Source organism: Bos indicus x Bos taurus, chromosome X (assembly GCF_003369695.1).
Source record: "Bos indicus x Bos taurus breed Angus x Brahman F1 hybrid chromosome X, Bos_hybrid_MaternalHap_v2.0, whole genome shotgun sequence".
NCBI classification, from domain to species: Eukaryota; Metazoa; Chordata; class Mammalia; order Artiodactyla; family Bovidae; genus Bos; species Bos indicus x Bos taurus.
This window is the reverse complement of record NC_040105.1, coordinates 49,078,949-49,151,037: the sequence shown is the minus strand read 5'-3', so window position 1 is coordinate 49,151,037 and position 72,089 is coordinate 49,078,949. Positions and strand designations below refer to the sequence as shown.

At 37.6% G+C, this 72,089-nt stretch overlaps 1 long non-coding RNA gene across 1 annotated transcript; it reads left to right on the top strand.

Annotated features, from left to right (window-relative positions):
• The first annotated feature begins 27,422 nt into the window (after nucleotides 1-27,422).
• LOC113887644 lies at nucleotides 27,423-46,849 on the top strand. The gene is made up of 2 exons (XR_003509777.1): nucleotides 27,423-27,752; nucleotides 46,445-46,849. It is a non-coding gene; the product is annotated as an uncharacterized LOC113887644 (long non-coding RNA).
• The last annotated feature ends 25,240 nt before the right edge of the window (nucleotides 46,850-72,089 follow it).

Sequence of the window (72,089 nt, the reverse complement as noted above, 5' to 3'; positions counted from 1 at the left end):
TAAACTATCATATATGGCCTTTACTATGTTTAGGTAGGTTCTTTCTATGCCCATTTTCTGAAGAGTTTTAATAACAAATGGGTGCTGAATTTTGTCAAAGGCTTTTTCTGCATCTATTGAGATGATCACATGATTTTTATCTTTCAATTTGTTAATATGGTGTATCACATTATTTGCATATATTGAAGAATCTTTGCATTCCTGTAATAAACCCAAGTTGATCATGGTGTATGAGCTTTTTGATGTGTTGCTGAATTATGTTTGCTAAAATTTTGTTGATGATATTTCCATCTGTGTTCATCAGTCATATTGGCCTCCAGGTTTGTTTTTTGTGTTGTCATTGTCTGGTTTTGGTATCAGGGTGATGGTGGCCTCATAGAATGAGTTTGCAAGTGTTCCTTCCTCTGCAATTTTTGGAAAGAATTTTAGAAGGATAGACATTAGCTCTTCTCTAAATGTTTGGTAGAATTCTCCTGTGAAACCATCTGGTCCTGGGCTTTTGTTTTCTGGGAGATTTTTGATCACAGCTTCGATTTCAGTGCTTGTAATTGGGTTGTTCATAATTTACATTTTTTTCCTGGTTCAGTCTTGGAAGATTGAACTTTCCTAAGAATCTGTTGATTTCTTCCAGGTTATCCATTTTATTGCCATATAGTTGTTCATAGTAGTCTCATAATCCTTTGTATTTCTGCATTGTCTGTTGTAACCTCTCCTTTTTCTTTTTTTTCCTTTTTCATTTCTAATTTTGTTGATTTGATTCTTCTCTCTTTTTTCCTTGATGAGTCTGGCTAAAACTTTGTCAATTTTGTTTATCTTCTCAAAGAACCAGCTTTTAGTTTTATTAATCTTTACTATTGTTTCTTTCATTTATTTCTGCTCAGATCTTTATGATTTCTTTCCTTCTACTAATTTTTTGTTGTTGTTTTGTTCTTCTTCTTTTTCCAGTTGTTTTAGGTGAAAAGTTAGGTTGTCTCTTCTATGTTTTTCTTGTTTCCTGAGGTAGCATTGTATTGCTATAGACTTCCCTCTTAGTACTGCTTTTGCTGCATCCTATAGGTTTTGAGTTGTCGTGTTTTCATTGTCGTTTGTAGAAATTTTTTGATTTCCCCTTTGATTTCTTAAATAACCTGTTGGTTATTTAGAACATGTTGCTTAATCTCCATATGTTTATGTTTCTTACATTTTTTTTTCTTGTAATTGATATCTAGTCTTATAGCATTGTTGTCAGAGAAGATGATTGATACTATTTCAGTTTTCTTAAATTTACTGAGGTTTGGTATGTGACCCAAGATGTGGTCTATCCTGGAGAAAGTTCCATGTGCACTTGAGAAGAAGGTGTATTCTTCTGCATTCAGGTGGAATTTCCTGAAGATATCCATGAGATCCATCTCATCTAATGCATCATTTAGGACTTGTGTTTCCTTATTAATTTTCTGTTTTGATGATCTGTCCATTGGTGTGAGTGGGGTGTTAAAGTCTCCTACTATTATTGTGTTACTGTCAGTTTCTCCTTTTATGTCTGTTAGTGTTTGTCTTATGTATTGAGGTGCTCCTATGTTGGGTGCATAGATATTTACAATTGTTATGTCTTGCTCTTGGATTGATCCCTTGATCATTATGTAGTGTCCTTTCTTATCTCTTGTAATCTTTATTTTAAGGTCTTTTTGTCTGACATGAGGATTGCTACTCCAGCTTTCTTTTGCTTCCCATTTGTGCATGGACTATATTTTCCATCCTCTCACTTTCAGTCAGTATGTGTCTTTTGGTCTGAAGTGGGTTTCCTGTAGACAGCATATGTATGGGTCTTGTTTTTGTATTCATTCAGCCAGTCCCTGTCATTTGGTTGGAGCATTTAATCCATTTACATTTAAAATAATTATTGATATATATGCTCTAATTGCTATTTTCTTAATTGTTTCAGGTTGATTTTGTAGATCTTTTTTCTTCTCTTGTATTGCTTGGTTATATAAGCCCATTTAACATTTGTAAAGCTGGTTTGGTGGTACTGAATCCTCTTAACTTTTGCTTGTCTGAAAAGCTTTTTATTTCTCCATCAATTTTGAATGAGACCTTTGCTGGGTATAGTAATCTTGGTTGTAGATTTTTCCCTTTCCATACTTTAAATATATCCTGCCATTTTCTTCTGGCCTACAGAGTTTCTTCTGAAAGATCAGCTGTTAAATGTATGGGGTTTCCCTTGTTTGTTACTTGTTTCTCCTTTGCTGTTTTTAATGTTCTTTTTTTGTGCTTAGTCTTTGTTAGTTTGATTAGTATGTACCTTGGGGTGTTTCTCCTTGGGTTTGTCCTTTATGGGACTCCTTGTGCCTCTTGGGCTTGATTGACTATTTCCTTTTCCATGTTGGGGAAATTTTCAACTATAATCTCGTCAAAAATTTTCTCATACACTTTCTTTTTCTCTTCTGCTTCTGGGACCCCTATAATTCGAATGTTGGTGCATTTGATATTGTCCCAGATGTCTCAGAGACTGTCCTCAGTTCTTTTCATTCTTTTTACTTTATTCTGCTCTTCAAAAGTTATTTCCACCATTTTATCTTCCAGATCACTGATTCATTCTTCTGCTTCAGATATTCTGCTATTGATTCCTTCTAGAGTGTTTTTAATTTCAGGAGTTGTGTTGTTTTTCTCTGCATGTTTATTCTTTAATTCTTCTAGGTCTTTGTTAATTGATTCTTGAATTTTCCCTATTTTGTTTTCAAGGTTTTGGATCATCTTTACTATTATTATTCTGAATTCTTTTTCAGGTAATTTGCCTATTTCCTCTTCACTTATTCAGACTTCTGTGTTTCTGGTTTGTTCCTTCATTTGTGTAGTATTTCTCTGCATTTTCATTATTATTTTTTTTAACTTGTAGTGTTTGAGATCTCCATTTCCCAGGCTTCAAGACTGAATTCTTTCTTCCTTTTGGTTTCTTCCCTCCTAAGTTTGGTCCAGTGGTTTTTATTAAGCTTCCTATAGGGTGAGATTTGTGCTGAGTTTTTTTTGTTTGTTTTTCCTTTGATGGACAAGGCTTTTTTGAGGTGCTAATCCTTTCTCCTGATGATTGTGTTTGTATTTTTGTTTTGTTTATTGCTTAGATGAGGCATCCTGCACAGGGCGCTACTGGTGGTTGGGTGTTGCTGGGTCTTGTATTCTAGTGATTTCCTTTGTGTGAGTTTTCACTATTTGATACCCCCTAGGGTTGGTTCTCTGGTAATCTCGGGTCTTGGAGTCAGTGGTCCCACTCCAAAGGCTCAGGGCTTGATTTCTCAAGAAGAGTTTAGTTCTGTGATGTCTGAGGTTTGACTGTTCTGTATCTTCTGAGATTGAAATTCAGGGGATCTTCAACAAGATGACCTGGGTTTATTAGCAAAACCTCTTTTCTTATCCAGTTTTCCTTTGTTTTTTTCCAACTTTTCCTTTGTGCTTCTTGTAGTTTCACTTGCTCATAGGGTGCTGCATGCAGTGACCTCCACCTTGTGCTCAGACCACGAGTGTGAAGGGCCGAGGCTGACCCATGCAGTTTGGGTGTGTGCTGAAGCACTGTGCATGGCACTGCAAATCAAGATAGCAATGGCAGGCCTTGCACCAATGAATTTTTTAAAAATGAACAGTTCAGTTCAGTTCAGTCGCTCAGTCGCGTCCGACTCTTTGTGACCCCGTGAAGTGCAGCATGCCAGGCCTCCCTGTCCATCACCAATTCCCGGAGTTCACTCAGACTCACGTCCATCGAGTCAGTGATGCCATCCAGCCATCTCATCCTCTGTTGTCCCCTTCTCCTCCTGCCCCCAATCCCCCCCAGCATCAGAGTCTTTTCCAATGAGTCAACTCTTCGCATGAGGTGGCCAAAGTACTGGAGTTTCAGCTTTACCATCATTCCTTCCAAAGAACAAATCCACATAAATGAGCCCACAGATAAAGAAGCAAACATTACTACCTACCCAGAAGCCTCTCATGCCCCTTCCAGTCATTGTCTCCTGTGTTAGCTCTATTTTGATCTCTAACCGAAGTTTTGCCTGTTTTTGAACTTTATATAAAAGGAATAATCAACTGTTTATTTTTGTGTCAAGCTTTGTATAATAACCATTATGTTTGTGAGATCATCCATGTCGTTGAAATTGGCTGCATTTACTTTTATTGAGATGAAAATCACATAACATAAAACTGACCATTTTAAAGTGCCATGTGTGTCAGTGATATTTAGTGTGTTCAATATTATGTAACCATCTTATCTATCTCATTCCAAAATATTCTTGTCACTCCAAAAGGAAATTCTCTATCCATTAACCCGTATCTCCCCCTTCCCCACTCCCCTCCTACTTCTGGCAGCTATTGGTCTGTATCCAGACTCTATGGATTTGCTTATTTTGGATGTTTTATATCAACTTTTGGTTAGTTGCTAAGTCATGTCTGACTCTTTCGTGACCCCATTGACTGTAGCTTGCCAGACTCCCCTGTCCATGTGATTTCCCAGCGAAGAATTCTGGAGTGAGTTGTCATTTCGTCCTCCAGGGGATCTTCCTGACTCAGGGATCAAACCTGAGTCTCCTGCAGTAGGAGGTGGATTCTTTACCACTGAGCCACCAGGGAAGTTCTTCATATCAGTGGAATCATATAAAATGTGACTTTTTATGTTTGGCTTCTTTTCACTTAATGTTTCAAGGTTCATTCATACTGTAGCAAGAATTCCTTTTTATAGCTAAATATATCATCATTTGATGTATAATACTTTCTTTGTATATGAATCAGTGTAATGATGGGAATTTGGATGGTTTCAACCTTTTAGCTATTGTGAATAGTGCTGCTATGAACATTTGTGTGCACATTTTTATTTGAACACTTGCTTTAAATTCTCTTAGGTATATAACTAAGAGTGGAATTCTTAGCTCAACTTGTTGGGAAGCTACCAGAATATTCAACAGTTCCTGCATCCATTTACCTCCCCAATAGCAATGTCAAGGGTTCAAATCCCTCCAAATCCTTGCCAATATTTGCTATTTTTCATGGTTTCTGTTTTTTGACAATCCTAAGGGATATGAAAGGTATCTAATTGTAGGTGTGATTTGCATTTCCTTAATGACTAATGATATTGAACATTTTTTCATGTGTGTTTTGGCAAAACTAGACAGTGTATTAAAAATCAGACATTACTTTGCCAACAGAGGTCCATATATTCAAAACTATGGTTTTTCCAGTAGTCATGTATGGATGTGAGAGTTGGACCATAAAGAAGGCTGAGTGCTGAGTGCTTTGGAACTGTGGTGTTGGAGAAGACTCTTGAGAGTCCCTTGGACTACAAGAAGATCAACCCAGTCAATCCTAGAGGAAATCAATCATGAATTTTCATTAGAAGGACTGAAGCTGAAGCTCCAATACTTTGGCCACCTGATGCGAAGAGAAAATTCATTGGAAAAGACCCTGATGCTGGGAAAGACTGAAGGCAGAAGAAGGCAATGACAGAGGATGAGATGGTTGGATGGCATCACCAACGCAATGGACATGAGTTTGAGCAAGCTCTGAGAGATGGTGAAGGACAGGGAAGCCTGGCGTGCTGCAGTCCATGGAGTCCCAAAGAGTCAGACACAACTGAGCAACTGAACAACAACAGCAATATCCTCTTCACAGAAACATCTATTGATGTCCTTTGCCTATTTTTAAATTTGATTGTCTCTTTTGTTTTTGAGTTGTAAGAGTTCTTTGTATATTCACTGAATATGAGACCATTGTTAGACATTTGATTGTATTAGTTTGCTAGTGCTGCCATAATAAAACAATACTACAGACTAGGTAGTTTAAAGAACAAAAATTTATTTTTTCACAGTTCTGGAGGCTTGAAGTCTGAGATCAAGATGTCAGGATGTTTGATTTCTTAAGGCCTCTTTCATCGGCTTACAGATGGCTACCTCCTCACTGTATCCTCACCGTATACTTCCTTGTATGCTCACATTCTTGTTGGTTCTTTTTATGTGTCCTGGTCTCCTTTTATAAGGACACTAGCTATATTGGATTAGGACATACTTTAAAGGCCTCAATTTAAGTCAATCATGACTATAAAGGCCCATGGACTTCCTTGGTTGCCCAGTGGTAAAGAATCCGCCTTCCAATGAAGGAGACATAGGTTCAATCCCTGGATCAGGAAGATCCCCTAGAGAAGGAAATGGGAACCCACGTCAGTATTCTTGCCTTGGAAATTCCATGGACAGAGGAGCCTGGTGGGCTATAGTCCATGGGGTCATGAAAGAGTGAGATATGACATAGTAACTGAATAACAACAACAATAATGTAAACTTACTGTTATGTCAGCATTATTAATTTAAGAGATAATTCTTCCCTGATTGAATAACCTTGACACTTTTGTCAAAAATCAGTTCTTTTCCTTTGGTTCATATGTCTGTCTTTATGTCAGTATCACACGGTTTTGATTACTGTAGCTTTGCAATAAATTTTTTGTTTCCTTTTTTGTGGGACTTTGAGTAAATAATTTATTTTTTACTGTTGACAGAGATGTTCCTTTTTATTTGTAAATGAATACTCCTATGTGTCCACTTTGTATTGTCTGGTTTTTTTAAATCACATTGCTTTTGTTGTTGCTTTAGTTGTAGATGTTCTTTATATAGTCTAGATATTAATCTTATCAGATATGATTTGAAGATATTTTCTCCCATTGTATAGGCTACCTTTTCACTCTGTTGATAGAGCCTGAAAGTTGTTGTTGTTGTTGTTTTTAATTTTAGTGAGCTCCAATTTATCTATATTTTTCTTCTCTTGTCTGTGTTTTTGTTGTTATGTACAAGAAATTATTGCCAAATCTATTGTCATGAAGTTTTCTCCTATGTTTTCCTCCAAGAGTTTTACTTTTAGCTCCTATGTTTAGGTCATTGACCTGACCTGATTTGAGGTCTTTTTTTTTTTTTTTTTTGAAATAAGTAAGCATTGATTTATTTTATTTTTTTAAATTTTATTTTATTTTTAAACTTTACAATATTGTATTAGTTTTGCCAAATATATATTAATATGATGTCAGGTGAAGTTCCAACTTCATTTTTCTTTATTTTTTCTTGAATTTGATTATCTAGCTTTCCCTGGACAATTTGTTGAAAAGACTATTCTTGCTCTATTAAATGGTCTTGATACTTATGTTGAAATTATTTGACTAGTGTGTGAGATTTAATTTTGGTCTCCTTTGTTAAATTAATGTATTTATTTTAATTGGAGGCTAATTACTTTACAGTATTGTAGTGGTTTTTGCCATACATTGACATGAATCAGCCATGGGTGTACGTGTGTTCCCAGTCCCATTCCTCAGGGTCATCCCAGTGCTCTGGCCCTGAGCACCCTGTCTCATGCATCAAACCTGAACTGGTGATCTATTTCACATATGGTAATATACATGTTTCAATGCTAGTCTTTCAAATCATCCCACCCTCGCCTTCTCTCACAGAGTCCAAAAGTCTCTTCTTTACATCTGTGTCTCTTTTGCTGTCTCACATATAGGGTCATCATTACCATCTTTCTAAATTCCATATATATGCATTAATATACTATATTGGTGTTTTCTTTCTGACTTACTTCACTCTATATAATAGGCTCCAGTTTCATCCACCTCATTAGAACTGATTCAAATGCATTCGTTTTAATAGCTGAGTAATATTCCATTGTGTAGATGTACCACAGCTTTCTTATCCATTTTTCTTCAGATGGACATCTAGGTTGCTTCCATGTCCTAGCTATTGTAAACAGCACTGCAATGAACATTGGGGTACACGTGTCTCTTTCAATTCTGGTTTCCTTGGTGTTTATGCCCAGCAGTGGGATTGCTGGGTCATATGGCAATTCTATTTCCAGTTTTTTAAGGAATCTCCACACTGTTCTCCATAGTGGCTGTACTAGTTTGCATTCCCACCAACAGTGGTCACTTTACTGTAGTCTATTGGTCTATTTAGGAGTCTTTGGTGCCAGTTGTTGTTGTTGTTTCTGTTCAGTCTCTTAGTCGTGTCCAAATCTTCGCAACCCCATAAACTGCAGTACGCCAGGCTTACCTGTCTTTCACTTGTCATCTTTTTGCCTTTTCATTGTGCTCATGGGGTTCCCAAGGCAAGAATACTGAAGTGGTTCACCATTCTCTTCTCCAATGATTGGTGCCAGTACCACACTGTTTTGATTACTGTAGCTTTGTAGTAAATTTTAAAATTAAGAAGTGTTGACATCTCCAGCTTTTCTAAAAAATTGTTTTGACTATTTGGGATCCTTTGAGATTCCATATAAATTTTAGGATGTGTGTTTATATATATATATATATATATAAACACACACACAAAGATGGCATCATTAGGAATTTTATAGGAATTACTTTTAATCTACAGATAGCTTGGGGTAGAATTGACATCTTAACAATATTAAACCTTCTAATCCATAAGAATGGAGTGTTTCCTATTTATATAGGTTTTCTTTAATTTCTTTCAGCAATGTTTTGTATGTTTTGGTGCACAAGTCTTTCACTTCCTTGGTTAAGTTTATTCCCAAGTATTTTATTATTTTCTCTGTGTTTCTAAAAGGACTTGTATCTTAATTTTATTTTTGGATTCTTCATTGTTACTGTATACATCCTGTGTCATTTTCTGAATTCACTTATTAGCACTACTAATCTTTTAATGAAATCTTTGTTATTTTCTCTTTGCAAGATCATTGTCTTAAGTGCATATAGTTTTACTTCTTCCTGTCCAATTTGGATATCTTTTATTTCTTTTATTGCCTAATTGATCGAGCTAGAACTTCAATACTGTGTTTAATGGAAGTGAAGAATTAGTAATTCTTATCTTGTTTTTGACTATGAGGTTACTTGCAGGTTTTTATATAATTTCTTTATCATGTTAAATAAGTTTCCTTCTATTCATCATTTGTCACATACTTTTATTATGATAGAGTGTTAAATTTTGTCAAATATTTTTTTCTGAAACAAGTGAGATGATTGTGTTTGTTTCACATAGACCTCCCCATTTTCTTAGCATATTACTGTCTAATTTTGTATTTTTAAAAATTAATTTATTTATTTTAATTGGAGGATCATTGTCATCTATTTACATTTAGCAGTATACATGTTTCAATGCTATTCTCTCAAATCATTCCACCCTCACCTTCTCCCACATAGTCCAAAAGTCTCTTCTTTACATCTGTGTCTCTTTTGCTGTCTTGCATATAAGATCATTTTTACTTGTTTTGTATTTGAATCAATATTGTGTTCTGAAGAGAAACTCCACTTGGTCTTCATCTGCAGTTTCTTTGATATGCTGTTAAATTTGCTTTGCAAGTATTTGGTTTAGGATTCTTCTATTAATATTCATAAGGTATATTAGTTTATAGTTTTTATTTTCTTCTGATGTGTTTATCTGACTTTGTTATCAGAGGAATACTGGCTTCATAGAATGAGTTAGGAAGTGTTCCTTCCTATTCAATTTTTTTGAAAGAATTTGAGAAGAATTGATGTTAATTTTCTTTAAAATTTTGGTAGACTTCACATGTGAAGACCTGTGGTGCCCAGTTTTTTTTGTTGGTGGGTTTTTGACTAATGACTCAATTTCCTGTTATAGGCTTATTTACATTGACTATTTTTTCTTGAGTCAATTGTGGTAGTTTCTGTGTTTTAAGAAAATTATTCGATCATCTATGTTATTTAAAATATTTGTATACAATTTTTTCATTGTATTTTCATAAGCTTTTAAAAATATATATATATAATATTTACAGTAATGCCCCCGTTATGTTCAGTTGCTCGGTTGTGTCTGACTCTTTATGACCCCATGGACTGTAGTATGCTAGGCTTCCCTGTCCATCACCAACTATTAGAACTTACTCAAACTCATGTCCATCGAGTCAGTGATGCTATCCAACCACCTCATCCTCTGTCGTCCCCTTCTCCTCCTACCTCAAATCCCTCCCAGCATCAGAGTTTTTTCCAATGAGTCAACTCTTCACATAAGGTGTCCAAAGTACTAGAGTTTCAGCTTCAGCATCATTCTTTCCAAGGAAATCCCAGGGCTGATCTCCTTCAGAATGGACTGGCTGGATCTCCTTGCAGTCCAAGGGACTCTCAAGAGTCTTCTCCAACACCACAGTTCAAAAGCATCAATTCTTCGGCACTCAGCTTTCTTCACAGTCCAACATGACCACTGGAAAAACCATAGTCTTGACTAGACGGACCTTTGTTGGCAAAGTAATGTCTCTGCTTTTCAATATGCTGTCTAGGTTGGTCATAACTTTCCTTCCAAGGAGTAAGCGTCTTTTAATTTCATGGCTGCAGTCACCATCTGCAGTGATTTTGGCTCCCAGAAAAATAAAGTCTGACACTGTTTCCCCATCTATTTCCCATGAAGTGATGGGACCGGATGCCATGATCTTTGTTTTCTGAATGTTGAGTTTTAAGCCAACTTTTTCACTCTCCTCTTTCACCTTCATCAAGAGGCTCTGTAGTTCTTCATTTTATGCCATAAGTGTGGCATCATCTGCATATCTGAGGTTATTGATATTTCTCTCGGCAGTCTTGATTCCAACTTGTGCTTCATCCAGCCCAGCATTCCACATGAGGTACTCTGCATATAAGTTAAATAAGCACAGTGACAATATACAGCCTTGACGTACTCCTTTCCCTGCTTGGAGCTAGTCTTTTGTTCCATGTCCAGTTCTAACTGTTGCTTCTTGGACTGCATACAGATGTATCAAGAGGCAGGTCAGGTTGTTTGGTATTCCCATCTCTTTCAGAATTTTGCACAGTTTACTGTGATCCACACAGTCAAAGGCTTTGGCATAGTCAGTAAAGCAGAAACATATGTTTTTCTGGAACTCTCTTGCTTTTTTGATAATCCAGTAAATGTTGAAAGTTTGGTCTCTGGTTCCTCTGCATTTTTAAATCCAGCTTGAGCATCTGAAAGTTCACGGTTCACATACTGTTGAAGCCTAGCTTGGAGAAATTTGAGCATTACTTTGCTAGCGTGTGAGATAAGTGCAACTGTGTGGTAGTTTGAGCATTCTTTGGAATTGCCTTTCTTTGGGAATGGAATGAAAACTCACCTTTTCCAGTCCTGTGGCCACTGCTGAGTTTTCCAAATTTATTGGCATATTGAGTGTAGCATTTTCACAGCATCATGTTTTAGGATTTGAAATAGCTGACTGGCATTCCATCACCTCCGCTAGCTCTGTTCATAGTGATGCTTTCTAAGGCCCACTTGACTTCACATTCCAGGATGTCTGGCTCTAGGTGAGTGATCACACCATCATGGTTATCTGGGTCATGAAGATCTCTCTTGCATAGTTCTTCTGTGTATTTTTGCCATTTCTTCTTAATATCTTCTTCTTCTGTTAAGTCCATACCATTTTTGTCCTTTCTTGAGCCCATCTTTGCATGAAATGTTCCCTTTGTATCTCTAATTTTCTTGAAGAGATCTCTGCTGCTGAGTCACTTCGTCGTGTCCGACTCTGTGTGACCCCATAGACGGCAGCCCACCAGGCTCCCCTGTCCCTGTGATTCTCCAGGCAAGAATACTGGAGTGGGTTGCCATTTCCTTCTCCAATGCATGAAAGTGAAAAGTGAAAGTGAAGTTGCTCAGTCGTGTCTGACCCTCAGTGACCCCATGGACTGCAGTTTTCCAGGCTCCTCCATCCATGGGATTTTCCAGGCAAGAGTACTGGAGTGGGGTGCCATTGCCTTTTCTGGAAGAGATCTCTAGTCTTTATCTAATGTTTAGTAATTTGAGTCTTCTCTCTTTTTGGTTTCTGGTGTTGTTCAAGTCCTTTATTTCCTTAAGAAATGTCTTCATAGTTGTCTTATCCATTATTATAAATGGAATATTGAAGTCTCCAACTATTATTTTATACCTCTCTATTTTTCTTTTCAGTTCAATTAGTGTTTGCCTCATGATTTGGATTTCTGATATTTAGTGCACATATATATATTTTTTTTATTTTCTGGTACATTGATCCAATTATCAATATATTATGTACTACTTAGACTTTTGAGACAGTTTTTGAGTTAATATTTTTGTCTAATATTAATATAGCCATCACAACTCCCCTGTGGTTACTATTTGCATGGACTATATTTTTCAATCTTTTCACTTTCAACTTATGTACCTTTTTATTCATTTACTTAATTTTATTTTTTACTTGGAGGATAATTGCTTTATAATGTTGGTTGTTTTTTGCCATACAACAATGTGAATTAGCCATAATTATATTGTGTGTGTGTGTGTGTGTGTGTGTGTGTGTGTGTGTGTGTGTATCCCCTCCCTCTTGAGCCTCCCTCCTCATTCCCTTCCTGAGGTAGGAAACAGTGGGCCTCTGAGCCAGATTCCTGTTGGTTGTCAAATGGAATAAAACTGAGCCGTTTTTTTTTTAAACTGAGGCTTTTTGTCACCCAGATACTCCAAGGACAAAACTAATGGTAAAAACTGAGCTCTGCTAAAGCAAGGAGATAAGGTGTCCACTCCTGAGATCAAGGAAACTTCCTTGTCTCCACATGCACAAGGTTTTTTGAGGATCGAAAAGGGAGGGGGCCCCACCCCATAATAAGCATGAACATGCACCCATAGACCTCTACACAGTGAGATCCATCGTAGCAAAATATTGCACATGCATCTTGGGGAGGATCCATGGACCAGTCAAGTGTGAAGAAAGAAACAAGATAATTCACCAAAGGTAAACAAAGACCCAGGAGGACTGTCCTATATTAGTGATTTATGTCACCTCCATACCATGTTCCTCTTCACTCAGGACACCTGCACTCCTCTCCGGGTGTGTGTCTCTGCCTGGTTTCTGATGTACTGTGCTCATCCTCTTCCACAACCCCTACACTCCTCTCTGGGTGTATATTTTTGCCTAGTTTCTGACCTACTGCTCTCCTCCTCATTAGAGAGAATGCCTATACCCTTTCTTTCTGGGTGTGTATCTCTGCCCTGCTTCTGAGCTAAAAAAAACTTTTTTGTGTGCTCTCCCCAAAGCTGTGCTATGTCTCTAATAATAAACTTTGTACCTGCTTTTACAGTTTTTACCTCTTTGAAACATTCTTGCTTTCAAACAAGGGCAAGAGCCAAGATCACTTTGCTTCTAGCCTCTAGCTCCTGGTGAACCGGTGGCTATGACTCTTGCTTTGCATCCAGGCTACCCAGGTTTAATTCCTGGACAGGAAACTAAAATTTCTCTTCAGGACTGCTCACTGTTCTCCCCTTGAGAGCAATCTCACCAATCTAGGTCATCACAGAGCACCAGGCTAGGCTCCCTGTATTATATAGCAGATTTCCACTAGCTGTTTTACATATGGTAGTGTATATATGACAATGCTACTTTCTCCATTCATCTTACCCTCTCCTTCCCCCACTGTGTCCACAAGTTCATTCTCTAGATCTATGTCTCCATTGTATCCCTGAAAATAGGTTCATCAGCACTATTTTTCTAGATTCCATATATATGCATTAATGTATGATATTTGTTTTGTTTTTCTTTCTGATTTACTTCACTCTGTGTAACAGGCTGTGGGATCATCCACCTCACTATAAATGACTTAAATTCATTCTTCTTATGGCTGAATAATATTCCATTGTACATACATATGACATCTTCTTTATCCATTCATAAGTCAATAGACATCTAGGTTGCTTCCATGTCATGGCTATTGTAAATAGTGCTTCAGTGAACATTGGGGTACATATGTCTGTTTGAATTGTGGTTTTCTCAGGGTATATGCTCAGTATTGGGATTGTTGTGTCATATGGTAATTTTATTCCTACTTTTTCAAGGAAACTCCATATTGTTCTCCATAGTGGCTGTATCAATTTACATTTCCACCAGCAGTGCAGGAGGAACACTTGTATATGACATTTGCTTTTTTTCTTACTGCTTTCCAAATTGTTTCTTTGTCTTTCAGTAATTAGATTTTAATGGTTCAATGTTTGTCTCTTTGGTTTTATCTTATTTGGAGTTATTAGGTTGGTGCAAAAGTAATAGAAGTATTGGACCCTGAATTTTAAATCATTATAACTAGACTCAAGCACATTTTTATTAATAAAAATAAGAACCATTACAATCAACCCATTTTTGCCAATGAGAAATAAGTTTATTCCTGTAGCAAAAAAAAAATCCATGCTTTGGGATTTGATGAACTCTTGGAAAACATTTTCTGTGTCTTGCTGGTTGTGAAAGCATTTTCCCTGCAAAAAGTTTTTGAGATGATTGAAGAAGTGGTAGTTGGTTGGGGAGAGGTCAGGTGAATGTGGAATATGAGGCAACATTTCATAGCCCAAATCACTCAACTTTTGAAATATTATTTGTGTAACATGCAGTCAGGCATCGTTGTGGAGAATTTGACCCTTTCTGTTGACCAATGCTGGATGAAGACATTGTAGTTTTCAGTGCATTTTATTGATTTTCTGAGCATACTTCACAGGTTTAATGGATTACCAGGATTCAGAGAGCTGTAGTGGATCATACTGTCAACAGACCACCAAACAGTGACCATGGCCCTTTTTTTTTGGTGCAAGTTTGGCTTTGGGAAGTGCTTTGGAGCTTCTTCTCCATCCAACCACTGAGCTGGTTGTTGTATAAAATCCAGTTTTTGTCACAATCCAATTGAGAAATGTTTCATTATTATTACATAGAATAAGAGAAGACAACACTTCAAAATGATGATTTCTTTTGATTTTTGGTTAGTTCGTGAGACATCCATGTATCCAGCTTTTTCACCTTTCCAATTTGCTTCAAATGCCAAACAACCATAAAATGGTTGACATTGAGTTCTTCAGAAACTTCTCATGTAGTTGTAAGAGGATTAGCTTCAATGATACTCCCGGTTCGTCATTGTCAACGTCCAATGGCCAGCCACTACACCATTCATCTTCAAGGCTCTCATCTCCTTTGCAAAACTTCTTGAACCACCACTGTACTGTATGTCTGTTAACAGTTTCTGGGCCAAATATTTTGTTGATGTTTGTGAATTTTCTCTGGTGATTTATGACCCATTTGAACTCTAGTAAGAAAATTGCTTGAATTTGTTTTTGTCTAACGTCATTTCCATAGTCTAAAATACATAGGGGTACTCTTTCTACCCCCTTCTGATGCCTATGTCAGAAGCTTTCTCTATCTCCTTTATACTTTAATAAAACTTTATTACACAAAAGCTCCAAGCGATCAAGCCTTGTCTCTGGCCCCGGATTGAATTCTTCTCCTCCGGGGGCCAAAAATCCCGGTGTATTCGTGTGATTCAACAACAACCTTTCAGAACTAATGTAATGTTAAACATGTGTCAACTATTTTTGACCTACTGAAGCACATAAAACTTTCCCTAACCCCACTCCAGTACTCTTGCCTGGAAAATCCCATGGATGGAGGAGCCTGGAAGGCTGCAGTCCATGGGATCGCTGAGGGTCAGACACGACTGAGCGACTTCACTTTCACTTTTCACTTTCATGCATTGGAGAAGGAAATGGCAACCTACTCCAGTGTTCTTGCCTAGAGAATCCCAGGGATGGAGAAGCCTGGTGGGCCGCCGTCTATGGGGTCGCACAAAGTCGGACATGACTGAAGCGACTTACTTAGCAGCAGCAGCAGCAAGAGTCATAGAGATTGTTTGTTTCTGAGTCTATCATCTAACAGGCTTTACTAAAGCCTGTTAGGCTTTAGTACTAATGGAACTAATGGAACTATAGCTTGGTCTTTGAAGAATTTGATCTTTGAAAGTAGCAATGTAATGAGAAGAACCAGATTGTTAATTGCACTTACTCTGAAATAAGCAAATAAGAATGTCCTCATACTTTGTAACTATTACATCTGCTAGAATTGAGAAAGTGAAAGTGTTTGTTAGTATCTCAGTCATGTTCGGCTCTTTGTAGTCTACCAGGCTCCTCTGTTCATGGAACTTTCCAAGCAAGAATACTGGAGTGGGTTGCCATTCCCTTCTCCAGGGGATCTTCCCAGCCCAGGGATTGAACCTGGGTATCCTGCATTGCAGGCAGATTCTTACCATTTAGCCATCCAAGGATTCTAGAATTGTGAATGTTATGTCAAATGTTTTATTATTTAGATCTTACTCTGAACTCTCTTACCTGTATCATTTGAATTTGGTCTCAAAATAAAATAAAATAAAATACATATAAAATAAACAGCAAGTAACAATTCATTAGGAAAAAAATTAAGCAATAAATGGACATTAAAATGATGTATAACATAACCACATGTATTTAAAATGTATTCCAATATCAAATGGTAAATTTCAACAATGCGGAACTGAAATTACTTTGGCACCAACCTAATAATTTAGCTCCTTGGATTTATATAGTCATATATTTCATGAAATTTGGGGTATTTTCAGCCAACATTTCTTGAAATAATTTTTCTACTCTTTTCTCTTTCTCTTCTCCTTTTTGAGATTCCCATACTGAATGTTATATTTCCATTTTTCTTGTTGTCCCACATAGTCCACTGGCTGTGTTCACTTTTCTTCATCCTTTTTTTCTTTCTCCTCTTCAGACTTGATAAATTTAATTGACTTGTCTACTGATTCATTGATTCTTTCTTCTGCCTGCTCAAATCTGCTCTTGAACCTCTCTAGTAAAATTTTTATTTCAGTTATTGTACTTTTCAACTTGACAACTGCTGTTTGTTTTTTTTTTTATCATTTGCATCACTTTGTTGCTAGTTCTACTTTTTCTATATGTCAATTTTCTGATCTGTTTAGTTCTTTCTCGTGGCTCTTTGAGCTCTTTAAGAAATATATTTTAAAGTTTTTATCTAGTAAGTCCGATAGCTAGCCTTCCTTAGGGATGTTTGCTGTTCTTTTCCTTTGAATGAGCCATCTTCTCCTGTTTTTTTTTTTTTTTTTTGTACCCTTGTTATTTTGTGGAAGTTGGATATTTAATACTCATAATGTGGTAACTTTAGAAATCATATTCTCCTCCTTTCCATGATTTTCTATTTATTGTTTGATTGTTGAAGGCTACAATAGTTTGTTTTGAGACTTTTTCAAACACTCTTATAAGATTATTCCTTTTACTGTGTGCTCAATGAAGTAGCACTTCCTTTAAGACAGTTAATCTTTTGAGAGATTTTCAGATTTCCCAGGAGCTGGAACACATAACCAAGTTTTAAAAAATACCAAAAATGTAAAAGATAAAACAATCTTTTTTTTTTTTTTTTCAAATTTTTGCAGACTGACTCTGCTTGGATGGTCCTTCACTGTCTAGCTAAGCTTGCCCTGAGCCCAAGAATCTGCATGGGGTGAAAGATTAAGTCATTCTCAGTACTTTTCTCAGTGTTCCTCTTGCCTAGACATGTCCTTAGCTTTCTTAATTTTTTCTGAATTCTCCTATATAGGTTATATTCTCAGTCATATGTGATCACTGAAGTCTATATTTTATTGCCTTAGTTGTCAGTTAGTATTTTGACAGAATTTCCTTAAATAGCTGAAGCCAAAACAAGAAAATAAAAAAAGATAAAGAAAAAGGGGGAAATACTCTCTCAGTCTTTGTAGATTGGATATTTGTTTTGGGGATACTCCTTCAACATTTACCCTGTCCATTTACAACTCTGCCTTAGGCTTTACTTCCTGCATGCCTAGAGCATTAAGGTTAACCAGAGATGAAAAATGGGGATTTCTCAGGCCTTTTCTGAACATGCATCCAGCTGTGGTCATGTGCATAGCTTCATGATTCCTCAGTATAACAGAGGAGCTTTTCAAAACCTTTATTTCACCGTATATTTCCTTCCCAAACCTCTTCCCTTCTAGATCCTTCGTAGTTTCATTGCTTCTTCTGACTGTTAGCCGTAGTCTCAGTTTGCTTGGCCAATGGTTTTCCCTTTAAATGTTTTGAACACATGCTGCTAGGGAAGGTGCCTCAGTCTTGGGAATGCTCAGAGTGAGATGAAACAAGGCAAACCCTTTTACTGTTTTTTTCAGGTTTCCACCAGACAGGCCAAAACAAACACAATTCTTTGAGAAAATGTCTTTATTACTTCCTTTGGCACTAGCAACTTGCACCATGAGTGCAGTCTACTAACTCCATAGACACCACAAATCTGAAGTTGTAGGACTTTGTTACCACAATGCAAACACTTTTATCTTCATTAAGCTTTTGAAAACTTAAGGTCGTAAGTTTTTGGCTAGATCCCAGAGTCCTGGAAAAGTTGATTCTAACAGTTGTTGTTTTTTTTTTTTTCCCCACTTTATTAATTGGTGTTGTATTGCTCTGGCATTTTTGGTAATATAACCTCCTGGAATTTGTTATGTTTTAAAACAGCTTTAATTATTGGGAAAATCTTCCTTGGGTCAAACTTAGGTAGGTTTTGTAGTTTTCTACTGTATATTCAAGTTATGCTATTTAGGTAGTATAAAGTACATCTCATTTCTTTCCCTTTGTCTGGCAGACTTCCTAATTTTTGAAGTCAGTAATTATGTACATACTAAAATTTCTGCTTTGCAGTCTTGGCAGAATACAGTTCCTTTCACTGTTGCTCCTAATGCTGTGGTTTCAAATGTATTTCTATCCTATTTCTGCTACTCTGTTTTTCCTTAGTGTGACATCTTAAAGAACAGAACACAATATTCTAGGTGTGGTTGACAAGCAGGGTGAAACTTCCACTAGTTTTATTGAAGTTACTCAAGATCACATTAACTTTTTGGTAGCAAAATTACACTATTGATTTACATTAAATTTAATCAAGTAAACCCCTAAGTATAATTCATACATGTTACTGTTAAATTCAGCCCCACTTCCATTGACTATGTGTCTATATGTCAAGTTGATTGGTCTAGTCTGAATTTCCTTGCAGGAAACATAGGGATAGTCATATTCATTGTTTCATTGCTTGCCATATGAAATACTTGGAACACATATAAAGTATTTTTTTTCTGTCTTTCCTTTACCCTCACCTAATTTCTTTACTTTCTTAATCCCTACCTAATCTCTTAATTTAAAAATTTTGATGACTAGGTACAACCCCAAGATTCAGATTTTTTTTTTGTCTGAGGTGTGTCATGATTTTTTTAATTACTTCATATTATTCTAATGTACAACCAAAGTTGAGACTCACTTGCCTTGCTGTGCTGTGCTCAGTCACTTCAGTCGTGTCTGACTCTTTGTGACACTATACACCATAGCCTGCCAGCCTCCTCTGTCCATGAGATTCTCCAGGCAAGAATCCTGGAGTGGGTTGCCATGCCTTCCTCCAGGGGAATCTTCTTGACCCAGGGATCCAACCCACATCTCCCGTGTCTCTTGTGTTACAACAGATTCTTTACAGCTGAGTCACTGGGGAAGCCCCAGTTGCCTTGAGGAAGAGAGAAACAGAAAATCAAACAAAAGAAATAGCTAACATTTACCATGTACTCCAATGTATTAATCTTCCAACTGTTTTTGAAAGTGGATACTACTTGTTGTTCTCATCCACATTTTATACTCAAGAAAGCCACAGCACAGAAAGGTTAAGAAATTTGCCTGTGTATGTCATACAGCAGGTAAGTCCAGAATCCAGATTCAAATTTAGGGAGTCTGATTCTGGAGCCCAAGAGCTTAATCACTCCTCTAGGGTATCTCCTTCTGGTCTCCAGTGTTGATTTCTGTCACTGCTTCTCTGGTGTGTGTGATTCTCAGTTAGCTTTGGGGCCTATTATTTATTGGACATTCATCAGATAGGGCTTGTATGCATGCATCTCAGTCATGTCTGACTATTTGCAACCCCATGTACTGTAGCCCACAAGGCTCCTCTGTCCATGGGATTTTTCAGGCAAGAATACTAGAGTGGATTGCCATTTCCTTCTGTAGGGGATCTTCTCATTCCAGGAATTGAACCCACATCTCCTGTGTTTCCTGCATTGGCAGGTGGATTATTTACCACTGAGCCACCTGGGGAGCCCCCATATAAGGTTTAATATAGTCTAAAATACCTGTCATAAGTGGGTAAACAGCCAGACAGTTAAACTGGGAGAACAGTCTCACAAGCTCAATGAACAGCAGTAAAAGGGACTAGCAGGGGATTGGATAACAGAAAAACCATGCAAATACTATGATGTCCAAAAAAATGATGATAGGAAAAAAAGGTATAGTAAGATCTAGGAAAAGCAATCAGGATTCCTGAAATTGTAGGAAGCAAAGAGTCGCTGTACCAGAAAAAAATTATATACCTTTGTTCAGGATTTACACAGGAGATTAAAAGCAGATTAATTTCTGTGAGTTGGGCAAACTATGCAAGTACAGACTAGAGGCTAGAAACTTAGAAAGTTTGAGTGAGCCCTAGCATTCTGACTCCTAAGAAGAAAAGAGTAAGGGAGATATGACTATGAATTGCAGAAAAAGGAAGTGTTCTATTGTACTTAATTTTTTATAGTAAAATACATATGACATAAAATTTCCCATTCTAACCATCTTAATCAGTAACATTAAGTACAATCACAATGTTGTGCAACTAGCACCACTATCTAGTTCCAGACATTTTTCATAACCCCAAAGAGAAACACCATAATCATTAAGCAGCCACTCTCCCTTCCTCTGTGTCCCCAGCCACTGGAAACCATAAATCTACTTTCTGTCTCTGAAGAATTGCTTACTTTGGATATTTCACATAAATGGAATCATTTATAATGTGGCCTTTTGTGTCTGGATTCTTTCGGCATAATGTTTTCAACATTTATCCATGTTGTAGCATGTATCAGTATTTCATTTTATAGCTGAATAACTTTCCATTCTATAGATACATCAGTATAACACTTTGTTTTTTCACTCATCCATTGGTGGAAAATTTGATTGTTTTAACTTTTGGGCCATTGTGAATAATACTGCTATGAATATTCATGTAAAATATTTGAATACTTGTTTTCAGTTATTTTGTGTGTATACCTAGAAGTGAAATTGCTGGATTATACAATTCTATTTTTAACTTTAAGAACCACCAAAATTTTCCCCCCTTTTACATTTTCACCAGCAATGTAAGAGTGTGTCATTTTCTCTGCATCTTGCCAACATTTTTCAATTTTTAAAATGATAGCTATCCAACTGTGTATAAAATGTTATCTCACTGTGACTTAGATTTATATTTCTTGAATGATAAATGGCATTTATCATTTTTTGTGTGATTACTGGCCATTTGTATAACCTCTTTGGACAAGTATCTATTCAAGTCCTGTGTCCATTTTTTTGTTGGACTTTTTCTGGTTTAATTGTTGAGTTTCAAGTAATTTTAAATATATATTTTGGATAGTAGACCTATATATATATATAGTAGACCATATATATATATGGTTTGAAACTGCTTACTGCCATTCTGTTGTCTTTTCATTCTCTTGAAATATCCTTTGATGTACAAAAGCTTTTAAGTTTTATGAAATCCAATTTATCAATTTTTTCTTGTTACTTTTGATTTTTAGCCCCTTACAAAGCCAAGATCATAAAAGTTTACTCCTGTGTAAAGTTCTTAGAAGAAAACATAGACAGTACACTCTCTGACATAAATCACAGTAAGATTCTGCTATTTACTTTATTGTTTGGGGCTTGTTTTTGTTGGTCTTTTCTTTTTTTGTGTTTCCTGTATAGAGAAGTTCCTTCAGCACTTGTTGTAAAGCTGGCTTGAAGGTGAATTTTCTTTTGCTTATCTGTAAAGCTTTTGATTTCTTGGATGGATATGAATGAGACTGTTGCTGAGTAGACTAATCTTGGCTGTAAGTTTCTTTTCCTTTCATCACTTTAAATATATCCTACCACTCCCTTCTGGGCTGCCATGTTTCTGTTGAAACATCAGCTGTTACTCTTATGGGAATCCCCATATTTGTTACTTATTGCTTTTCTCTTGATGTTTTTAATATTTGTTCTTTGTGTTTAATTTTTGTTAATTTGATTAATATGTGTCTTGGTATGTTTCTCTTTGTGTTTTTCCAGTATGCAATTATCTGAGCTTCCTGGACTTGGGTTGCTATTTCCTTTAACATATTATGGAAGTTTTCAACTGTAATCACCTCAGATATTTTCTCATGTCCTTTCTTTTTCTCTTCTTCTGGGACCCTTATAATTCTAAGGTTGGTGCATATAATTTTATTCCAGATAATCTCTAAGACTGTCCTCATTTTGTTTCATTCTTTATTTTACTCTACTTAGTTTCGTGCAAAAATAATTTCAGTTTTTCATTGTTGAAGTTTGCCATTTGATATTGGAATACATTTTTAAATAAATGTGGTTATGTGATACATCATTTTAATGAACATTTCTTGCTTTATGGGTTTTTTTGTTGTTAATATTGCTGTTTATTTTATATGGATTTTAGACTATTGAAATGATGTTAGACAAAAAATATATTCAAGCAATTTTCTTACTAGAGTTCAAAATGGGTTGTAAAGCAAGTGAGACGATTCACAATATCAAAACGCATTTGCCCCAGAAACTGCTAATGAACATACAGTGCAGTGGTGGTTCAAGAAGTTTTACAAAGGAGGTAGTGTCCAGTCATTGGTAGTTGACAACGACCAGCTGAGAGCATCATCAAAGCTGATCCTCTTACAACTACACGAGAAGTTGCCAAAGATCTCAACACCAACCATTCTGTGGTCATTTGGCATTTGAAGCAAATTGGAAAGGTGAAAAAGCTCGATAAGTGAGTACCTCATGAACTGACTAAAAATTAAAAAAAAAAATCATTTTGAAGTGTCATATTCTGTTATTCTATGCAACAACAATGAACTCTTTCCCAATCAGATTGTGACATGTGATGAAATGTTGATTTTATGCAATAACCAGCAATTACCAGCTCAGTAGTTGGACAGAGAATAAGCTCAAAATAATTTCCCAAAGCCAGATTTGCACCAAAATAAAGGGTCATGGTCACTGTTTGGTTGTCTGCTACTGGTCTGATCCACTATAGCTTTCCAAATCCCAGTGAAACTATTCCATCTGAGAAGTATGCTGAGAAAAATCAATGAGATGTACTGAAAATGCAACACTTGCAGTGAGCACTGGTCAACAGAATGGGCCCAAGTTTTCTCCACAACAATGCCTGACCACACGTCACACAACCAGTGGCCATGGAGCCAAATTATCTGGAGTGGAGTCTTAGCTGGACCATTTACCATCTATGTGACCTTGGGCTAATTATAACTTCTTTGTATCTCAATGTATTTCATGTAAATTAGGATAATAATATTACTGTCTACAAAGGATTGCTTTTTTTCATTTTTGCTTTCATCTTGTTCTTTTTATGTTGAGGTATAGTTGATTTACAATATTATATGAGTTTCAGGTGTGCAACATACTGATTCACAATTTTAAAAGATTATATTCCATTATGGTTATTGTAAAATATTGGGTATATTCCCTGTTTTGCACAATTGATCCTTGTAACTTATTTATTTCATACATAGTAGTTTGAACCCCTGAACTCCCTACCTCTATCTTGCCTCTCCTCCATTCTTTGTTCTCCATATCTGTGAGTCTATTTCTTTCTTTTTTTTTTAATTTCTTTTTTTTTTAAATCTTGGCTGCACTCAATCTTTGTTGCAGAATGGGGGCTTCTCTTATTGCGATGCTTGGGCTTAATTGCCCCATGGCATGTGCGGTCAGAGTTCCCTGACCCAGAGATCAAATCCATGTCCCCTGCATTGGAAGGCAGATTCTTAACCACTGGATAAGCAAAAAATCCCCCTATTTTTGTTGTTGTTATACTCACAAGTTTATTTTTTATATTCCACACATAAGTGATATCATACTGTAATTGTCTCTCACTGTCTGACTTATTTAACATTATACCCTCAATGTTAATCCATGTTGTACAAATAGTAAAATTTCATTCTTTCAGAATTGCATTGCATTGTGTGTATATATATATATATATAATATATATATCAGATCAGTCGCTCAGTCATGTCCAACTCTTTGTGACCCCATGAATCACAGCACGCCAGGCCTCCCTGTCCATCACCAACTCCCGGAGTTCACTCAGACTCATGTCCATCAAGTCAGTGATGCCATCCAGCCATCTCATCCTCTGTCGTCCCCTTCTCCTCTTGCCCCCAATCTCTCCCAGCATCAGAGTCTTTTCCAATGAGTCAACTCTTCGCATGAGGTGGCCAAAGTACTGGAATTTCAGCTTTAGCATCATTCCTTCCAAAGAAATCCCAGGGCTGATCTCCTTTAGAATGGACTGGTTGGATCTCCTTGCAGTCCAAGGGACTCTCAAGAGTCTTCTCCAACACCATAGTTCAAAAGCATCAATTCTTCAGCACTCAGCTTTCTTCACAGTCCAACTCTCACATCCTATATATATATACCAAATCTCCTTTTCCATTCATCTGTTGATGGACTCTTAGGTTGCTTACATATCTTGGCAATTGTAAATAAGGCTGCTGTGAACATTGGAATGCATGTATCTTTTTGAATTAGTGTTTTGTTTTTTTTTTTTTTCAGATATATTCCCAGAAGTCCAATTGCTGAGTCATACAGTAGCACTAATTTGAGTTTTATTAGGAACTTCCATTTTGTTTTCTGTAGTGGCTGCACCGATTCACATTCCTACCAACAGCTCCCTTTTCTCCACATCCTCACCAACATTTCTCATTTGTATTTTGTTATTGTTGTTGATAACCATTCTGACAGTTTTGAGGTGATATCCCATTGTGGTTTTAATTTTCATTTCTCTTATAATTAATAATATTCAGCATCTTTTCATGTGCCTGTTGGTCATCTTTGACATCTTCTTTAGAAAGGACTTCTGCTCATTGTTTATTCAGCACTTTTTTTTTTTGGAAGTTGAATTGTATGAACCACTTATATATTTTGGGTATTAACTTCTTATTGGACATGTCATTTGCAAAATTTTCTTCCATTCAGTAGGTTGTTTTTTTGTTTTGTTTTGTTTTGTCAATGTTTTTCTTTGCTGTGCAAAAGTTTTTATGTTAATTATGTCCCATTTATTTTTGCTTTTTATTTACTATTTATTTATAGTTGATTTGCAATATTGTGTTAGGTACACATCAGAATGATTCAGTGACTTTTTCCCAATTATATACCACTATATGTTATCATAAACTATTCAGTAAATTCTTATTGCTTATATATTGAATATATAGTAATTTGTGTTAATCTCTTACTCCTAATTTATTCCTCTCCCTCCTTCACCCCTTTGGTAACCAAAGTATTTTTTCTATCTAAGACCTTCTTGCTCTTTTGTATATAGATTCATTTATATTGTTTTTAGATTCCACATGTAAGTGAAATAGTATTTGTCTTTCTGTATGACATACTTCACTAAGTGTAATATTCTCTGGCTTCATTTATGTTTCTGCAAATGGCACTATTATATTATTTTATAATATTCCATTATATATATTCCACATCTTAAGCAATCATCTTTTGAAGAGCACCTGAGTTGTTTACATTTCCTGGCTCCTGTAAGTAGTGATGCTAGGAACATTAGGGTGCATATATCTTTTTGAATTAAGGCTTTGTCTTTTCCAGATATATGCCCAGTGGTTGGATTGCTGGATGATATGGTAGCTCTATTTTTAATTTTATGAGGAACTTCAGTAGTTCCTTCCACAGTGGCTGCATCAATTTATATTGCATTCCCACCAGTAGTTGGGAGGTTTCCATCCATTTTCTCCACACCCTTTCCAACATTTATCTGTAGATATTTTGATCATAGCCATTCTGACTGTTTTGAGCTGATATTATGGTTTTTGATTTGCATTTCTCTAAGAGGTAGTGAAATTGAACATCTTTCCATGGGCTTATAGCACATCTGTACATATTCTTTGGAAAAATGTCTATTTAGGTTCTATTCATTTTTTTAAATTGGGATGTATGTTATTTTGGTATTGAGTGATAAAAAGAGTTCTCTGTATATTTTGCATATTAACCACTTGTGTATTGCATCATTTGCAAATGCTTCTCATTTTCTCTGTTATCTTTTTATTTTGTTCATGGTTTCCTTAGCTGTACAAAAGTTTTTAAGTTTGATTATGCCCCATTTGTTATTTTTTGCTTTAATTCCTTTTGCCTTTGGAGACTGATCTAAGAGTAAAGTTAAAAAATAAAATAAAATAAAAAATAAAAAAAAAGAAATTATTGCTATGAAGAATGTCAGAGAATGTTTTGTCTATATTCCCTTTTAGGAATTTTATGGTGTCATGTCCTACATTTTTTTTTTCTTTTAAATTTTATTTTATTTTTAAACTTTACATAATTTTATTAGTTTTGCCAAATATCAAAATGAATCCGCCACAGGCATACATGTGTTCCCCATCCTGAACCCTCCTCCCTCCTCCCTCCCCACACCATCCCTCTGGGTCGTCCCAGTGCACCAGCCCCAAGCATCCAGTATCGCGCATCGAACCTGGACTGGCAACTCGTTTCTTACATGATATTCTACATGTTTCAATGTCACTCTCCCAAATCTTCCCACCCTCTCCCTCTCCCACAGAGTCCATAAGACTGTTCTATACATCAGTGTCTCTTTTGCTATCTCGTACACCAGGTTATTGTTACCATCTTTCTAAATTCCATATATATGCGTTAGTATACTGTATTTATGTTTTTCCTTCTGGCTTACTTCACTCTGTATAATAGGCTCCAGTTTCATCCACCTCATTAGAACTGATTCAAATGTATTCTTTTTAATGGCTGAGTAATACTCCATTGTGTATATGTACCATAGCTTTCTTATCCATTCATCTGCTGATGGACATCTAGGTTGCTTCCATGTCCTGGCTATTATAAACAGTGCTGCGATGAACATTGGGGTACACGTGTCTCTTTCCCTTCTGGTTTCATGTTTTTAAACCATTTTGATTTTATTTTGTATAATGGCATGAGAAAGTGTTACCTTTTTGTTGATGTATAAGTACAGTTTTCACATACCACTTTTTGAACAGACTGGCTTTTCTCTATGTATATTATAGCCTCTTTTATTATAGATTAATTGATCATCTGTGAGTGAATTTATTACTGGTCTCTCTGTTCTGTTCCAATTATCTACATGAATGTTTTTGTGCCAGTTTCACGTTACTTTTACTGTAGCTTTCTGTTATAGTCTGAAGTCTGGAAAGATTATGCCCCCAGCTTTGGCCCTTTTCCTCAGGATTGCTTTAGCAATTCTGCGTCTTTGTAGTTCCATATAAATTTTAGAACTATTCATTTTAGCTCTGTGAAAAAGGTCATTGGAATTCTGATAGAGGATAGCATTAAAACTGTAGATTTATTTGAGTAGTTTGTCCATTTTAACAATATTAATTTTTCAGATCCAGAAACAATGCATACCTTTTTATTTCATTGAATCATCTTCAGTTTCCTTTATCAGTGTTTTATAGTTTTCAGCAGATGGGTCTTTCATCTCTTTGATTAAGTTTATTTCTAGATATTTTATTATTTTTGATGCCATTTTAAATGGAAATTTTTTCTTCATTTTCTCTTTCTGATGAAATCCAAGAGACTTCTGTATATTAACCTTGTATCCTGTTACCCTGCTGAATTCACATATTAGATCTCACAGTTTTTGTGTGACAGCTTTAGGGGTATTTATATAGAGTATTATGTCACCTGCAAATAGTGGCAATTTTGCTTCTTCTTTTCCAGTTTATATAACTTTTGTTTCCTTTTCTCATCAGGTTCCAATACTATGTTGAATATAAGTGGCAAGAATAGGCATCCCTGTTATGTTCCTGAATTTAATGGGAAGGCTGATTGTTTAATACTGAGTATGATATTAGCTGCAGCATTGTCGTATATGGCCATTACTGCATTCAGGTATGTTCTATCTATGTTCACTTTCTGGAATTTTTAATGTAAGTGGAAGGGTGTTAAATTTTGTCAGAAGAACCTTTCTGCCAATGCAGGTGATGAAGAAGACTGGGTTCAATCCCTGGGTCAGAAAGATCCCCTGCAGTAGGAAATGGCAACCTACTCCAGTATTCTTGCCTGGAAAGCTCCATGGACAGAGGACCCTAGTGGACTACAGTCCATGGGGTCACACAAAGTCAAACACGACAGAGTGACTAAACACATACTGAAACAATCACAAGGTTTTTATTATTCAGTGTGTTAATATGGTATATCCCATTGATTTGTCAATATTGAAAAAGGTATACATCCCTGGAATAAACACCAGTTGATTTGGGTAAACAATTGATTTGATATATTTTTGGATTTGGATTACTAATATTTCTTGAGGACTGTTGCATATATGTTAATAAGTGATATTTGCCTGTGATTTTCTTTCTGCTTTTGTTATGTCTTTGGTTTTGATATTGAAAGAGTTAAAAATTAAGGCCCTTTAAGGAGTAGGTGAATATTCTCACTCATGCTTTCCTTAAATCTTGTGCAACAATGTATCTTGCTTGAGAACTGACTTTTCTTTAGGAGCTAATGATCACCCAGCACAAGGTCTTACTCATGAAAATGCTTTTCTTAGATTCATGTTAATAATTTTAATTGTAACAAATCTTGCCTTGAAACCTGTTTCTCAAGACTTGTACCCCTGATTACATAGCAACAGTATATCTTGCCCAGAGACATTGCCTAGAACACATTCTCCCAGGCTAATCTTGTGTCAAAGTTATCTCAGGATGTATGCCTTGGGAAAGGGTCTAGTGTAACTCTTACAACCTTGATATATTCTTTTTATCTGTTTTCAGCAGCTAGCAGAAGAGTATATACTGCCCTACCCAAATTAGCAATGTGGATACTCTCTTGCTCCCTTCTGATGTCTATATCAGAAGCTTTTTCTGTCACTTTCACTTTAAATAAAAATCTACACAAATCTCTGACTGAGACTGTCTTTGGTTCTGGAGTTAAATCTTCTCATTCAGAGACCACTAATCTGGCAACACTATTCACTATACACATAAGCTATCAATATCAGGGTAATGCTGGCCTCATAGAAAGACTTTGGAGGCATTGTTTCCTCTGTATTTTTTTTAATCATTTGAGAAAAATAGGTTTTATCTCTTCTCTAAATGTTGTACTCACAGATAAGTACAGTCTCTAAAGAATGGGCCAGTGAGCAATAGAAAATATGAACATAACAATGGCTAGTAATGAAATCAAATCAGCAATTATAAAAATGCCCCCAAAACAGAAGTACAGGAGGAGATGGCTTCACAGGTGAATTCTGCCAGCATTTAGAGTTGTTCAGCTTCTTTTCATTTGTTTATTAGCCATCTATATGCCTTCTTGGGAGAAATGTCTATTTAGGGCTTTTGCCCACTTTTTGATTGAGTTGTTTGTATTTCTGGTATTGAGTTATATGGGCTATTTGTGTATTTTGGAAATAAATCTTTTGTCAGTTGTTTCAATTGCTATTATTTTCTCCCATTCAGAGGGCTGTCCTTTCACCTTGTTTATAGTTTCCTTTGCTGTGCAAAAACTTTTAAGTTTAATTAGGTCCAACTTGTTTACTTTTGCTTTTATTTCCATTACTCTAGGAGGTAGATAGAGGATCCTGGTGTGATTTATGTCATAGACTGTTCTGCTAAGAGTTTTCTTCTAAGAGTTTTATAGTATCTCATCTTACATTTAGGTCTTTAATCCATTTTGAGTTTATCTTTGTGTATGGTGTTAAGAAGTGTTCTAATTTCATTCTTTTAACATGTATCTGTCCAGTTTTCCCAGCACCAATTATTGAAGAGACTATCTTTGCCCCATTGTATATTCTTCCCTCCTTTGTCAAAATTAAGGTGCCCATAGGTGCATGGGTTTATCTCTGGGCTTTCTATCTTGTTCCGTTTGTCTCTATTTCTGTTTTATGCCAGTACCATACTGTCTTGATGACTGTAGCTTTGTAGTATAGTCAAAAATCAGGAAAGTGGATTCTTCTGGTTCCATTCTTCTTTCTCAAGGTTGCGTTGGCTATTCAGGGTCTTTTCCATTTTCATGTGAATTATGAGATATTTTTGTTCTAGTTCTGTGAAAAATGCCATTTGTAATTTGAAATCTGTACTTCTTGTTTCAAAATAACAAAGGATCTCTCCAATGCTGCTGCTACAGTGATTTTGTTAAAATGCTATGGTCAATATGCCAGCAAATTGGGAAAACCCAACATTGTCTACAGGACTGGAAAAGGTCAGTTTTCATACCAATCCCAAAGAAAGCCGATGCCAAAGAATGTTAAAAGTAACACATAATTACACTCATTTCACATACTAGAAAGTAATGCTCAAAGTTCTCCACACTAGCCTTCAACAGTATGTGAACCAAGAACTTCCAAATGGTCAAGCTGGATTTAGAAAAGGCAGAGGGACCAGAGATCAAACTGCCTACATCTGGCGGATCATAGAAAAAGCAAGAGAATTCCAGAAAAACATCTACTTCATTGACTACTCTAAAGCCTTTGACGGTGTGGATCACATCAAACTGTGGATAATTCTTCAAGAGATGGGAATACCACCTTACCTGCCTCCTGTGAAACCTGTATGCAGGTCAAGAAGTGACACCTAGAACCAGATATGGAACAAGGGACTGGTTCCAAATTGGGAAAGGAGTACATCAAGGCTGTATATTGTCACCCTGCTTATTTAATTTATATGCAGAGTACCTCATGCAAAATGCCAGAGTGGATGAAGCACAAGTTGGAATCAAGATTGCTGGGGAAAATATCAATTAACTCAGATATGCAGATGACATCACCCTTATGGCAGAAAGTGAAGAGGAACTAAAGAGACTAGTGATGAAGATGAACGAAGAGGTTGAAAAACTTGGCTTAAAACTCAACATTCAAAAACTAAGATCACAGCATCCGATGCCATCACTTCATGGCAAGTAGATGGGGAAACAATGTAAACAGTGACAGACTTTATTTTCCTGGGCTCCAAGGAAAAGCTTTATTTTCCTGCAGTCACCATCACTGCAGATGGTGACTGCAGCCATGAAATTAAAAGATGCTTGCTCCCTGGAATAAAAGCTATGACCAAACTAGACAGCATATTAAAAAGCAGAGACATTACTTTGCCAACAAAGGTCCGTCTAGTCAAAGCTATGGTTTTTCCATTAGTCATGTATAAATGTGAGATTTGAACCATAATGACAGTTGAGTGCCAAAGATTTGATGTTTTTGAACTGTGGTATTGGAGAAGACTCTTGAGAGTCCCTTGACAGCAAGGAGATCCAAACAGTCCATCCTAAAGGAAATCAATCCTGAATATTCATTGGAAGGACTGATGCTGAAGCTGAAGCTCCAATACTTTGGCCACTTGGTGAGAAGAGCTGGATTCATTAGAAAAGACCCTGATGCTGGGAAAGATTGAATGCAGGAGGAGAAGGGGATGACAGAGGATGAGATGGTTGGATGGCATCACCAATTCCATTGGCATGAGTTTGCACAAGTTCTGGGAGTTGGTGAAAGACAGGGAAGCCTGGCGTGCTGTAGTCCACGGGGTTGCAAAGAGTTGGACATGACTGAGTAACTGAACAACAACAGTGCATTTAACATTTCTTTTAATGATGACTTGATGGTGCTCATGTCTTTCAGCTTTTGTTTATCTGGGAGGCGTTTTACCTTTCCAACAAATCCAAATGAGATCCTTGCCACATAGAGTGTTCTTATTTGTACATTTTCTTCTTCCATTACTTTAAATATATTTTGCCACGTACTTTTGGCTTGTAGATTTTCTGTTGAAAAGTCATCTGAAAGCCATATGAAAGTATTTGCATATGTCGTGTGTTTCTTTTCTCTTGCTGCTTTTAATATTTATTCTTTATCTTTTGTTTTTGCCATTTTAACTACAGGGATTCTTGTTGATTTCCTTTTTAGGTTAATCCTATTTGTCACTCTCAGTGCTTCTTGGACTTATATCTGTTTTTGTTTTTGTTTTGTTTTCCCATGTTAGGGAATTTTTCAGGTATGTCTTCAGTTATGTTTTCAACCCATTTGTGTCTCTCTTCTCCTTCTGAAACCCCCCTAATGCAAATATTAGGGAGGTTGTGCCCTTGATGTTTTCCCAGAGGTCTCTTGAAAACACCACCTTTCTTTTCATTTTTTAAAATATCTCTATTCAGCGTCAGTGTTTTCTGCTATTCTATTCCACCTCACTGGTTGGTTCCTCTATACTATTTAAAGTACTATGGTTTCCTCCTAGTGTATTTTCCTTTGCATTTGTTGTATTGTTCATCTTTGGTTGTTCTATATGTTTTCTAACTCATTGTCAAAATCTACTTAGCTACTTTCTCTGTGCATCCATTCTTCTCCTGAATTTTTTGTTCACCATTGTGATCACCATTCTGAATTCTTTTTTGGGCAGATTGCCTATGTCCACTTCACTCATCATTTTGAGTAGGTTCCTCTGTAAGCAAACTTATAGGTTACACAAACTTCTAATTGCTCTTAAGGGAAGGTTAAGTAGAAATACACATGTGAGACACTGTGGTGAAGATGAGTAGCTGCAGTCTTTGGACATTCAGCAGAAAGTCCACAGAACATTCTCCAGGAGGACTGGTAGTGATATTGGTGAATCAGGCCTCAGTGCCCAATGAAATTTGCAAGATATAGCAATACAAGGTATCTGGTCAAGGTAGTACTATAAGAAAGAGTATTACTGTAGCAGCAGCATTGCAGAGATACTTTGTTATTTTGAAACAAGAAGTACTTCAGGATTTCAAGTCAAAAGACACTGTTTTACAAAATTCCAATGGGATATATTGTATTATTTTATTGGAGACATTAATGTGTGTGATGTGCATGGTATGGTGTAAAAGGGATTATGTTTCCTGCAGTTTGTGAGCAGAGTATCCATTTTTATTTTCTTTTTAAGGACAGGGTCTTGGTAGGGAAGACCCTGAGAACCTAAGTCAAATAAGTCTGTCACTGCACTTCTTATGAATAAGGCTGCCTATTTTATCCTATACATGTGAGTGCCTTGCCTGGGAAAAGAATTTGTGTTGGTAGCTAACTTAGATATGCATAAACTCAATTTATATGGAAATCCACCTAACTCATTTAACAGAGAACTAAAGAATGAACCTATTTTGTAAACATTAGTATCAGTTGAGGTTTACATGGTATATTACAATTTTGGAGACTTTCAAGTTGGCAGAGGAGTAAGATGGGAAGATCACCTTCAGCCCCACAAACATAAAACAAAAATTTATCTGCATGTAGAACAACTACAGAACACCTTCTGAATGATGGCAGAGGACCCTAGACTTCCAAGAAGTCAAGCCAATCTCATCAGAATGAGGTAGGGCAAAAGATAAAGATTTAAAAAAAAAAAAAAAAGGACAACAGATTTCAGGAAGGAGACCTGAGCCCCAAAAGGTGGTCGTGAAGCAGGAAAAGTTTCCACATACTTGGAAACCTGCTCACAGATGGGATCAGGGGAGCTCAGAGGGGAATCTCAGAGGAGAGCATAGCGACAGTTGCTCTAAAGGCAAACTCGAGAGAATTAATGACAGAGATAATTTGTGAATGGCACTTCCCAGCCATGAAACAACTTGCACACTTGCAGCAAGTGGTGGCTTGGAGCTCAGGCTCATGCTTCGGGGGTCAGACATCAGGAAGAGGACTGGGGTTGACTGCCGTGATGATACTCTGAGGGGGCTAGTATGACATATCTGAGGGAGTCCAGGGAAAAGCCTGGGCCTGTCAGAGAGGCAAAAGATCATTGCCACAGGAATATTCTGACACAGTAAGCCCACAGAACATAGGACTCTGCATTCACAAAGCCTGTAGGGGGATGAGCCACCTGTGGTCTGCAACTCCAGATGTAAGAAACATGGCATCAGTCCCACAGGCAGAAGACCAGAGGCCACTATGGTCTTGACCTCAGGGCTCTCAGCAGCAACCAAGCTATGAGTGGGCATGGGCCACTGCCCACATCTTCCTGGGAGTCAGATCAGCTTGGCTCTGCCAAGAGACCTACAACCAGGAGCCAACTCCCTGGGGAAGGTACACGAACCATCTTGGGCTGTAGCAACTTAACTGTAGGTCTCAGCTGGAGCAGGCACTCCCGATATATCCCAGCTGTATCTGCCATACCTTTCCCTCTCCCCAGCCCAACTGATCAAGTGAGCCCAAAAAGCTGCTACATTCCCTCCCTCATGTCTGCACTGAGAATAGACAACAGAGAGTGGCTGACAAGCAAAGGCAAGCTGAAAGCCAAAGTGTAGTACCAGGGGCTGCATGAGTAAAGGAGAGATTGTGGAATTTAGGTGCAACTGTGGACTTTGGGAAAAAGTACAAACTGGTGTCAGGCAAGATGTGAGTCTGTGCTGAACCCACACTGCCCACAACAGGTCCAGAGACCTTCCTAAAAATACTGGAGGATGTTCTGAGTAGGCAGATTGACTGGAGCACACTGTGTGAAGAGGAAAAGAAAGGAATCACAAGGACATTCTTACTACCAGTCTGTCTCTATATTTCTCTCTTTTTTTCCTCTATCCAGTAAACATCGTTATCCAGATTCAAAGGAGAAATAAAAAACTTTATAGGTAAGCAAAAGTTAAGAGAATTCAGCACCGCCAAACCAGTTTTAAAACAAATGGCAAAGGAACTTCTCTAGAAAGGACATATAAAAGAAAGAAAAGGCCTACAAAAACAAATAAAAAAATAAAATAAATGATAATAGGATCATACATATAAAGAATTACCTTAAAATATTAGTGAACTAAATGCTCCAACCAAAAGAAAGACACAGGTTGTGTGAATGGACACAAAAACAAGACCCCTATATATTCTGTCTAAAAGAGACCAACCTCAGACCTAGGGACACATACAGACTGAAAGTTAGGAGCTGGAAAAAGATATTACATTCAAATGGAAATCAAAAGAAAGCTGGAGTAGTTATATTCATGTCAGATAAAATAGAGTTTAAAATAGAGACTGTTACAAGAGACAATGAAGGATATTACATAATGATCAAGGGATCAATCCAAGGAGATATAAAAAAAATATAAATATATATGCACCCAGTGTAGGAGCACCTCAATACATAAGGCAAATGCTAACAACTATTAAAGGGGAAATCAACAGTAGCACAATATTATTGGGGACTTTAGTACTCCACTCACACCAATGGACAGATCATCCAGATACAAAATAAATGAGGAGACATGGGCTTAACTGATACATTGGACTAAGTGGACCTATGCGGCATTTCATCCAAAAACGGTAGGTTTTGCGTGTGTGTGTGTGTGTGTGTGCACATGGAGCACTCTCCAGGATAGTTCACATCTTGGGTCACAAATCAAGCACTGGTAAATTTTTAAAAATTGAAATCATCTCAAGCATCTTCCCTGACCACAGTGCTGTAAAATTAGATATCAACTACAGGGGGAAAACAAACAAACAAACAAAAATACATGGAGGTTAAACAATACACTTCTGAATAAACAAGAGGTCACTGATGAAATAAAAAAGGAGATAAAAAAAATACCTAGAAGGAAATGACAATGAAAACACCACAACTCAAGACCTATGGGATGCACTGAAAGCAGTGCTAGGAGGGAATTTTGTAACAATATAAGCCTATCTCAAGAAAGAAGAGAAATAGCAAATAAATGACCTAAGCTTAAACCTAAAGCGACTAGAAAAAGAAAAACAAAACAACTCCAAAGTTAGTAGAAGGAAAGACATCATAAAGATCAGAGCAGAAATAAATGAAAAAGAAATGAAGGGAACTATATCAAAGATCAGTAAAACTAAAAGCTGGTTCCTTTAGAAGATAAGCACATAAGACAAATCATTAGCCAGACTCATCAAGAAAAGAAAGAAGACTCAAATCAATAAAATTAGAAATAAAATATAAGTTACAACAGACAATACAGAAATAAGGACCATAAGAGACTAACTACTGTGAGCAACTATATGCTGATAAAATGGACAACCTGAAAGAAATGGACAAATTCTTAGAAAAGTATAACCATCCAAAACTGAACCAGGAAGAAAGAATATTTGAGCAGGTGATCACAAGCAGGGAAACTGGAACTGTAATGAGAAGGAAAAAAAGAAAGAAAGAAATACTCAGGGCCATATGGCTTCATAGGGAAATTCTACCAAAATTTCAGAGAAGAGCTAATACCTATCCTGCTCAAACTCTTCCAGAAAATTTCAGAGGAAGGAAAATTCCAAAACTCATTGTATGAGGTCACCATTACCCTGATATCAAAATCAAATAAAGATGCCCCCCACACACACAGAAAATTACAGGCCAATATCACTGATGAACATACATGTAAAAATCCTCAGCAAAAGTCTAGCAAACAACACATTAAAAAGACCATACATCATGATGAAGTGGGCTTTATTCCAGGGATGAAAGCATCTTTCAATATAGACAAATCAATCAATGTGATACACCATATCCTCTGTCCATGGGATTTCCGTCCTCCATCCATGGGATTTTCCAACAAGAGTACTGGAGTGGGTTACCATTTCCTTCTCCAGGAGATCTTCCAGACCCTGGGATTGAACCTAGGTCTCCCAAATTGCAGGCAGACTTTAATGTGTGAGCCACCAGGGAAGCCCCGAAGAAGGAATGTACCTCAACACTGTTGTTCAGTTGCTCAGTCATATCCAACTCTTTGCAACCCCATGGACTGCAGCACACCAGGCTTCCCTGTCCTTCACCACCTCCTGGAGCTTGCTCAAACTCACGTTCATTGAGTTGGTGATGCCATCCAACTGTCTTGTCCTCTGTCATCCTCTTCTTTTCCTGCCTTCTAATTTCCTAATATCAGGGTCTTTTCTAATGAGTCAGCTCTTCTCACCAGGTGGCCAAAGTATTGGAGTTTCAGCTTCAGCATCAGTCCTTCCAATGAATATTCAGGACTGATTTCCTTTAAGATGGACTGGTTGGACCTCCTTGCTGTCCAAGGGACTCTCAAGAGTCTTCTCCAACACCACAGTTAAAAAGAATCAATTCTTCAGTGCTCAGCCTTCTTTATGGTCCAACTCACATCCATATATGAATACTGGAAAAACCAGAGCTTTGATTAGATGGACATTTTTTGGCAAAGTAATGTCTCTGCTTTTTAATAATGTCTAGGTTTGTCATAGCTTTTCTTCCAAGAAGCATATGTCTTTTAATTTCATGGCTGCAGTTGCCATCTGCAGTGAATTTGGAACCCAAGAAAATAAAGTCTGTCACTGTTTCCATTCTTTCCCCATCTGTTTGCCATGAAGTGATGCAACTGGATGCCATGTTCTTAGTTTTTTGAATATTGAGTTTCAAGCCAGCTTTTTCACTTTCCTGTTGCACCTTCATCAAGAGGCTCTGTAGTTCTTCTTCATTTTCTGCCATAAGGGTAATGTCATCTACATATCTGAGGTTATTGACATTTCTTCTGGCAATCTTGATTCCAGCTTCTGCTTCATCCAGCCTGGCATTTTGCATGATGTACTCTGTATATCAGTTAAATTAGCAGGGTGACAATATACAGCCTTGATGTACTATTTTCCCAATTTGGAACCAGTCATTTTTTTTCCATGTCCAGTTCTAGCTACTTCTTCTTGACCTGCATGCAGGTTTCACAGGAGGCAGGTAAGGTGGTCTGGTATTCCCATCTCTTGAAGAATTTTCCACAGTTTCTGATAATCCATACAGTCCAGGCTTTAGTATAGTGAATGAAGCAGAAGTAGATGTTTTCCTGGAATTCTTGTTCATTTTCTATGATCCACCAGATGTAGGCAGTTTGATCTCTGTTTCCTCTGCCTTTTCTAAATCCAGCTTGAACGTCTGAAAGTTCTTGGTTCATGTACTGTTGAAGCCTGGCTTGTAGAATTTTGAGCATTACTGTACTAGCATGCGTTCAGTTCAGTTCAGTCGCTCAGTCATGTCCTACTCTTTGCGACCCCATGAGCCACAGCATACCAGGCCTCCCTTTCCATCACCAACTCCCAGAGTTCACCCAAAGCCATGTCTATTGAGTCACTGATGCCATCCAACTGTCTCAACCTCTGTTGTCCCCTTCTCCTCCTACCCTCAATCTTTCCCAGCATCAGAGTCTTTTCAAATGAGTCAGCTCTTCACACCAGGTGGCCAGAGTATTGGAGTTTCAGCTTCAGCATCAATCCTTCCAATGAATATTCAGGACTGATCTCCTTTAGGATGGACTGGTTGGATCTCCTTGCAGTCCAAGGGACTCTCAAGAGTCTTCTCCAACAACACAGTTCAAAAGCATCAATTATTCAGTGCTCAGCTTTCTTTATAGCCCAACTCTCACATCCACACATGACCACTGGAAAACCATAGCCTTGACTAGATGGACCTTTGTTGGCAAAGTAATGTCTGCTTTTCAATATGCAGTCTAGGTTGATCATAACTTTCCTTCCAAGGAGCAAGCGTCTTTTAATTTCATGGCTGCAATCAACATCTACAGTGATTTTGGAGCCCAGAAAAATAAAATCAGTCACTGTTTCCCCATCTATTTGCCGTGAAGTGATGGGACCAGATGCCATGATCTTAGTTTCTGAGTGTTGAGCTTTAAACCAACTTTTTCACTCTCATCTTTCATTTTCATCAAGAGGCTCTAGTTCTTCTTCACTTTCTGCCATAAGGGTGGTGTCATCTGCATATCTGAAGTTACTGATATTTCTCTCAGCAATCTTGATTCCAGCCTGTGCTTCCTCCAGCCCAGTGTTTCTCATGATGTACTCTGCATATAAGTTAAATAAGCAGGGTGACAATATACAGCCTTGACGTACTCCTTTTCCTATTGGAACCAGTCTGTTGTTTCATGTCCAGTTCTAACTGTTGCTGCCTGACTTGCACACAAGTTTCTAAAGAGGCAGGTCAGGTGGTCTGGTATTCCCATCTCTTTCAGAATTTTCCACAGTTTATTGTGATCCACACAGTCAAATGCTTTGGCATAGTCAATAAAGCAGAAATAGATGTTTTTCTGAAACTTTCTTGCTTTTTCAATGAGCCATTGGATGTTGGCAATTTGATCTCTGGTTCCTCTGACTTCTAAAACCAGCTTGAACATCTAGAAGTTCAAAATTCATGTATTGCTGAAGCATGGCTTGGAGAATTTTAAGCATCACTTTACTAGCGTGTGAGATGAGTGCAATTGTGGAGTAGTTTCAGCATTCTTTTAAATTGCCTTTCTTTGGGAATGGAATGAAAACTCACTTTTTTCTAGTCCTGTGGCCACTGCTGAGTTTTCCAAATTTGTTGGCATATTGAGTGCAGCACTTTCACAGCATCATCTTTCACGATTTGAAATTCCATCACCTTCACTAGCTTTATTCGTAGTGATGCTTCCTGAGGCCCATTTGACTTCACACTCCAGGATGTCTGGCTCTACGTGAGTAATCACACCATCACGATTATCTGGGTCGTGAAGATCTTTTTTGTACAGTTATTCTGTGTATTCTTGCCACCTCTTCTTAATATCTTCTGCTTCTCTTAGATAACTACCATTTATGTCCTTTATTGAGCCCATCTTTGCGTGAAATGTTTCTTTGGTATCTCTAATTTTCTTGAAGAAATCTCTAGTCTTTCCCATTCTATTGTTTTCCTCTACTTCTTTGTATTGATCCCTGAGGAAGGCTTTATTATCTCTCCTTGCTATTCTTTGGAACTCTGTATTCAAATGGGTATATCTTTCCTTTTCTCCTTTCCTTTTTGCATCCCTTCTTTTCACAGCTATATGTATGGCTTCCTCAGACAGCCATTTTGCTTTTGTGCATTTCTTTTTCTTGGGGATGGTCTTGATCCCTGTCTCCTATACAATGTCACGAACCTCCATCCATAATTCATCAGGCACTCTGTCTATCAGATCTAGTCGCTTAAATCTATTTCTCACTTCCACTGTATAGTCATAAGGGATTTGATTTAGGTCATATCTGAATGGTCTGGTGGCTTTCTCTACTTTCTTAAATTTCAGTCTGAATTTGGCAATAAGAAGTTCATGATCTGAGCCACAGTCAGCTTCCAATCTTGTTTTTGCTGACTGTACAGAGCTTTTCCATCTTTGGCTGCAAATAATATAATCAGTCTTATTTCAGTGTTGACCATCTGGCGATGTCCATGTATGAGATGAGTGAAATTGTGCAGTGATTTGGACATTCTTTGACATTGCCTTTCTTTGGGATTGAAATGAAAACTGACCTTTTGCAGTCTTGTGGCCATGGCTGAGTTTTCTAAATTTTCTAGGATATTGAATGCAGCACTATGATAACATCATCTTTTAGGATTTTAAATAGTTCAACTGGAATTCCATCACCTTTACTAGTTTTTTTCATAGTGATGCTTCCTAAGTTCTACTTCACTTTATACTCCAAGATGTCTGGTTCTAAGTGAGTGATCACGCTATGGTGGTTATCTAGGTCAATAAGATCTTTTAAAAATATTTCTTCTGTGTATTCTTGCCACCTCTGTTTAATATCTTTTGCTTCTAAAGACCATATACTAGGTGGCACTAAAGTAAAGAACCCAGTGCCAATGCAGGAGACATAAGAGATGTGGGCTCGATCCCATGTCAGGAAGATCTCCTTTAAGAGGGCATGGCAATCCACTCCAGTATTCTTGCTTGGAGGATCCTACAAACAGAGGCGTCTGGCAGGCTAAAGTCCATAGGATTACAATGAATTGGACATGACTGAAGCAACTTTGCACAGCACAGAACAGTACATGAAAAACCCATAGCAGACATCATCCTTGATGGTGAAAAGCTGAAAGCATTTCCTCTAAAATCAATAACAAAACAAAAGTGACCACTCTTGCCACTAGCATTCAACATAGTTTTGGAAGTCCTAACCATGGCAATAAGAAAAGAAAAACAAAAGTAATCAAGATTGGAAAAGAAGAAGTAAAAAACTCTCAGTAGATGATATTATAGTATACATAAAAAACCCTAAAAATGCCACCGCAAATTTTCTAGTACTTATCAGTGAATATAACAAAGTTGCAGGATATAAAATTAACATACAGAAGTCTCTTGCATTCCTATATTTTAATAATGAAAAATAAGAATCAGAAATTAAGGAAAGAATAGCATTCACCATTGCAATAAAAAAAGGAAATACTGAAGAATAAATCTACCAAAAGAGACAAAAGACCTGTATGCAAAAACTAAAACACTGATGAATGAAATCAAAGATAACACAAACAAATGGAAAGGTATACCATGTTCTAGGATTGGAAGGCTCAATATTGTGAAAATGGCTATTCTACCCAAAACAATCTACAGATTCAATGCAATACTTACCCAACTACAAATGGTATTTTTCACAGAACTAGAATGAAAACTTTCACAGCTTGTATGGAAACACAAAAGGCCCTGAATATTCAAAGTGTCTTGAGAAAGAAGAATGGAGCTGGAGGAATCGACCTTCCTGACTTCAGACTCTACAAAAAGCTACAGTCATCAAATACAGTGCTGAAACAAAAACAGAAATACAGACCAATGGAACAAGCTAGAAAGCTCAGAGTTAAACCCACACAACTGTGGGCACCTTATATGTGACAAAATAAGAAAGAATATACAGTGGAGAAAGACAGTCTTTTCAATAACTGGTGCTGGGAAAACTAGAATTAAAATTAGAATCCTCCCTAATACCATACCGAAAGATAAACTCAAAATGTGTGGTTAAAGACCTAAATGTAAGACCAGAAACTATAAAATTCATAGAAGAAAACTTAGGCAGAACTCTTTTTGAAATAAATCAAAGCAAGGTCCTCTATGACGCATATCCTAGAGTAATGGAAATAAAAACAAAAGGAAACAAATGGCACCTAGTTTAACTTAAAAGCTTTTGCACCACAAAGGAAACTATAAACAAGGTAAAAAGACAACCCTCAGAATGGGAGAAAATAACAGCAAATGAAACAACTGAAAAAGGATTAATCTTCAAAACATATAAGCAACTCATTCAACTCAATAGTGGAAAAACAAACAACCCAATCAAAAGTGGACAAAAGACATAAACAGACATTTCTCCAAAGAAGACACACAGATGGCTAATGAACATTTGAAAAGGTACTAAGCATCAGCGTCACTCATTATTCAATTCGTTTCAGTTCAGTCATTCAGTCGTGTCCAACTCTATGCGACCCCTCTTTGAATCACAGCACGCCAGGCCTCCCTGTCCATCACCAACTCAAAGAGTTCACCCAAACTCATGTGCATCAAGTCGGTGATGCCATCCAGCCATCTCCTCCTCTGTCGTCCCTTCACCTCGTGCCCCCAATCCCTCCCAGCCTCAGGGTCTTTTCCAATGAGTCAACTCTTCACATGAGGTGGCCAAAGTATTGGAGTTTCAGCTTCAGCATCAGTCCTTCCAATGAACATCCAGGACTGGTCTCCTTTAGGTTGGACTGGGTGGATCTCCTTGCAGTCCAAGGGACTCTCAGGAGTCTTCTCCAACACCACAGTTCAGAAACATCAATTCTTCGGTGCTCAGCTTTCTTCACAGTCCAACTCTCACATCCATACATGACCACTGGAAAAACCATAGCCTTAACTAGATGGACCTTCATTGGCAAATTAGTATCTATGCTTTTTAATATGATATCTAGGTTGGTCATAACTTTACTTCCTCATTATTAGAGAAATTCAAATCAAAACTACAATGAGGTATCACCTCACACCTGTCAGAGTTGACACAATCAAAATCTCTACAAACAATTGAAAGGTTGTTGCTGAACCATGAAAGACTCTGGGATTCTTGGCCTCTGGAGGAGAATTCAATCCAGAGCCAGAGACAAGGCTTGATCACTTAGAGCTTTTTGTGTAATAAAGTTTTATTAAAGTATAAAAGAGATAAAGAAAGCTTCTGACAAAGACATCAGAAGGGAAAAAAGAGTGCCCCCTCGCTAGTGTTAGAAAGGGAGTTATATACTTTTTAATTAGTTATTACAATGAATCAAAAGAATGCCTGGAGATTGTAAAGATCTTACTAGACCCACTCCCATAATTTACATTTTAAGATAACAGGATTAGCCAGAAGGTTTTCAGGAAGGAGAACCTATTTGTAGGGCAGCAATGGAGACCCACCTAGATAGCATATTAAAAAGCAAAGACTACTTTGTCAACAAGGTCCATCTAGTCAAGACTATGGTTTTTCCTATAGTTATGTGTGGATGTGAAAGTTGGACTATAAATAAAGCTGACCACAGAAGAATCGATGCTTTTGAACTGTGGTGTTGGAGAAGACTCTTGAGAGTCCCTTGGACTGCAAGAAGATCCAACCAGTCCATCCTAAAGGAGATTAGTCCTGGGTGTTGATTGGAAGGACTGATGTTGAAGCTGAAACTCAAATATTTTGGGCACCTGATGTGACAAACTGACTCATTTGAAAAGACCCTGATGTTGGGAAAGATTGAAGGCAGGAGGAGAAGGGCACAACAAAAGTTGAGATGGTTAGATGGCATCACCAAGTCAATGGACATGGGTTTGGGTAAACTCTGGGAGTTGGTGATAGACAGGGAGGCCTGGTGTGCTGCAGTTCATGGGGTTGTAAAGAGTCGGACACGACTCAGAGACTGAACTGAACTGAAATGAATGGAGACACAGACAGAGAGAACAGACTTGTGGACACAGTAGGGGAAGGAGAGGATTGGATGAATTGAGAAAGTAGCATTGAAACATACATTCAGTTCAGTTCAGTCACACAGTTGTGTCCAACTCTCTGTGACCCCGTGGACTGCAGCATGCCAGGCCTCCCTGTCTATTGCCAACTCCCAGAGTTCATTGAAACTCAAGTCCATTGAGCCAGTGATGCCATCCAACCATCTCATCCTCTGTCTTCCCCTTCTCTTCCTGCCTTCAATCTTTCCCAGCATCAGGGTCTTTCAAATGAGTCAGTTTGTCACATCAGGTGGCCAAAGTATTGGAGTTTCAGCTTCAGCATCAGTCCTTCCAATGAATACCCAGGACTGATTTCCTTTAGGATGGACTGGTTGGATCTCCTTGTAGTCCAAGGGACTCTCAAGAATCTTCTCCAACACCACAGTTCAAAAGTATCAATTCTTTGGTGCTCAGCTTTCTTTATAGTCCAACTCTGACATCCATACATGACTACTGGAAAAACCATAGCTTTGACTATGTATTTAAAATAGATAGCTAGTAGTAATTTGCTGTATGATGCAGGGAGCTCAAATCCAAAGCCCTGTGACAACATATAGGAGTGGGACAAGGTGGGATGTGGGAGGGAGGTTCAAGAACTGGAGGACATGTATATCTGTGGCTGATGTATGGCAAAATGCAACACAATGTTGTAAATAAATTAGTTATTTAAATAATATGTTTCAAGAAAATATTCTAGGATGAAAAACTTGAATTTCAATATTTAAAGATCATCAAATTCCCTTAATGATGGATAAGAAGAAACTCTCTACACATGTATGATTATTAATTCTTAATAGAAATTCTAATGAAATAAGTGCAAATGAAAAGCTTAGAAGTCTTCAGAGGGAAAAACATTTCACATACAAAATATTTCCAATATGCATAGTATTGAAATTCTCAGTAGAAATTCTAAATGCTAGAAGAAGATAGAGTGATCTCCTAATAATCCAGAGGAAGAGTGATTTCAACTCAAAAGCTCACCTTTATCAAATGGGAAGATAAAGTTATCCTCAGACATGTAATGAAAATCTGAATAATTCCCATGAACCTTGGGAATATTAAAGGGTATGCTCCATTAAATTAGGAAGTAAACTGAGAAATGGAAAGTCTTGGGTTTCAGACAACAATAGATCCATGGAAGAGGGAGAAGGGGTGAAGGAGAGGAGACATTCAAGATGAGATTTGTGCAGCTAAGTAGGCAATTAGTGTGAATGGAAGTGGAGGACAGAGACTGAAGCTGGGATGGCCTAACAAGGAAAACATGGCAGAATTCTGAAGTATTTGCAATTTCTATAGGATATTTATATGCCACAGGAGCAAATTAAACAACCAAATAATACGTTAATATTAGAAATTAGACCTGATTAATCCTAGGGGTGGGGTGGGGAAAGAAAGCTGTGTCTCTAATAAAGAAGTGTAACCACAGTTTTACTGATAAGTCAGTTCTCAATATTTATACTGTTGTAGTAATATAAATATTGAATGTTAGCTTAACACCTTGCCTGTATTAATTTCCTTCTTTGTGGAAAAATGAATAATCTTTACATGTGCCTGCTAAGTCACTTCAGTTGTGTACGACTTTGCAACCCCATGGACTGTAGCCTGCCAGGCTCCTCTGTCCATTGGCTTCTCCAGGCAAGAATACTGGAGTGGGTTGCCATGCCCTCCTCCAGGGGATCTTCTCAACCCAGAGATTGGACCCATGTATCTTAAGTCTCCTGCATTGACAGTCAGGTTCTTTACCACTAGCGCCACCTGAGAAGCTCCTATTTTAAACATAACCATGTGGCTTCCCTTGTAGCTCAGCTGGTAAAGAATCTGCCTGCAGTGGAAGAGACTCTAATTCGATTCCTGGTAAAGAATCTGCCTGCAGTGCAAGAGACTCTAATTCGATTCCTGGTAAAGAATCTGCCTGCAGTGCAAGAGACTCTGATTCGATTCCTGGGTAGAGAAGATTCCCTGGAGAAGGGATGGGCTTTCCTGTTGGCTCAGACAATAAAGCATCTGCCTGCAATGAGGGAGACGTGGTTTCAATCCCTGGGTTGGGAAGATCCCCTGAAGGAGGGTATAGCAACCCACTCCAGTATTCTTGCCCAGAGTATCCCCATGGACAAAGCAGCCTAGTGGGCTACAGTTCATGGGGTTTCAAAGAGTCCGACATGATTCAACTACTAAGCACACACACACTCTTTGTATGCCATGTGAAGAAATAAAATTTGTTTTGTTTTTCCCCTATACTATAATCTCGTCCCTAGTAGACTGTTTACATCAAACATACACACACACACACATATATATATATACACACACACACATAGCTTTCTAGAATAATATGCAAGTAAGTGTATTTTATAGCTTGGTTATATTATATGTAATTATGCACTTTCTGTATGTATTTTTTAACTGTAAATTTAATGATTCATGCTTTTCAACAAAGTAAGAAAATTCAGGTTACCATTTACATATTTGGCACTCAGGGTGTATTTCTTGTCATTTTGTCTTTTAAGAGTGATTTGTATGTTTGTGAGCTCAGTGTACATGGAGCCCTATACTCTTAAATGTGTACTATAAGTACAATGATCATAATCAAGTCATTTCTTCAGTGTGTCATTACAATGCAGATATCTGATTAAGATTAAATATTTAAAATGTCAAAAAAGTTTTGTGTGTTGTAACAATGGAATTGGGGCATAAAAATAATAAAACAGGAATTTTATATTAAGGTGCTCTGGGACAATCCAGAGGGATGGGGTGGGGAGGTGGGAAGGGGGTTCAGGATGGGGGGACACATGTGCACCTATGGCTGATTCATGTCAATGTATGGCAAAAACCATCACAATATTGTAATTATCCTCCAATTAAAACATTAATTAATTTTTAAAAATAAAATAATGTTCTATATAATGTATATTGATACGTTTTTTTTTCTATTCCTTTAGAGAAATTGAAACAAATGGAGTACTAACAAATAGATACAATAGGAGGCAATTTCTCAACTTACAATGCATTTGCTCAATTGCTGAGGCTGAGGAATGACTGTTATGATAAAGTATGAATGAACTAATCTTTTCTTGAATAAGAAGAACAGTTCTGGGTGAAAATGCTTTCATTTTTCCTCCTCACTTTTTATAAGCTCCATTGACAATGACAACAAATGAAAAATATTGTGGAAAAGCCGAGACAAACAACTTCTTTAAAAACAGCTGTGTGAACTTTCGTACTAATGACTCCCTACCCAGCTCCTTCTCCTTGAGAGGGAGACATTTCTCATTTTATACAAGAAAGCAATTTGTTGTAAGAGTCCTTGAATTAAACCTTCAGAATAAAAGGAAGTTCAGAAACTATTTGAAGAGTCTTAGAAGCAATGCAAGCCACACTCTCAGGTTTATGTCAATTGATGTGGTAACAAATTCCCAAGAGCTCTTTCCCAAGACCTCTGATTGCAGGCAGCATTCAGTACTGAAGGATGATGACACACCAGCATTACAAGCATCCTAGAAGAATATGGGGGCAAGCTGTTGGCAGCAAACTACACCTACCTGGTTCAGTTCATGAACTGGCTGAACCCATTTGAAGCTTTTTATACTTGAGTTTAGCAGAAAAAATGGTACATCGAAGTGAGGTCAAGGAAAACAGCCATTTCCAAAATTAAAATGATAATTTGGACTTGCTAATATGCCTTACAAGTTAACCGATAGTGTTTCCTGACCTGGATTTTTCATATATAAGCTTTAGATCATAAGGTCCAAATAAATTTATAATTATAAGACAAACTTATACAGCTTCTATAAGGACTTAGATGACCATGAACACATACCAAAAAGAACAAGGAACAAGTTTTGAAATGAGAATGAGACAGTGACAAAAAAGTAATAAGATTGGTTTTTATATATTTATGAAGACCTAAGTTTATCAGATAAACTTAAAGCTATGCTTTATACACATCTGTTTTGTAGACAATGTAGATGACTAAAAAGTGAACTAGAATTGCCATAAAAAGAAAAAATGAACATAAAACTTAACTGCTACTGCTAAGTCACTTCAGTCGTGTCCAACACTGTGTGACCCCATAGACGGCAGCCCACCAGGCTCCCCTGTCCCTAGGATTCTCCAGGCAAGAGTACTGGAGTGGGTTGCCATTTCCTTCTCCAATGTGTGAAAGTGAAAAATGAAAGTGAAGTCACTCAGTCATGTTCGACTCTTTGCGACCCCATGGACTGCAGCCTAAGCGGTTTCTAAAACACTATTGGGATAAATAGATTGCCAGATAAAATACGGGGTGCTCAGTTCAACTTGAGTTTCAGAGAGACAATAAATATTTTTAGTATAAATATGTTGTAAGTATTGCAGTTTTTAGTCTGTTAAATTAGTATATTTTAGTGTTTAGTATCACATAATATGTATTATGTATATTGCACATGTATGTCCTAAATATTGCATGGAACATAGTTAAACTAAAATGTTAGTTGACTGTTCCATACATCAGCGTCACTTTTGCTGTCTCGTACACAGGGTTATTGTTAGCATCTTTCTAAATTCTATATATATGGTATGGGGAGGGAGGAGGGTTCAGGATGGGGAGCACATGTATACCTGTGATGGATTCATTTTGATATTTGGCAAAACTAATACAATTATGTAAAGTTTAAAAATAAAATAAAATAAAAAAAATGTTAGTTGATATCTATATGAGATTCAAATTTAAACGACTGTACTTTTGTTTGCTAAATCTGCAAACCTAGATGGAGAGAGATCATTCTGGATAAGCCAGCAAGGTTTTTGGGAGAATATATTTTCCAAGAATTTGGGAAACTTTTGAGTCTTCAATCAGCTGTGCGATTTTGAGCTTGTCTGATTCTTAGTTTTCAGTTGTCAGTTAAATCATTTAAAGTATTATTGGTTTCACTTTTATGATTTATAAATATTCAAAATTAAAATGTCTTATTATTTGAAAAAAAATTCAGAGTTAATAGATTAAATAAGTTTTGGATCAAACTATATTATACCATGTATCAAAAATAATATGGTCAATATAACCCAGACAGTAAAATTGCTTATTTCTTCTATTTATATAATAAGTTGTATTTAGCTCTCCTTACCTTTATGGGCTTTTATGGAAATATGCTTATGAGAGATATACCTACCACCTACCTCCCTGTTTCAACCTCCCACTGACATTAACACCCTAGGAGGAGAAGGACCAAAGAGAAGCATGCTTTTTTATATACATAGGAGATGAAGTCAGTTGAGGTGATGGGGAGAGCACTATAAGAAACGACGACCAAGCTGGCTATTGGAGGGAAGCTGTAGTTTCTTTACTTCTTATTATTATGTTTGTACAGCTTTATTTCTTATTATATTTTGAGACCCAATTTAATCACTCATGGCTTTGAACAAATTGAAAAACCAAAGATGTGTTTTTGGCATCAGTCAAGTCTTGGTCTGTTGAGATTATATTAGCTGCAGGTCATATTCATCCTGAGGATGATCCTCCCATTTAGGAGATTTTTATAACTTGAGGTCAGGAATATCTCCCAGATACATTGGCTCAGGCTTTTACTTCTGTGTGTGTGTGTGTGTGTGTGTGTGTGTGTGTGTGTGTGTGTTTATGTAAATACTTTTAGTCACAGTTCACAGACCCCGTGTGTGTGTGTGTGTGTGTGTGTGTGTGTTTATGTAAATACTTTTAGTCACAGTTCACAGACCCCTACTGTCATTCATTAGGAGCTCTGAATATTTGTTATCTGTTCTACTCCTGAAGTGATTTAAGTTTGAATTACCTCTTTCAGGCACTAAAAAAGAAGCAAAAATCATATTTAAGCATTCTCTTTGATATTTTTACTTATGTAGTAAGATATAGAAATAAAGGAGAATGAGCTGAATCAGAAACCTGCCACTGGCTCTTGTACTTGTATGTACAGTACTGGATGGAGATAAACTATTATCAATCAGTCATTAGTTCATACTATTCTGAATATTAGTTAAGAATTAACAAGAATCTCTAAAAAAGTTTTGCTACATCCTTCAGTATAAGTGAAGTTTTTTCTTGAGAACTTTTATCAACACCTATACATTAAACTTTGAGCATCACTGATACCACCAAAGAAGATTCTGTAATCTCTTTGATAATACTGTCTTATCACCTGAATATAATAGGGAAAATGTTACTATATTATATCATCTGAATATTATAGGGGAAAACAACATGGAGAGAAAACCAATTCTAGGTCTGTAACAGCTTACTTTTAGTATTAAAATTTATTTACTCAATTAAATTTTCTTTTAATATCACCCAATCCTGACCATGCACAAAACTCTTGTTTCAGATTTCTTTTCCAGCAAACCTTCTACAATTTTCCTTTTTACTTTCAAATTTTGTCCTATTAACCCTTTTTTTTGTTTGTTTGTTTTCTTTCCAGGAAAAAATTACTTTCTTTTCCCTTTAAACTGCATTTCTATTCCTTGTATCTTTCTCCCTTTCATACAAAGATGTGACCCTTATTAATTTTATTACTTTTAATTACATATAATATCTAGAACTCTTAACTTTTAAAGACTTTTCCCTTTCTTTTTCTTCTGGTTTTGAATCTACTTGATTGAGTTAATTAGACTTTCTCAAGTCCTTGTGGGTTGTACTTACATTTCTGCTTTGTAGAGATTTGTAAAACAAAAATAGTTGCTTTTAATTTCCCAAAGAACATTTCTGCTACCTAAATTCTATAAAAAGATTGATTTGTATAGCTACATTTTCTTTAATTTGTCTCTTTATATCTTCAAGAAGATTTCCAACTAAACTAGAAATCAAGAATTCTACGAGAACTTCAGAGTTCAATTTATAATGCCTTTAAAAGTTTGGACCAAGTCCCTTTTTCTGTATACACAAATTAAACCCAGTGCAATTTATCCTAGAGGCAAAGAAAAACTCCATTATTGGTAGTATTAGCTCCTTGATATTAGCTTCATGTTGTGCGAGTTCAGGTAAGCCTGATGGTTTCCTTTAGCATTGAGAAGTGGAGTATTTCTGCAATGTCAGTAAACAAGGATGGTAAAGCCATCAGCAACCCTCCAAATGTGAATTTCTGAGCCCTGGAGGCACCCAGGAAGAAGAAAAAGACCTGCTATCTGAAAGTAATAAGGTTGCAGGCACTACCTGTGGTGAGCACTGAGGGGCTCAGGATGTGAAAAATGCAAGATTCTGGCCCCAGATAGCTGAGATGCATACGAAAGGAATGATTTCAGTGAGTCCAGACTCATGCATCTTCCCATACATGGAATAGCACTAAATTCCTTGATACTTGTTTTTCTTTAATTCACAAAGATACTTTTGATGTTAAAACTACCTGTCCTTTGTTGCAAACTTCTATATAACCTGACTCCCCCCTGCCCCTTTCTCCTCAGAGCAATTCTCTGAGGGCTACTTGAGATGCTGCCTCCTGGGCTTAAGACCTTAAAATTTCCACTAAATAAAACATAACTCTCAACTTTTAGGATGTCACGATTTTTTAAGTGAACAGCTATGGCAACCAATGAAGGCAGCAGAGCAGATTCTTTTCCTCCACCTGAACTCTACAAGGATCTAGAGCCTTGATACCAGCAGTGGCCCCTTTTGCCCATCTGCCTCCTCTGGGAGTCCAGACAGATTTAAGTGAGGCTCTCCTGGTTCTCAGATCTTCTGTACTGGTTGATGATCCTGAGTTTTATTTGATGGAGTATAGCAGGTACCTACCCTCTCTCACTTGAAAGACACTGGGGCATACTCACTCAAGGTCTAGATACTGGGTGGGGCTTGGTTAAAAGATACCAGGAATATCCACCCAGTTGAAAGATATTGGGAGGAGGTTGATTGAAAAATACCAGGAAAAAAAAAAAGAGAAAGATACCAGGGAATATCCACTCAGTGGAAAGGTGGGGAGGGCTCAGTTGAAAGATACAGAGGAATACCTGGGGCTTGGTTGAAAGATACCAAGGTTGCTCCATTGTAGGAGACTGTGTGGTCTGTGCTGGGTAGTTAGGTAAGAGGCTGATCTTATCTGATGCTTTTCCTCAATTCGGCTGCCTTCACAGAATTTATTGGACAAAAAAAAAAAAGTGAAGATACTGCATGAGAGCTTTGCTCTAAAGTAAAGGGACAAGACTCCTCCCAGCTAGTTATGGTTTTCTCAGGTGACTGAGAAATTTACAGTGGTGGTGGAGGCTGAGTCCTCTTACCATGAAATGGTCCCATAGGGAAACTTACTTATTAATGAAAACACTTGCTCATCCAGGGGTCACAAATAAGAACTGGCAATTCAGTGATCTGAGCATCCTCTATGGTCTTAGACCACTGGAGGGAGAATTCAAGACATGTAAAATGAGCTGAAATGACTCTGGGATGACTCCTGGAGGAGTTAAGCCCACAAGCACCATATAGGCCCACCAAAAAATCTCACTAGTAAAATTTATTCCTGCCAAGTTCAACTTAAAGTGGGAAATAAAATCTCTCAAAAACAAGGGGCATCAGAAAGTCAACTTCCAATTAACACCCTAGCCAGATTCACATACAGTGAGTACAGAACTCATACCTAGTTAATTGGGGGAATTATACTAAAGTATCAGTTCAGTTCAGTTCAGTTGCTCAGTCATGTCCGACTCTTTGTGACCACATGAACCACAGCATGCCAGGCCTCCCTGTCCATCACTAACTCCTGGGGTGTACCCAAACTCATGTCCATTGAGTCAGTGATGCCATCTAACCAAGGATATCTTGCCCTAAAATGAGGGGGCTCTTTTATTGGGTAAGCACTCAATAAAGGTTAACAACCTGGCTTGATAAAAATATCTTCAGAATTCTGATTTAAATAAAGGCTTTCTAAGAGGAAATTTGCATTTTTCTATGTCTTTTACATGTTAATACAGTTCTACCTGATCTCCCTAGGTCACTCTGTGTTTGTGCATTTTGTTTGTTCATGTTTTTAAAAACTTGTCCTTTGCTACACTGTTTTTTAGAATAAACTCTCCAAATTTAGGTAACATCCTCCCCCAGTGACTTAGGGGGTGGTCTATTGAGTCTTAATGACTTGAATATCTATTGACATATATTTTATTGGTGTCCAAATGATGGACCCTTTTAAAACTGGAGAAATACATTATCAGAGAAATGCAAATCAAAACCACAATGAAGTACCATCTCACGCCAGTCAGAATGGCTGCTATCCAAAGGTCTAAAAACAATAAATGCTGGAGACGGTGAGGAGAAAAGGAAACCCTCTTACACTGTTGGTGGGAATGCAAACTAGTACAACCACTATGGAGAACAGTGTGGAGATTCCTTTAAAAACTAGAAATAGAACTGCCATATGACTCAGCAATTCCACTGCTGGGCATACACACCAAGGAAACCAGAATTGAAAGAGATACATGTACCCCAATGTTCATCGCAGCACTGTTTACAATAGCCAGGACATGGAAGCAACCTAGATATCTATCAGCAGATAAATGGATAAGAAAGCCACGGTACATATACACAATGTACTATTATTCAGCCATTAAAAAGAATGCATTTGAATCAGTTCTAATGAGGTGGATGAAGTTGGAGCCTATTATACAGAGTGAAGTTAAGTCAGAAAGAAAAACACCAATACAGTATACTAACGCATATATATAGAATTCAGAAGGACGGTAATGATGACCCTATAGGTGAGACAGGAAAAGAGACACAGATGTAAAGAACAGTCTTTTGGACTCTGTGGGAGAAGGTGAGGGTGGGATGATTTGAGAGCACAGCCTTGAAACATGCATATTATCATATGTGAAACAGATCGCCAGTCCAGGTTCCATACATGAAACAGGGTGCTCAGGGCTGGTGCACCGGGATGAACCTGAGGAATTAGATGGGGAGGGAGGTGGGAGGGGGTTCAGAATGGGGAACACATGTACACCTATGGCTGATTTATGTCAATGTTTGGCAGAAAGTACTACAATATTGTAAAGTAATTAGCCTCCAACTAAAATAATTTAATAAATAAATAAAATCGGATAAACTAAAAATTGGTAAACCTTGTGCCCTCTCAATGTAAACAGCTGTTTTATTGGTACCTATAAAACAAAAAATCAAGTTAAATGTGAAAAAAAAATCTGATATTAAATAGACCAAGTAAGAACAACTTGTTTGGGAAGCTTATATTGTGGACGTTACTTCTCCTCAATGAGTTTTACAGTTGCCAGTAAGAACATTAGAATAATTAACATTAATAAAACACTTGTAAGGAAAGTCTAGCAATATTTGCAACAAGGTAAAAAACGTTTTAAGAGAAATTATATTAAATGAATAAAGAAATCTATAAATGCTTATTCAAAATGGGATAAGTAAAATGGATATCTATGTGATTAAAAACAAGATTTGATATTATTACACTGTTCAGTGCAGTTCAGTTGCACAGTTGTGTCAGACTCTTTGTAACCCCATGGACTGCAGCATGCCAGGCTTCACCAACTCCCATAGCTTGCTCAAACTCATGTCCACAGAGTTGATGCTGCCATCCAACCGTCTCATCCTCTGTTATCCCCTTCTCTTCCTGCCTTCAATCTTTCCCAGCATCAGGGAATTGCCCAAAGAGTTAGTTCTTCACATCAGGTGGCCAAAATATTGGAGTTTCAGCTTCAGCATCAGTCCTTCCAATGAACACCCAGGACTGATCTCGTTTAGGATGGACTGGTTGGATCTTCTTGCAGTCCAAGGGACTCTCAAGAGTCTTCTCCAACACCACAGTTCAAGAGCATCAATTATTCGGTGCTCTGCTTTCTTTATAGGCCAACTCTCACATCCATACATGACTACTGCAAAAACCATAGCTTTGACTAGATGGACCTTTGTTGGCAAAGTAATGTCTCTGCTTTTTAAAATGCTGCCTAGGTTGGTCATAGCTTTTCTGACAAGGAGCGAGTGTCTTTTAATTTCATGGCTTCAGTCACCATCTGCAGTGATTTTGAAGCCCCCCAAAATAAAGTCTCTCACTCTTTCCACTGTTTCCCCATCTATTTGGCATGAAGTGATGGGACTAGATGCCATGGTGTTAGTTTTCTGAATGTTGAGTTTTAACCCAGTTTTTTCACTCTCCTCTTTCACTTTCATCAAGAAGATCCTTCAGTTCTTCTTCACTTTCTGCCGTAAGGATGGTATCATCTGCATATCTGAGGTTATTGATATTTCTCCTGGAAATCTTAATTTCAGCTTCTGCTTCATTCAGCCTGGCATTTTGGATAATGTACTCTGCATATAAATTAAATAAGCAGGGTGACAATATACAGGCTTGATGTATTCTTTTCCCAATATGGAGCCAGTCTGTTGTTCCATGTACAGTTGCTTCTTGACCTGCATACAGATTTCTCAGGAGGCAGGAAGGTGGTCTGGTATTCCTATCTCTTGAAGAATTTTTCACAGTTTGTTGTGATCCACACAGTCAAAGACTTTGGCATAGTCAATAAAGCAGAAGTACATATTTTTCTGGAATTGTCTTGCTTTTTTCATGATCCGACGAATGTTGGCAATTTGATCTCTGGTTCCTCTGCCTTTTCTAAATCCAGTTTGAACATCTGGAAGTTCAGGTCATGTACTGTTGAAGCCTGTTTTGGAGAATTTTGAGCATTACTTTGCTAGTGTGTGAGATGAGTGCAATTTTGTGGTAGTTTGAGCAGTCTTTGGCATTGCCTTTCTTTGGGATTGGAATGAAAACTGACCTTTTCCAGTTCTGTGGCCACTGCTGGGTTTTCCAAGTTTGCTGGCATATTCAGTGCATGAGCCATACAAGGGAGCAAAAACTGAGAACTAATATGAAAGGACTAATAAAAATTTAAAAAGTAATTTGGACAGTCTTATGGACTCTGTGGGAGAGGGAGAGGGTGGGAAGATGTGGGAGAATGGCAGTGAAACATGTAAAATATCATGTAGGAAACGAGTTGCCAGTCCAGGTTCGATGCATGATGCTGGATGCTTGGGGCTGGTGCACTGGGACGGCCCAGAGGGATGGTATGGGGAGGGAGGAGGGAGGAGGGTTCGGGATGGGGAACACATGTATACCTGTGGCGGATTCATTTTGATATTTGGCAAAACTAATACAATTATGTAAAGTTTAAAAATAAAATAAAATTGGAAGAATAAAAAAAAAAAAAAAAAGTAATTTGGCTTTGGGTTTAATCAGTAAGCTCAGGTCTTTGCTGAATGCTTTAAACAAATATTTGATGGTATGATAAATTAAAGTTACAGAACATAGAACTTGTAAAATTTCAGTTTAGTTAAAATCTTGTCACTAATTTAGTATTAGGTAATAGAACTGTTTTTTGGGAAACTAAAAGTAATTGACTTTCTCTTGCAAATCTCTAAAACCCAAAATGTAAATTCAGGCCACAAGGACCTGACACTGAACCTAGTTACCTCAATCAGGCAAGACTTGAAACCAAGGGGATAAAAGTGGTAGTTTTAAAATTCAAACTGCTGGGAATGCTCCCTCAGCCAAAGCTTACAGATGGTAAGTCTAAATCATCTGAGCAAGCAACTTTAATTCCAACTTTGTATTCCAACTCTTTTTAAACTACTAAGTTTATATTGCAAAACCTGGCTTGCAACTAAGCTTTTAAGTAAAGCCATGAGATATGTAGTCTCGTAGCATGAGATAGCATGGCTTCAGGTCCCATTACTTCATGGCAAATAGATGGGAGAAAGAATGGAAACACCGATAGACTTTATTTTCTTTGGCTTCAAAATCACTTCAGATGGTGACTGCAGCCATGAAATTAAAAGATGCCTGTTCTTTGGAAGGAAAACTATGAAAAACTAGAAAGTATTAAAAAGCAGAGACATTACTTTGCCAACAAAGGTGTGTCTAGTCAAAGCTATGGTTTTCCAGTAGTCATACATGGATGTGAGAGTTGGACCGTAACGAAGGCTGAGCACTGAATAATTGATGCTTTTGAATTGTGGTTTTGGAGAAGACTCTTTAAAAAAAATAATTTATTTATTTTGATTTGAGACTATTTACTTTACAATACTGTAGTGCTTTATGCCATACATTGACATGAATCAGTCATAGGTGTACTTGTGTTCCCCTTCCTGAACCACCTCCCCCCCATCTTCCTTCCCCATCCCATCCCTGGGGTCAACCCAGGGCACTGGCCCTGAGCACCCTGTCTCATGCATCGAGACTGGATTAGTGTTCTATTTCACATATGGTAATATACATCTTTCATTGCTACTCTGTCAAATCATCACACCCTCGCCTTCACCCACATAGTACAAAAGTCTATTATTTATGTCTGTGTCTCTTTTGCTGTCTCGCGTATAGGGTCATCGTTACCATCTTTCTAAATTCCATATATATGTGTTAATGTACTGTATTGGTGTTTTTCACTCTGACTTACTTCACTCAGTATAATAGGCTCCAGTTCCATCCACCTCATTAGACCTGATAAAAATGCACTCTTTTTAGTAGCTGAGAAATATCCCATTGTGTATAAGTACCACAGTTTCTTATCCATTCTTCTGCAGGTAGACATGTAAACAGGGCTGCGATGAACACTGGGGTACACTTGTCTCTTTTAATTCTGCTTTCTGTGGTGTGTATGCCCAACAGTGGGATTGCTGAGTCATATGGCAGTTCTATTTCCAGCATTTTAAGGAATCTCCACACTGTTCTCCATAATGGTTCTACTAGTTTGCATGCCCACAAACAGTGTAAGAGGGTTCCCTTTTCTCTGCACCCATTCCAGCATTTATTGTTTATAGACTTTTTGAATGCAACCATTCTGACTGGCATGAAATGGTACCTCATTGTGGTTTTGATTTGCATTTCTCTGATAATGAGTGATGTTGAGCATCTTTTCATGTGTTTGTTAGCCTTCTGTATGTCTTCTTTGGAGAAATGTCTGTTTAGTTCTCTGGCCCATTTTTTGATTGGGCCATTTATTTTTCTGGAATTGAGCTGTGGGAGTTGCCTGTATATTTTGAACACTAATTCTTTATCAGTTGTTTCCTTTAATATTATTTTCTCCCATTATGTAGGCTGTCCTTAAACCTTGCTTATAGTTTCCTTCGTTATGCAAAAGCTTTCAAGTTTAATTAGGTCCCACTTGCTTATTTTTGCTTTTATTTTCCTTATTCTGGGAGGTGGGTCATAGAGGATCCTGCTGTGGTTTATGTCAGAGAGTGTTTTGCCTATGTTCTCCTCTAGGAGTTTTATAGTTTCTGGTCTTATGTTTAGATTTTTAATCCATTTTGAGTTTAATTTTGTGTATAGTGTTAGAAACTGTTCTAGTTTCATTGTTTTGCAAGTGGTTGACCAGTTTTCCCAGTACCATTTGTTAAAAGGATTGTCTTTCCTCCAATTTATATTCTTGCCTCCTTTGTCAAAGATAAGGTGTCCATAGGTGCATGGATTTATCTCTGGGCTTTCTATTTTGTTCCACTGATCTATATTTCTGTCTTTGTGCCAGTGCCATACTGTCTTGATGACTGTGGCTTTGTAGTAGAGCCTGAAGTCAGGCAGGTTGATTCCTCCAGTTCCATTCTTCTTTCTCAAGATTGCTTTGGCTATCCGAGTTTTTTTTTTTTTTTTTTTCCATACAAATTGTGAAATTATGTTTTATAGGTTTCTGAAAAATACCATTGGTAGCTTGATAGGGTTTGCATTGAATCTATAGTTGACTTTGGCTAGGATACTTATTTACACTATATTGATTCTTCCAATCAATGAACATTCTATATTTCTCCATCTATTTGTATCATCTTTCATTTCCTTCATCAGTGTTTTATAGCTTTCTATATATAGATCTTTTGTTTCTTTAGGTAGATTTATTCCTGAGTATTTTATTCTTTTCATTGTAATGGTGAATGGAAATGTTTCCTGAATTTCTCTTTCTGTTTTTCTGTTTTCTCATTTTAAGTGTATAGGAATGAAAGGGATTTCTCTGTGTTAATTTTATATCCTGCAACTTTACTATATTCATTGATTAGCTTTAGTAATTTTCTGGTGGTGTTTTTACGTTTTTATGTAGAGCATTATGTCATCTGCAAACAGTGAGTTTTACTTCTTTTCCAATCTGGATTCCTTTTTTTTTTTTTTTTTCCTTCTCTGATTGCTGTGGCCAAAACTTCCAAAACCATGTTGAATAGTAGTGGTCAGAGTGTACACCCTTGTCTTGTTCCTGACTTTAGGGTAAATGCTTTCAAGTTTTCACCACTGAGGATAATGTTTGCTTTGGGTTTATCATATATAGCTTTTATTATGTTGAGGTATATTTCTATGCCTGCTTTCTAGAGAGTTTTAATCATAAATGGATGTTGAATTTGGTCAAAGGCTTTCTCTGCATCTACTGTGATAATCATATGGCTTTTATCTTTCAATTTGTTAATGTGGTGTTTCACATTAATTGATTTGTGAATATTGAAGAATCCTTGCATCTCTGGGATAGAGCACACTTGGTCATGATGTATGATGTTTTTAATATGTTGGTGGATTCTGTTTGCTAGAATTTTGTTGAGGAGTTTTGCATCTATGTTCATCAGTGTTATCGGCCTGTAGTTTTCTTTTTTGTGGCATCTTTGCCTGGTTTTGGTATTAGGGTGATGGTGGCCTCTAAGAATGAGTTTGGAAGTTTACCTTTCTCTGCAATTTTCTGGAAGAGTTTGAGTAGGATGGGTGTTAGCTCTTCTCTAAATTTTTGGCAGAATTCACCTGTCAAACCATCTGCTCCTGGGCTTTTGTTTTTTTTAGAAGATTTCTTATTACAGTTTTGATTTCCATGTTTGTGATGTCTCTGTTAATATTTTCTGTTTATTCTTGATTCAGTTTTGGAAGGTTATACTTTTATAAGAATTCGTGCATTTCTTTTATGCTGTGCATTTCATTGGCATATAGTTGCTGACAGTAGTCTCTTATGATCCTTTGTATTTCTGTGTTATCTGTTGTGATTTCTCCATTTTCATTTCTAATTTTATTGATTTGATTCTTCCCCCTTTATTTTCTTGATGAGTCTGGCTAATGGTTTGTCTATTTCACTTATCTTCTCAAAGAACCAGGTTTTAGTTTTGTTGATATTTGCTGTAGTCTCTTTTGTTTCTTTTTCATTTATTTCTGCCTTAATTTTATGATTTCTTTCTCTCTACTAACACTGGGGTTCTTCATTTCTTCTTCTTCTAGTTGCTTTAGATGTCGAGTTAGGTTGCTTATTTGATTTTCTCTTGTTTCTTCAGGTAAGCTTTTATTGCTATGATCCTTCCCCTTAGCACTGCTTTTACTGAATCCCATAGGTTTGGGGTTGTTGTGTTTTCATTTTCATTTGTTCCCATGCATGTTTTGATTTATGTTTTGCTTTGTTCAGTGATTTGTTGGTTATTTAGAAGCGTGTTTGCCTCCATATGTTTGTATTTTTAATGGTTTTTTCCTGTAGTTGACATCTAATCTTACTGCATTGTGATCAGAAAAGATGTTTGAAGTGATTTCAGTATGTTTTAATTTACCAAGGCTAGATTTATGCCCCAGGATGTGATCTATCCTGGAGAAGGTTCAGTGTGCACTTGAGAAAAAGATGAAATTCATTGTTTTGGGGTGAAATGTCCTATATATATCAATTATGTCTAACAGGACCATTGTATCATTTAAAGTTTGTGTTTCCTTGTTAATTTTCTTTTTAGTTGATGTATCTGTAGGTGTGAGTGGCGTATTAAAGTCTCCCAATATTATTGTGCTACTGTTAATTTCCCCTTTCATTCTTGCTAGCATTTGCCTTACATATTGTGGTGCTCCTTTGTTGGGTGCCTATGTATTTATAATTGTTATATCTTCTTCTTGGATTGATCCTTTGATCATTATGTAGTGTCCTTCTTTGTCTCTTTTCATGGCCTTTATTTCAAAGTCTATTTTATCTGATATGAGCTTTGATACTCCTGCTTTCTTTTGGTCTCCATTTGTGTAAAATATCCCTTTCCAGCCCTTCACTTTCAGTCTGTATGTGTCCCTTAATTTGTCGTGCGTCTCTTGTAGACAGAATATATAGGGGTCTTGTTTTTGTATGCATTCAGCCAGTCTTTGTCTTTTGTTTGGGACATTCAACCCATTTACATTTAAGGTAATTATTGATAAGCAGGCATAGAAGGAACATACCTCAACATAATAAAAGCCATATATGATAAACACACAGCAAACAGTATCCTCAATGGTGAAAACTAAAGCATTACCCCTTTAGTCAAGGGTGCTCAACTCTCACCACTACTATTCAACATAGTTTTGGAAGTTTGCGCCACAGCAATCAGAGAAGAAAAAGAAATAAATGGAATCCAGATTGGAAAAGAACAAGTAAAACTCAGTTTCCAGATGACATGATCTTCTACATAGATAAGCCTAAAGACTCCACCAGAAAATTACTAGAGCTAATCAATGATTACAGTAAAGTTGTAGGATATAAAATTAATACACAGAAATCCCTTGCATTCTTATACACTAACAATGAGAAAACAGAAAGAAAAATTAAGGAAACAATTCCATTCACCATTGCAACAAAAAGAATACAATATTCAGGAATATATCTACCTAAAGAAACAAAATATCTATATATAGAAAATTATAAAACACTGATGAAAGAAATTGAAGAAGACTCAAATAGATGGAGAAATATAGCATGTTCATGGATTGGAAGAATCAATGTAGTGAAAATGAGTATACTACCCAAAGCAATCTATAGATTCAATGCAATCCTTATGAAGCTACCAATGGTATTTTTCACAGAACTAGAACAAATAATTTCACAATTTTGTATTCGAGGAAATACAAAAAATCCTCTAATAGCTAAAGCAATCTTGAGAAAGAAGAATGGAACTGGAGGAATCAACCTGCCTGACTGCAGGCTATACTACAAAGCTACAGTCATCAAGACAGTATGGCTCTGGCACAAAGACAGAAATATAGATCAATGGAACAAAATAGAAAGCCAAGAGATAAGTCCACGCACCTATGGACACCTTATCTTTGACAAAGGAGGCAAGAATATACAATGGAGAAAAGACAATCTGTTTAACAAGTGGTGCTGGGAAAACCGGTCAACCATTTGTAAAAGAATGAAACTAGAACACTTTCTAACACCATACACAAAAATAAATTCAAAATGGATTAAAGATCTAAATGTAAGACCAGAAATTATAAAACTCTTAGAGGAAAACAGACAAAACACTCTTAGACATAAATCACAGCAGGATCCCCTATGACCCACCTCTCAGAGAAATGGAAATAAAAGCAAAAATAAGCAAATGGGACCCAATTAAACTTAAAAGCATTTGCACGATGAAGGAAGCTATGAGAAAGGTGAAAAGACAGCCTTCAGAATGGGAGAAAATAATAGCAAAGGAAGCAACTGAGAAAGAATTAATCTCAAAAATATACAAGCAACTCCTGAAGCTCAATTCCGGAAAAATAAACAACCCCATCAAAAAATGGGCCAAAGAACTAAACAGACATTTCTCCAAAGAAGACATACAGATGGCTAACAAACACATGAAAAGATGCTCAACATCACTCATTATCAGAGAAATGCAAATCAAAACCACAATGAGGTACCATTTCACGCCAGTCAGAATGGGTGCAATCCAAAAGTCTATAAATAATAAATGCTGGAGAGGGTGTGGAGAAAATGGAACCCTCTTACCCTGTTGGTGGGAATGCAAACTAGTACAGCCACTATGGAGAACAGTGTGGAGATTCCTTAAAAAACTGGAAATAGAACTGCCATATGACTCAGCAATCCCACTGTTGGGCATACACACCAAGGAAACAAGGACTGAAAGAGACATGTGTACTGCAATGTTCATCGCAGCACTGTTTATAATAGCCAGGTCATGGAAGCAATCTAGATGTCCATCAGCAGACGAATGGATAAGAAAGCTGTGGTACTTATACACAATGCAGTATTACTCATCCATTAAAAAGAATACATTTGAATCAGTTCTAATGAGGTGGATGAAACTGGAGCCTATTATACAGAGTGAAGTAAGCCAGAAAGGAAAACTTCAATACAGTATATGAATGCATATATATGGAATTTAGAAAGATAGTAACGATAACCCTATATGTGAGACAGCAAAAGAGGCATAGATGTATAGAACTATAACAGACTGTTGGACTCTGTGAGAGAAGGCAAGGGTGGAATGACTTGGGAGAATGGCATTGAATGATTTATATTATCATATGTGAAATGGATTGCCAGTCCAGGTTCAATGCATGGGACAGGGTGCTTGGGGCTGGTACATTGGGATGACTCAGAGGGATGAGATGGGGAGGATAGTGGGAGGGGGGTTCAGGATGGGGAACACATGTACACCCGTGGCTGATTCATGTTAATGTATGACAAAACCACTACAATATTGTAAAGTAATTAGCCTCCAATTAAAATTAATAAATTTATAAAAAAATAAAAATAGGGCCTTTTTTGAAAAGTAATAGTAGTTTATAAAAATTAAAATTAAGTAATAAAGAGCTTAAAATTTTAAAAAAAATTAAAAATTATAATAGTAAAATACATGTAGGAATTTCTCTGGAGCTGTTGAAGGCAGTGTGGTGTCAGTTCAGTTTCAGATAGTTCCTTATTACAGCTTATTTTCTTCTCAAGTTCTATAGGCCTCATCCTATGCTTAGTCAATGCTAACTACAGGGTTTTAATTTGTTGCACCTGTCACTCCCAGAGCAGTTCGCTCTTCTTTGTTTACTTTGGCCTTCTCAGTTTGCAAGTCTTTTCAGTGTCTAATTTCCGCCCTGACCCAAGGGTGTGAAGGTGGTCACTCATTTAGGCTCACTTGTTCAGTTGTGTTGTGGGAAGGGAGGAACACTGCAAACAAATATCACTGGCATGTGTGGGGAGTACTCACAGTGTATGGACCACACTAGTTTTCCCCAGCTCATGGTGCATGTGCTTTCCTGGTCTACACTGCTCTGGCTCCAGGTTGCTCTGCAGGGAACTTTCCAAAACAGACCCTGGGTTTCGTACACTTCCCAGTTCTAAGCTGGTCAGGTTCAGGTTCTTCGGTACTCCACAAAGGCACAAACTCAACTGGGCCTGCGTTTTGTGCCCTTCCCAGGTCTGAGCAACTCAGCTGGCCAGGTGCTTGGTGAGTGCACTATCTCAGGTGGGCTGTGCATTCTAATCACCTCCCTGGTCCCAGCTACTTAGTTTTCTGGGTGCACTGTGAGACCGCTGTCTCAGGTGTGCCTTGTGTCTCCTCTGGGGAGCTGATCTCTGGCAACAACCCTCCTGGCAGATGTCAACTGTCCAGGATCCCAGAAAGACTTGGTTAGCAACTGGGAGCCTGTTCACAATTTGATAGAGAATCTCCTCTCTGGGGCTTAGAATGCCCCTTGCCTTCTGGCTCTTGCTGTTGCCTGCCTGCCTCTCTGCCTCTGTCAGGGGAATGGGCCAGCCCATGGCTGGCTAGCTCTCCCCTGGTATTTGCTCAATCCTTTTTTTCTGTGAGAAGGCCAGGCTGTGCCTTAGGTTAGAGCCTGTGGAATGCAGTAAAAGTAATGCTAGGAGTGAATTTCATAGCAAAACAAGCCAACCTCAAAAAAAAAAAAAAAAAAAGAGAGAGAGAGAGAGAGACAGAGAGATAAAACAAACAACCTAAACTTACACCCAAAGCACCTAGAAAAAGAGGAACAAAAAAAAACTAAAGTTAGGTGGAGGAAAGAAATCATAAAGACCAGTTTAGTTCAGTTCAGTCACTCAGTCATGTCCGATTCTTTGTGACCCCATGGACTGCAGCACATCAGGCTTCACTGTCCATCACCAACTCCCGGAGCTCACTCAGACTCATGTCCATTGAGTCAGTGATGCCATCCAAACATCTTATCCTTTGTCATCCCCTTCTCCTCCTGCCTTCAGTCTTTCCCAGAATCAGGGTATTTTTCAATGAGTTAATTCTTCACATTAGGTGGTGAAAGTATTGAAGTTTCAGCTTCAGCATCAGTCCTTCCAATGAATATGCAGGACTGATTTCCTTTAGGATGGACTTGTTGAATCTCCTTGCAGTCCAAGGGACTTTCAAGAGTCTTCTCTAAAACTACAGTTTGAAAGCATCGATTTATGTAAATAAATTCTTCAGTACCATTTTTCTAGATTCTGTATATGTGTGTTAGAATATGATATTTATCTTTGTCTTTCTGACTCATTTCACTCTGTATAATATTTTCTAAGTTCATCCACCTCATGAGAATGGACTCAAACATGTTCCTTTTTTATAGCTGAGTAATATTCCATTATGTATATGTACCACAACTTCTTTATCCATTTATGGATAAAGACATCCAGGTTGCTTCCATGTTCTATCTATTGTAAATAGTTTTGCAATGAACAATGGGATACATGTGTCTTTTTCAATTTTGTTTTCCTCAGGTTATATGCCTAGGAGTGGGATTGCTGGGTCATATGGTGCTTTTACTCCTAGATTTTTAAAGAATCTCCATACTGTCTTCCATAGTGGCTGTATCAATTTACATTCCCACCAAAAGTGCAAGAGGGTTCCCTTTTCTCCATACCCTCTCCAGCATTTATTGTTTGAAGATATTTGATGATGACCATTCTGACTGGTGTGAGGTGATGTATCATTGGGGTTTTGATTTGTATTTCTCTAATAATGAGCATGAGTTTGGGTGAACTCCAGGAGTTGGTGATCAACAGGGAAGTCTGGCGTGCTGCAATTCATGGGGTCGCAAAGAGTCGGACACAACTGAGCAACTGAACTGAACTGACTGAATAATGAGCAAAGTTCAGCATCTTTTCATGTGTTTGTTAGCCATCTGTATGTTTTCCTTGGAGAAATGTCAGTTTAGGTCTTTTTCCCACTTTTTGATTGAGTTGTTTGTTTTTCTGGCATTGAGTTGTATGAGCTGCTTTTATATTTTGGAATTAATCCTTTGTCAGTTGTTTCATTTGCTGTTATTTTCTCCTATTCTGAGGGTTGTCTTTTCACCTTACTTATAGTTTCCTTTGCTGTGCAAAAGCTTTTAAGTTTAATCAGGTCCCACTTGTTTACTTTTGTGTTTTATTTCTGTTACTCTAGGAGGTGGATCATAGAGGATCTTGCTTTGATGTATGTCATCGAGTGTTCTGCCTATGTTTTCCTCTAAGAGTTTTCTAGTTTCTGGTCTTACATTTAGGTCTCTAATCTATTTTGAGTTTATCTTTGTGTACAGTGTTAGGAAGTATTCTAATTTCATTCTTTTACACGTAGTTGTCCAGTTTTCCCAGGACCATTTATTGAAGAGGCTGTTTTTGCCCCATTGTATATTCTTGCCTTCTTTGTCAAAAATAAGGTACCCATAGGTTCATGGGTTTATTTATGGGCTTCCTATCTTGTTCCATTGGTCTATATTTCTGTTTTGTGCCAGTACCATACTGTCTTGATGACTGTAGCTTTGTAGTATAATCTGAAGTCAGGAAGGTTGATTCCTCTAGCACCATTCTTCTTTCTCAAGACTGCTTTGGCTATTCAGGTTCTTTTGTGTTTCCATATGAATTGTGACATTTTTTCCTAGTTCTGTGAAAAATGCCATTGCTCATTTGATAGGGATCACATTGAACCTCTAGATTGCATTTGGTATTATACTCATTTTCACAATATTAATTCTTCCTACTCAGGAATATGAAATATCTCTTCATCTGTTTATATAATCTTTTATTTCTTTCATCAGTATCTTATAATTTTCTGTGTACAGTTCTTTGTCTCCTTAGGTAAGTTTATTCCTAGATATTTAATTATTTTTGCTGCAGTGGTGAATGAGATTGATTCCTTAATTTCTCTTTCTTATTTTTTCAGTTAAGTTTATTTTTCCCACAAATAAAACTGGAGTAAAGGGGGTAGGGAACATCCTTTAAAAGAATGATATAGCCATAGGACATGACAAAGACTGGTTAGAACCACTGGGTCAAAGTTGGTGGAAGATTTGACTTACAGTAGACCTTAAGCCTCATTATATATTATATGCTAACTGTAGTAAGCTAACATGCTAAAAGATATACCCAAAAGTGCCAGGACAGTCCTGAGGCCAAGAATAAAAGGCCAAAAAGTGAGAGGTGGCCCAGTTCCTGGAAATTCCTCCCCATTCCCCCAAATAATTGGAAAAATTCTCACCCATTAGCCTATGAAGTTACTCAGTCCATAAAATCTAACCATGTCATATTTTGAAGTGCAGCCTTGCTTTCTCTTGCTCTCTCTCTCTCTTGCTCACTCTCTCTCTCTCGCCTTCTGAGATGGGCCACACTCTGTGTAGTGTTTCTCCCAAGCTCTCTCTTACCTTTAGAGATGGTCCACATTTTGTCTTTGGAGTGTTTCTCTCCAAATAAATCCACTTCTTATTAGCATTTCATCTCTGAATTCTTTCACAGTGAAGCAAGAACATTAAATTTACTCAACACAAATATTCCCCCTTTTGATAAAATCTGGCATCATAGTTTTTATATAATTTGCATTACAGGCCTGCTTTAGTTCTTATTAAATCAACATACCTAACAAAATGCTTCCCTGGTGTCTCAGATGGTAATGAGACTGCCTGCAGTGCAGGAGACCTGGGTTCAATCCCTGGGTCAGGAAGATCCCTGGGGAAGGGAATGGCAACCCACTCCAGTATCCTTGCCTGGAGAATTCCATGGACAGAGAAGCCTGGCAGGCTACACTCCATGGGGTCAAAAAGAGTCAGACATGACTGAGCAATTAACATTTTCACTTTCACCTAACAATGATTAATATCATTACAGGATGAATTTAAAAGTTGAAGATAACACAGCAGTGATGTATACAGCTGGCTTTTGATTAGCAGCACACATTCAGTTCAGTTCAGTTCAGTTCAGTCACTCAGTCATGTCCAATTCTTTGTGACCCCATGAACTACAGCATGCCAGGCCTCCCAGTCCATCACCAAACTCCTGGAGTCCACCCAAACCCATGTCCATTGAGTTGGTGATGCCATCCAACCATCGCATCCTCTGTCATCCCCTTCTCCTCCTGCCTTCAATCTTTACCAGAATCAGGGTCATTTCAAATGAGTCAGCTCTTTGCATCAGGTGGCCAAAGTATTGGAGTTTCAGCTTCAACATCAGTCCTTCCAATGAACACCCAGGACTGATCTCCTTTAGGAGACTGGTTGGATCTCCTTTCAGTCCAAGGGACTCTCAAGAGTCTTCTCCAACACCACAGTTCAAAAGCATCAATTCTTCGGTGCTTAGCTTTCTTTATAGTCCAACTCTCACATCCATACATGACCACTGGAAAAACCATGACTAGACAGACCTTTGTTGACAAAGTAATGTCTCTGCTTTTTATCCATCATCATATAACAACTTTATATAATAAGTTGATTTGGTTTAGCAGTTTTTCTAAGTGTTTAAAATTACAGAGCTTGTGCTTTATTTCTCTTTTTTTTCCCCAAATGATAACCTAATGTATAATCAACATGTAAAGCTTGGTAGGTAAGATATATTACTTATTCCTACCTTAAACCACAGACAATAAGAATATTTCCGTATTTCCAAGTCATGTTACCAATGTACTAAAGAGTTCACCAAGCCCAGTATCCATTATTTTTTAAAAAATTTTAATTGGAGGATAATTACTTTACAATATTGATGGTTTTTGCCATACATCAACACGAATTGACCATAGGCATACAACTCCTCTATCCTGAAACTTCCTCCCCTCTCCCTCCCCACTCCACCCCTCCAAGTTGACACAGAGCACCAGTTTTTGAATGCCCTGCACCATGCATCAAACTCCCACAGCTATCTATTTTACATATGGTAATATATATGTTTCAATGCTATTCTCTCAAATCACCCTACCCTCTCCTTCTCATACTGAGTCCATTATTTTTTTTAATATTTATTTTATTTATGGCCATGCTGGGTCTTCATTGTTGTGTGACAGTTTTCTCTAGTTGTGGGAACTAGGGCCTACTCTGCTGTGGTGTGTGGGCTTCTCATTGTGGTGGCCTGTCTTGTGGAGCACAGGCCCTAGGACATGTAGGCTTCAGGAGTTGCAGCACGTGGACTCAGTGCTTGTGGTTCATGGGCTCTAGAACACAGGCTCAGAAGTTGTGGGGCATGGGCTTATTTGCTCCATGGTATATGAGATCTTCTGGGACCAGATATCAAACCCTTGTCTCCTGCATTGGCAGGCAGATTATTTACCACTGAACCACCAGGGTAACACTATCCATTATATTTTAATTAATGACTTTATTTTTCTTGAGAAGTTTTAATTTCACAGTAAAATTAAAAAGAAGGTAAAATATCTCCCATATATTCCCTGCCCCAAATGCATAATTCCCCCCATTATTAACATCCCTTACCAGACTGGTGCATTTGTTACAACTGATGAACCTACAATGACACATCATAATTGCCCATCAACTATAAATTGGCACTTGCCATCTGCCTCTACAAAGAGAAAACTATGAGCTGCTGCAGCTGCTGATCTTCAGCAATCCCCTTAAAGGAGTTCATGGTGGAGATCAGGAATGAAGCACTCTGTGTTCTAGGATTAAACTGACAGTACAGGTCTTCAGATAATTAGATATTTCCAGGAGGCAAATTTATGAGCCCAATTCTTGCATTTCTTCAAATCTAGAAAAGCATTAAAATCCTTCATGGAAACATCTGCCTAGAAGAAAACATCTGCAAAAAGTATATGTATGCTTGATTACATTTCAGTTCAGTTCAGTTGCTCAGTCATGTCCGACTCTTTGTGACCCCATGGACTGCAGCACACCAGGCATCACTGTCCATCAAAAACTCCCAGAGCTCACTCAAACTCATGTCCATTGAGTTGATGATGCCATCCAACCATCTCATCCTCTGTCATCCCCTTCTCCTCCTGCCCTCAATCTTTCCCAGCTTTAGGGTCTTTTCAAATGAGACATTCCTTCACATCAGGTGCCCAAAGTATTGTTGTTTCAGCTTCAGCATCAGTCCTTCCAATGAATATTCAGGACTGATTTCCTTTCATTTCAGTTCAGTTCAGTCGCTCAGTCATGTCTGACTCTTTGCGACCCCATGAATCACAGCATGCCAGGCCTCCCTGTCCATTACCAACTCTCACAGTTCACTCAGACTCAACGTCCATCGAGTCAGTGATGCCATCCAGCCATCTCATCCTCTGTGTCCCCTTCTCCTCCTGCCCCCAATCCCTCCCAGCATCAGAGTCTTTTCCAATGAGTCAACTCTTCACATGAGGTGTCCAAAGTACTGGAGTTTCAGCTTACCATCATTCCTTCCAAAGAAATCCCAGGGCTGATCTTCAGAATGGACTGGTCCAAGGGACTCTCAAGAGTCTTCTCCAACACCGCAGTTCAAAAGCATCAATACTTCAACACTCAGCTTTCTTTATACTCCAACTCTCACATCCATACATGACTATCAGAAAACCCAAAGCTTTGACTAGATGGACCTTTGTTGACAAAGTAATGTCACTGCTTTTTAATATGCTGTCTAGGTTGGTCATAATTTTTCTTCCAAGGAGCAAGCGTCTTTTAATTTCATGGTTACAGTCACCATCTGCAGTGATTTTGGAGCCCCCCAGAATAAAGTCTGTCACTGTTTCCACTTTTTCTCATATATTTGTCATGAAGTAATGGGACCAGAAGCCATGATATTAGTTTCCTGAATGTTGAGTTTTCAGCCAACTTTTTCATTCTCCTGTTTCAATTTCATCAAGAGTCTCTTTGGTTCTTCTTTGCTTTCTGCCATATGTGTGGTGTCATCTGCGTATCTGAAGTTATTGATATTTCTCCCAGGAATCTTGATTCCAGCTTGTGTTTCATCCAGTCCAGCATTTCTCATAATGTACTCTGCATATAAGTTAAATAAGCTGGGTGACAATCTACAGCCATGGTGTACTCCTTTCCCAGTTTGGAACCAGTCTATTGTTTCATGTCCAGTTCTAACTGTTGCTTCTTGTCCTGGATAAAGATTTCTCAGGAAGTAAGTCAGGTGGTCTGGTATTCCCATCTCTTGAAGAATTTTCCACAGTTTATTGTGATCCACACAGTTAAAGGCCTTGACAGAGTCAGTAAAGCAAAAGTAGGTATTATTCTGGAACTATATTGCTTTTTTGATGATTCAATGGATGTTGGCAATTTGATCTCTCGTTCTTCTTTCTTTTCTACATCCAGCTTGAACATCTGAAAGATCACGGTTCACATACAATTGAAGCCTGGCTTGGAGAACTTTGAGTGTTACTTTGCCAGCGTGTGAGATGAATGAAATTGTGCAGTAACTAGAGCATTCTTTGGCATTGGCTTTCTTTGGGATTGGAATGAAAACTGAATTTTTCCAATCCTTTGGCCACTACTGAATTTTTGCAATTTGCTGGCATATTGAATCTACCACTTTCACAGAATCATCTTTGAGGATTTGAAATAGCTCAACTGTAATTCCATTACCTCCACTAGCTTTGTTCATAGTGATGCTTCCTAAGGTCCACTTTACTTCCCATTCCAGGATGTCAGGCTCTAGGTGAGTGATCACACCATCGTGGTTATCTGGGTCATTAAGATCTTTTTTGTATAGTTCTGTGTATTCTTGCCATCTCTTCTTAATATCTTCTGTTTCTGTTAGGTCCATACCGTTTTTGTCCTTTATTGTGCCCCTCTTTGCGTGAAAAGTTCCCCTGGTATCTCTAATTTTCTTTAAGACATCTCTAGTCTTTCCCATTATATTCCTTTCCTCTATTTCTTTGCACTGATCACTGAGAAAGGCTTTCTTAACTCTCCTTGCAATTCTTTGGGAGTCTGCATTCAAATGGGTATATCTTTCCTTTTCTCCTTTGCCTTTTGCTTCTCTTTTTTCACAGCTATTTTTAAGACTTCCTCAGCAAATCATTTTGCCTGTTTGCCTTTCCTTTTCTTGGGGATGGTCTTGATCACTGCCTCCTGTACGATGTCACGAACCTCCAACCATAGTTCTTCATGCACTCTCTCTATCAGATCTAATCCCTTGCATCTATTTGTAATTTACACTGTATAATCTTAAGGGATTTGATTTAGGTCATACCTGAATGGTCTAGTGGTTTTCCCTGCTTTTTTCAATTTATGTCTGAATTTGGCAATAATTAGTTCATGATCTGAACCACAGTCAGCTCCTGGTCTTGTTTTTGCTCACTGTATAGAGCTTCTCTATCTTTGGCTGCAAAGAATATAATCAATCTGTGTTCAGTATTTGTGGAGGTCCTTTAATGGGCCGGGACCTGGCAGATCGGAGTCGACGATGAGGAAGAAGGATAGGGAGGGAAAGAAAGAAACCAGTATTCCCTGGGTTATGTAGAAATCAAATAAAGCCCTAGAACAGGGCTTGTGCTGCTTACGAAGGCACAGGGCACCCTCTCAAAGAGGTTTTGAAAGCCCGGGCAAGAAAGTGAGCTCAACAGGCTTCTGCACTCCAGAGAACTAGCCAGAGAGAGAGAGAAAGAAAGACATGGGGACTCAGGTTCTGATGGAACAAGGGTACTTTAATCATGTTTGTGAGTATATATATTGGTCATACAAGGAAACTTTAGGCAAAAAATAAAGAACAATAACCAAACGT